The sequence below is a fragment of the Coregonus lavaretus genome, assembly GCF_964263955.1.
Source record: "Coregonus lavaretus genome assembly, contig: HAP1_SCAFFOLD_3253, whole genome shotgun sequence".
NCBI lineage: Eukaryota > Metazoa > Chordata > Actinopteri > Salmoniformes > Salmonidae > Coregonus > Coregonus lavaretus.
The window spans coordinates 1-65,966 of NW_028164420.1; the positions used below are offsets into that span (position 1 = coordinate 1).

The 65,966-nt window shown below is 46.3% G+C and overlaps 3 protein-coding genes across 8 annotated transcripts; 1 reads left to right on the forward strand and 2 right to left on the reverse strand.

The window, feature by feature from the left end:
- Positions 1-1,947: 1,947 nt before the first annotated feature.
- Positions 1,948-11,746, forward strand: LOC311117041 (uncharacterized protein; the record flags this gene model as incomplete). Its single annotated transcript, XM_084192040.1, has 10 exons — positions 1,948-2,029; positions 5,725-5,858; positions 6,098-6,221; positions 7,378-7,553; positions 7,691-7,823; positions 7,941-7,970; positions 8,053-8,144; positions 8,279-8,425; positions 10,065-10,169; positions 10,277-11,746. Coding segments are annotated over 10 exons (2,493 nt in total), but the record flags the coding sequence as incomplete, so codon positions are not given.
- Positions 11,747-12,475: 729 nt separating this feature from the next.
- Positions 12,476-19,239, reverse strand: LOC311117042 (WD repeat, SAM and U-box domain-containing protein 1-like). The gene is made up of 13 exons (XM_084192041.1): positions 19,178-19,239; positions 17,418-17,837; positions 17,063-17,250; positions 16,765-16,851; positions 16,524-16,617; positions 16,360-16,393; positions 16,195-16,235; positions 15,987-16,093; positions 15,598-15,615; positions 14,939-14,965; positions 14,652-14,831; positions 13,606-13,740; positions 12,476-13,455 (listed from the first exon to the last, which is right to left on the reverse strand). Exons 2-13 carry the CDS (start codon positions 17,813-17,815, stop codon positions 13,304-13,306), a joined length of 1,461 nt encoding a protein of 486 aa, XP_084048167.1. The 5' UTR covers positions 17,816-17,837; positions 19,178-19,239; the 3' UTR covers positions 12,476-13,303.
- A 2,592-nt stretch (positions 19,240-21,831) lies between these two features.
- Positions 21,832-50,861, reverse strand: LOC311117040 (bromodomain adjacent to zinc finger domain protein 2B-like; the record flags this gene model as incomplete). 6 transcript variants are annotated; one of them, XM_084192034.1, is made up of 34 exons in its annotated part: positions 21,832-23,321; positions 23,512-23,655; positions 23,839-24,179; positions 24,420-24,566; positions 24,771-24,906; positions 25,517-25,845; positions 26,047-26,207; positions 26,880-27,035; positions 27,313-27,592; positions 27,793-28,767; positions 28,867-29,161; positions 29,243-29,317; positions 30,510-30,733; positions 31,058-31,312; positions 31,874-32,014; positions 32,602-32,667; positions 34,138-34,170; positions 34,484-34,528; positions 34,888-34,953; positions 35,622-35,687; positions 35,812-35,873; positions 37,602-37,694; positions 37,798-38,026; positions 38,536-38,637; positions 39,003-39,111; positions 39,217-39,277; positions 40,412-40,702; positions 40,863-41,616; positions 42,759-43,340; positions 43,445-43,672; positions 44,245-44,450; positions 45,397-45,561; positions 45,785-45,994; positions 50,687-50,861. In XM_084192034.1, the coding sequence occupies 34 exons, from the start codon at positions 50,859-50,861 to the stop codon at positions 23,165-23,167; spliced, it is 7,359 nt and encodes a 2,452-aa protein (XP_084048160.1). In that variant the 3' UTR covers positions 21,832-23,164. The 6 variants fall into 6 exon arrangements, with proteins under 6 accessions (XP_084048160.1, XP_084048164.1, XP_084048162.1 ...); XM_084192038.1 differs by lacking the exon at positions 38,536-38,637 and having other exon boundaries at positions 25,625-25,845; positions 34,144-34,170; XM_084192036.1 differs by lacking the exon at positions 38,536-38,637 and having other exon boundaries at positions 34,144-34,170.
- Between the last annotated feature and the right edge of the window lie 15,105 nt (positions 50,862-65,966).

Genomic DNA, 65,966 nt, shown 5'->3' on the forward strand with positions numbered 1-65,966 from the left:
GACCCTAGTCCACTTCAATGCCCGGAGGGTCGGAAGTACGTTCCGCTCGAGGTTCGGGATCGATTGATCTATTGGGCTCACACGTCACCCTCCTCTGGACACCCTGGTATCGGCCGGACAGTGCACTGTCTTAGTACCAAGTACTGGTGGCCCACGTTGGCGAGGGATGTGAGGGTTTATGTTTCCTCCTGCTCGGTGTGCGCCCAGTGTAAGGCGCCTAGACATCTGCCTAGGGGTAAGTTACTACCCCTGCCCGTTCCACAACGACCATGGTCTCACCTCTCGGTGGATTTCCTCACTGACCTTCCTCCTTCACAGGGGAATACCACTATACTGGTCGTTGTGGACCGGTTTTCTAAGGTCTGTCGTTTGCTCCCTATGCCGGGCCTTCCTACTGCCCTGCAAACCGCCGAAGCACTATTCACCCATGTGTTCCGGCACTACGGGGTACCCGAGGATATTGTGTCTGATCGAGGTCCCCAATTTACCTCCAGAGTCTGGAGAGCTTTTATGGAGCGGTTGGGGGTCTCGGTGAGCCTCACCTCGGGTTACCACCCGGAGAGTAATGGGCAGGTGGAACGCGTGAACCAGGATGTGGGTAGGTTTCTTAGAACTTACTGCCAGGACCGGCCGGAGGAGTGGGCAAGGTACGTTCCCTGGGCCGAGATGGCCCAGAATTCCCTACGCCATTCCTCCACTAACCTAACCCCTTTCCAATGTGTGTTAGGTTACCAGCCGGTTCTGGCACCTTGGCAGCAGAGCCAGATCGAGGCTCCTGCGGTGGATGAGTGGGCGCGGCGCTCGGAGGAGACATGGAACGCTGCACACGTCCACCTGCAGCGGGCCCTCCGACGTCATAAGGCGAGCGCCGATCTCCACCGCAGTGAGGGGCCGGTGTACGCACCTGGTGATCGAGTCTGGCTCTCTACCAGAAACCTGCCCCTCCGCCTGCCCTGTCGGAAACTGGGTCGGCGGTTTGTAGGGCCATTTAAAGTCCTGAGAAGGTTGAACGAGGTGTGTTACAAATTACAACTACCTGTTGAGTATAAGAGTATTAACCCCTCGTTCCATGTGTCTCTTCTCAGGCCGGTGGCAGCTGGCCCACTCCAAGAAAGTGAAATCAGGGAGACTCCTCCGCCCCCATTGGACATCGAGGGGGCACCGGCGTACTCCGTGCGGTCCATCTTGGATTCGAGACGTCGGATGGGGGGTCTCCAATATCTAGTGGAGTGGGAGGGGTACGGCCCGGAGGAACGGTGCTGGGTGCCGAGGAGAGACATTTTGGACCCGTCTCTCCTGACGGAATTCCATCGTGGGCACCCGACGCACCCTGCTCCGCGTCCTCCTGGTCGTCCCCGAGGCCGGAGTCGGCGCACGTCTGGAGCCGCGCGTCAAGGAGGGGGTACTGTCACGGTTTCGGCCGAGGCTGCCTCTCTTCCTTGCTCGGGCAGGCTTCGGCGTTCGTCGTCTCCGGAATACTAGCTGCCACCGTTGCATGTTTCTATGTTCGTTTGCTTTTGTCTGATTGTTGTTACACCTGTTATCGTTTAGTGTAATTAGTGTCCTATAAGTTCTCGTTGTGTTTGTCTAGTGTTGTGTGTGATTGTTTTTCACTGTCGTGCGTTAGCTATTGTAATTACTATTTGCTCGGTTGAGCTGCTCTCCATTTCTGTGTATTGGAGTATTTTGTCGCGCGTATTTTGTGCGCCCGCTTTATTTCGCCTGCGTGCGGAGTTTCTCGCCTCAGGGCATTTGTTTTCGTGCTGTGTTTTGTTTGCAAACAACTAAAGTCTTTTGGACTTACTTTGTGCGTCCTGCGCCTGATTCCACCACCACACCCACCTACAGCTACACTGACATGTACGCTCTCTTCAGATTCAACCTTTGTGGATTGCTTATAATAGTTAGCGTGTATAATTATTGTGCATAATATTGTCTCATTGTCAGGTTGTGAAGAGCTTACTGGAGCTGAAAGATGAAGATTTGGCTGTGCAGATAGATGCTCCCGACACTCTCTGGGGAGAGACTGGTACAGTGCACTTTACCTTTGTCTATATAATAATGTTTATATTATTTCCTCATACTCTTTTTAATCTAGCTTGTTTTCGCTGCCTCTCCAAAGGTGGTGGTTAGCGTTTGTTTTACCAGCAGAGATCATTTGTTGTTATTCACTTCCTAGTGAGCTTCTCAGGTCTCCACTTGCCCACTGTACATTTACTGTTTACTGTAGCATAGGATGCAAGCGAAGTGATATTGAGCCCAGGTGCTTGTTCTGGACTCATAGATGTAGGTGAGCTCACTGGGGAAGAGAGGCTTGAAGAGTGTACAGTACTTGAGCTACTTTTAACCAATACTTAAGATGGCAGGTTACACTGACTGACTCTGCTGAAGATTTAAGCGGCGGTGGTGTTAACAGTTTGAGCAAGGCACCTAACCTTAATTACTCCTGTAAGTCGCTCTGGATAAGAGCGTCTGTGAAATGACTAAAATATAAAAGAAAAGTCTGGTGTTATTAGATGATGAAACTCTTACAAAGAAGCTGGTGTAGATATCAGAAGGTATTACCTCCATCTCCTAAAAGGATGTTCAACCTGGCTTGATTCTTATATCCATTATACTCTAATACAATCATTGGTGTTTCTGTGGCTCTCAGTAAATACATAGGCTGGGGGATAGACAGCACTCAACCACTGCCAATTGGAAGCATACATACAATTGCTGGCTACTGGTACCAACATTTGGAAGTCAATCCTGAATGAAAATAACCTGGCAAATGCAAGTATAGAATACTAAATAAGCTATTTAGAGGTAAATTGAAGGAAATCATGTATTTAGGTTGATTACAGAGACCTGACTAGGTGATAAAATAAACAATAGTGAAATGTCAATGGCCTTTGTTTGTTTTATTGTTTGGGTTTACCATTCAGTCTAGGATTTGTTTCATTTTGTAAATATTTATTTCACATCGACAAATCCTTCCATGGTAGAGAATCTTGATAATCTACTGTATGCTGAATGATTTTCACTTCCAATCTATTCGGTGAAAGAAATCCTTGAGTACTTCTGCCTGTGAAATTGTCCTCTCTCTATGCAAATGTGTTCCCGTGCCTGGTGGCTTCTCATTAGTGGAGAAGAATTAAGTTATTCTCCCTGGAGGGCAGGCTGCTACTGTCTGTCTGTCTGTCTGTCTGTGTCTACCTCCTCTGTGGGTGAGACACCAAAGGTTTACTGTACGTGAATTAAATAACATGGAGCAGATAAATTATCGTATCTGTAGCTGCTGTGTGTCTGTCATCAAGGTCAATGACATACGTGAGAGTTGTCAGAAGTAGTATTTATAACTGTAGGGAAGTACTTGATAGAACTGGATAGCATCAATGGATCATGTTTTTAATCTTGTTGGTGAACTAGCTGTAGGAGCCATTCAACTCATTGGCCCCATTCAACCCATTCAACTCATTGGCCCCATTCAACCCATTCAACTCATTGGCCCCATTCAACCCATTCAACTCATTGGTCTTTATTCAAAAAGTATATTTTCAATATGAATACCTCCCTTTTGGATCAAAACATTTGATTCCACAATCAAGGCCCCAGCGAGAATTGAACTCGCGACCCCTGGTTTACAAGACCAGTGCTCTAACCACTGAGCTATGGAGCCTTACCTATTCACACCTTACGGCAACAGGATATTTACATATCACACCCAGCTTACTCAAAAACAGACAGAAGACCACACCCAGAGACATATTTCTAAATATATGGCTCTGGCCACACCTAATGTGACATCACTGACTCTACCACACAGCTGTTGGTTGGGGCGGTCTGGCAAACCAGCTGAACAGTGCTGTTGGCATGAGTCCTCTCATGTCAGGGATTTAACCCCAAAGCCACAGACTCCTTGTCTGGTTAAAGCAACTGACTCTGACTGACAGCTCTCCTCTCACTGTGCATGTAGTCTGCATGTCAGCCAGGTTAACAGACTCACATTTCTCTAAACTCTCGTCAGATATTTGACATTGACAACAGAAGCACAGCTGTTCAGGCATGAATCCGCAATTGTGTATTGATTCATGAGTCAGTGATGCACGTCTGCCTTATCTCAGATTGAGAAGTGTGGAGTCACAAGACAGTCTTCCAAAATGTAATATCATAGCCACAATATTTTTTTAATTATGAAAGTATTTCGTTATCTCAACTTTTTTGCTCTGGTGTGAAGGGAAATTAGATAAGGGAAATGAAATGAGTGAGGTGATTTGTAATTGCGTATGTGCTCATGTGGAACCATCGGTGGGACAGATGGGGAGGGCGTACCCTACACTGCTCCCACAGATGTCAGTCATGTCATCATTCCCTCTCCACTGGCTTCCAGAACCAGATGGGTGATGTCACCTCTCCTGTGAGTATTTCATCATCCTAGCCAAGGTGAAGCAGGAGGCTGCGTCAAATAAAATAAAATACAATTTCATTGGTCGCTTACACATATTTAACACATATTGAACACACAGTGAAATGCTTGTGTTTCTAGCTCCAACAGTGCAGTAATACCTAACAATACAAAACAATATACACAAATCCAACAAATACAAATAAAGGAATTAAGAAATAACAGGACGAGCAATGTCAGTCCAGATTATAAATATATATGTCTATGATGGTGTGAATAGACGTTATGGACAGTATATGAATAGAAAAGGTGTGTACAGCAGTAGTTATACAGAATGAGCCATGACTAGAATACAGTATATACATATAAAGTTTGTAAAACTGTATTTAAACATTATTAAAGTGACCAGTGTTCAATGACAATGTACATAGGGCAGCAGGCTCTAAGGTTCAGGGTAGAGTACTGGGTGGCATCCGGCTAGTAACAGTCACTAAGGTTCAGGGCAGGGTACTGGGCGGAGGCTGGCTAGTGGTGACTGTTTAACAGTCTGATGGCCTGGAGATTGAAGCTGTTTGTCAGTCTCTCGGTCCCAGCTTTGATGGACCTGTACCTTCTCTGCCTTCTAGATGGTAGCGGGGTGAACAGGCCTTGGCTCAGGTGGCTGAGGTCCTTGATGATTTTCTTGGCCTTCCTGGGACCGCATTAGTACCTGTCTGATCTCAGCTTCCCTGGTCTGCACTGTCTGGGTGTGTCCCAAATGGCACCCTATTCCCTATATAGTGCACTACTTTTGACAAGAACACTATGGGCTTTGGTCAAAAGTAGTGCACTAATTAGGGAATAGGGTGCCTTTTGGGAGGTAAATACTGTCTGGATGGATGCTCCATACCCAGGACTAGATGGCTGGTTGGGCCAGCTGTTGCCAATACCCATCAAATCTGTCTCTCTCTCTGCCAGGCCAGCTGTAAGACTTTTGACAGCCTCAGCTAAGACCCTGCTTCTCTAGAGAGTATAGGGAGATATGGGCCCACTGAAGTCTGGCCAGTCTAAAAATAGTATTTGAAAGTCATACTCAGGGGTGTGACGTTTTCTGTTCACAGTGTACTGCAGCTCACATTGCATGTGTTGTCAATATTATACTCTCGTTCAGTTCTTACTCTCTCTAATCTTGCTGTGTGTCCTTTAATTGTTCAACAGTAGTGCTAAACTACTAGAGTGAAGTACATTAGAACTGTCTCCAAACAATCAATAACACAAAAACAAAGATTACTTTAATTCAGAGCACAGTGGTAAAGTAGGTAGTTGACCACTGTTCTGGGTCTCTCTCTCTCTCTCAGCTCTGAGTGCGGCTGCGGGCCGGGGCAGGACAGAGACATGTGTTTACCTGCTGGAGAGGGGTGCAGGGGCGGAGCAGCCCAACCGTAGGGGGGTGGTCCCACTCTTCAGCTGCATCAGGCATGGACACCCCCAGGTGAGAATCATTCTGATGAGTCTTTCTGTTAGACTTCTAATTTGCCACCACTGATGGCCTCTCTCTCTCTCTCTCTCTCTCTCTCTCTCTCTCTCTCTCTCTCTCTCTCTCTCTCTCTCTCTCTCTCTCTCTCTCTCTCTCTCTCTCTCTCTCTCTCTCTCTCTCTCTCTCTCTCTCTCTCTCTCTCTCTCTCTCTCTCTCTCTCTCTCTCTCTCTCTCTCTCTCTCTCTCTCTCTCAGGTAGCAGAGCTGTTGCTGCAGCGCGGTGTGGACATTAACACCATCGATAAGCAGGGCCGCAGTCTGCTGATGGTGGCAGCCAGCGAGGGCCACCTCAGCACTGCTGACTTCCTGCTGACAAAGGGTGAGAGGTCAAGTCAGGGTTACATCATGGTACATGGTAATTCTCACTGCACTAAGGGGGAAAGAGTGTCATTTAAGATATTTTTTTGTATTTTGGAGATATACAGTATACACTTAGTGGCCAGTTTATTAGGTACACCACCCCGTTCACGAAAATGGTTCGCTCCTACAGACAGTGAGTCACGTGGCCGTGGCTTGCTATATAGACAGGCATCGAGGCATTCAGTTACGGTTCGATTGAACGTTAGAATGGGCAAAACTAGTGACCTAAGTGACTTTGAGCATAGTATGATCGACGTTGCCAGGCGCACCGGTTCCAGTATCTCAGAAACGGCGGGCCTCTTGGGATTTTCACGCACGACAGTGTCTAGGGTTTACCGAGAATGGTGCGACAAACAAAAAACATCCAGTCAGCGGCAGTCCTGTGGGCAAAAACAGCTCGTCGATGAGAGGTCGAACGAGAATGACAAGAATCGTGCAAGCTAACAGGCGGGCCACAAACAGGCAAATAGTGGCGCAGTACAACAGTGGTGTGCAGAACGACATCTTGGAAGGCACAACTCGTCAGTCCTTGTCACGGATAGGCTATTGCAGCATATGACCAAACCGGGTTCCACTCCTATCTGCTAAAAACAAGAAGAAGCGGCTGGACAATTGAGGAGTGGAACAACATTGCCTGGTCCGACAAATCCCGGTTTCCGGTGCGTCATGCTGATGGCAGAGTCAGGATTTGCCGTAAGCAGCATGAGTCCATGACCCCATCCTGCCTGGTGTCAACAGTACAGGCTGGTGGCGGTGGTGTAATGGTGTGGTGAATGTTTTCCTGGTACACGTTAGGTCCCTTGATACTAATTGAGCAGCGTTTCCATGCCCTGAAGAATTCAGACTGTTCTGGAGGCAAAGGGGGGTCGGCCCCAGTACGTGGTCCTCTGTAGCTCAGCTGGTAGAGCACGGTGCTTGTAACGCCAAGGTAGTGGGTTCGATCCCCGGGACCACCCATGCACGCATGACTGTAAGTCGCTTTGGATAAAAGCGTCTGCTAAATGGCATATTATTATTTAATATTATTAGATGGGTGTACCTAATAAATTGGCCACTGAGTGTATGTCAGACTCAGTTGCAGTGGAGCGAGCATGTTATTTTTGATCTGGTTCCAGGCGCCTCTTTAGCCTCTGTGGATAAGGAGGGCCAGACAGCTCTGAGCTGGGCGTGTCTGAAGGGTCAGAAGGCCATGGTGCAGCTCCTGGTGGAGAGGGGGGCAGAGATAGACCACCCTGACAGGAACGGACGTACCCCTCTCGACCTGGCAGCATTCAACGGTGACGCAGAGACGGTGCGGTTCTTTCTAATACTGCAAACTGGAGAAAAAAATGATACACAGACATCATTCTGATTTTGCTGCCACTGTCCTAGATTGTCTAAAACTGGCCTAGATTGTAGATTGTTTTGTCGTGTTCTCTACAACCACAGGTTCAGTACCTGGTGGAGAAGGGTGCAGTTGTGGAACATGTGGACCACAGTGGGGTGAAGCCTCTGGAGAGGGCTGTGGGCTGTCGGAACACTGCTGTAGTAGTGACCTTACTGAAGAAAGGGGCCAAGATGGGTGAGTTGAGTTGACCTGATCTGTCAGTGTTAAACCTCTGCAGGGTCTTGAGGAAGTTGCTATCAAAATAATGTATTTCACCCCTCTTTCTCTTCACTGCTTTCTACCTGCTAAAAGGCTACAGAACATCCCCTTATGATCGATCAGGTACTTTCTTTAGATACCTTTTACAGCGTTGTGTGTGTGTGAGTGAGCGTGTTTAACCTGTGTTCTCTTACCTCTTGATCAGGTCATGCTACGTGGGCGATGGCCACATCCAAACCAGACGTCCTCCTCATCCTCCTACAGAAAGTCATGGAGGAGGGCAACCTGCTGTATAAGGTAAGTGTATGTGTATGCATGTCACTGTCTGTCATGAAAGTGTGTCCAGTTAGAGAATCTGCTATCTCCAAATCAATGTCTGTATTCTCTCTCCATCTCTCCCTCCCCCTCCATCCCCCTCTCTCTCTCTCCAGAAGGGGAGGATGAAGGAGGCAGCCCAGAGATATCAGTCCGCCCTGAGGAAGTTCCCCCGAGACGGCTTCGGAGACGACCTGAAGGGCCTGAAAGAGCTCCGTGTCTCCTTGTACCTCAACCTGTCACGCTGCCGCAGGAAAACCAATGTGAGACGCACACGCACACACATTACTCGATCAGTTAATAGAATTGCAGGTATTATTGATAGAATTGCAGGTATTATTAATAGAATTGCAGGTATTACGTCGCCTGATAAAGCTACACACTACTCGTTTAGCTATTTTATAGAATTTAACATTGAATGAAATCTAGAATAGTATAGCAGTAGGTATAATGGATAGATCTTAATCTCAGTAGCCTGGAGGAAGTGATCTAACACACCCTTGTTTTACCAGACAATATAATAACATTTTATACTAGAGTGGTGGTGGTCAAATGGCATCCTCAGGCAAATGAGTAATGGAAGAATGCTATGATGTGATACGGTCATCCTCTCCCATATACTGGAGTAATCACTCACTCACACACACACGGAAAGAAGGGATCCTCCCTCTGTTGTTGCTGGTGGGTATTGGGTCAGGGGGAAGAGAGAGAGCTGGCTAGGCACACATATCATCCATATTTCATCATGCTGCAGGTGAATAGAACAGGAGGGGAGTGGGACTACAGAGGCCGTAAATACTGTCATTAAACATTGAACAGTTATTCAGAGCTGTTAATTTCAAGGCTGTAGTGTAATGCCGACCGCCATCTCAAGAACGGAATCACACTGTGGTTTGCTTGATTAAATATTCACCTGAGAGGAATGAGGGAAGCAGGGAAACTCATTTAAAAACAAGCCAACTGCATACTCTCTAGGCATACCAGAGATGGATGGATACACTGTGCACGCAGGCATGCACACACACACACACATTGTACACACACAGACATATTGTACACGCACGCACACACACAGACATATTGTACACGCACGCACACACACACACACACACACACGAGGGCCACTAGAGGTGTTTATGAAATCACCATTAAAGGCCCAGCTCAGTCAAAAACATGATTTCCCTGTGTTTTATATATATTTCCACACTATGAGGTTGGAATAATACTGTGAAATTATAATGCACTTTTATTGTAAGAGCTGTTTGATGGTAGATTAGTTAATAGACCAATAAGAGAGTTCCAAAGCGCTCTGTCAATAACAGCTATTTTTCAGTTTTCCCCTCTACACTCAGACCACTCCTAGACAGTCCTAGCAAAATGATTGCTTGAGAAATTGCTCTTTGCTAAGAAGCCATTTTAGTTTCTCATTTAAAAAATGTTTATGAAAACAATGACAGGAAGGTACTTAATTGTTACCCAGAAATGATTTTATATTGAGCATTGTACCTGTAAGAGTCAATAGTTATAATTTCCGACAACTAATTGAAGGAGTTATTTTTTTTTTACGGGTTGGAGAGAAGCTATGAGCACCCGTCTGGAGAATCCATTAAGACACTGGGAGAGAAAGCTGCTCTGCTTTGAGCTGCACACAGATTAATAATTATCCAGTTAAACAACGCTGAATTCCTCATTCCAGTCACTTACAGTAATTGCAAAGTGTGGCGCTGTATAGACTACCCGCTGGATTCACACTGCACTCATTAACACTCACAAACACATTACCCTGGCTAATGACCTTAAGACATTGGTTTTGGGTTCTCCGTGAGAAATTCAGAGTGGACAGAATTTAACAGTAAACATTCATAATTCACAGTTGGGTTTCTGTCCTCTTTTTCTCAACAGGACTTTGGAATAGCGGAGGAGTTTGCCACCAAAGCCCTGGAACTGAAACCCAAGTCTTATGAGGCGTTCTACACCAGAGCACGAGCCAAGAGGAGCAGCAGGTTAGTACAGACCACTTCTCAGTTAATACTGATATAAAGAGAGGGACTACAATGTACGGGAACAGTTTTGTCACCTCACACTATGTTCACCTCATGTGTCCATCCAGGCAGTATGCGGCGGCGATAGCCGACCTCCACGAGGCGTCTCGGCTCTGCCCCACCAACCGTGAGATCCGCCGTCTGCTGACGCGTGTGGAGGACGAGTGTCAACAACAGCAGCAGTCCCCCAACACACCACAGGGCACCCAAGCAGCACACAGTCAGACTCCCGACGACCTCACAGAGAGGAGCCAGGACACAGAGAGGAGTTCTGATACACAGAGCCAGGATGAACTAGATGATGATTATGAAGAGATAGGGGGAAAGGAAGAGCCCTCACAGGACCCCTATGAGCCCAACAGGCCCAGGAACCCCTATGGGCCCAACAGGGCTCTCCCACCAGTACCAGGCGCGGTGGGCTTAGCGCCCCAGGACCCCAGGCCTGGTTCCCCCCCGGACGGGTCCACACAGGCCCACCTGTCTCTGGACAAGCAGGGCCCTGTCCTACAGGATCCTAGACAGAACCAAAGCATCAAGACCAAGCAGCAGCAGCACTGTAACTCCCTGCAGGTAGGGGGCAGACCAGGGGGCAGGCCTATGTCTCTGTGTGGCCCCTCCAGCCCCCTGCCAGGCAGACACATCTCCACCTCCCTGAGACCCAGCCCTGGCCTGGGCATCGACATCAGCCCTCTGCCCTCCTCTTCCACAGACCACCACCTGGGGCTCACCCCTGCCAACCACCACCACTCCTCCTCCTCCTCCTCATCTGTCCAGCCCTTCCAGGGCCACTCCTCCAGCCTGGCTAGGGGAACAGACAGGCTCTCAGCCCACCCCGGCACCACGCTGGACGGCCAGGCTGGGTCCCTCACCCCTGGGGTTGGTAAGGAGGTAAGGAGGGAGGGTGCTGGGGGGTGGGCTGGCCCCGGTCTGCGTTCTGGTGGTCAGACGGGCAGTATGAGGGCCTCCAGCTCTAGCAGTAGCCTAGCCTCCAGCGGGACCCTGTCAGACAGCGGCAGGACCCAGGTGCCTCAGGGGTCCGACGTGCCTCGCCCCAAACCGGCTAAACCAGAGCTCAAGCCTCGGCCCTTCATGGGGGTGAAGGACAAGGCAGTGCGTGTCCAGGGGCAGCCCCCACCTGGACTGGGCTGGCAAGGTCAGCCTCACTCCCAGCCACTCTCCCCTGGAGGTCTAGAGAACCAGCGACACAGCATGGCCCCTATGGACAACATCCAGGGATTGAATAATGAGTTCAAGCAGAGGTCATCTTACGCTGAGCCACTGCAGAGCCAGGCTCCCCTCCAGGTGCTCAACGGGGCCCAGGCTCAGGCCCAACACCTGGCCCAACAGGCTCAGGCCAAGGCCCTGGCCAGGGAGTTTGGAGACAGGTTCTACCACAGGGAGCCAAGACCAGGTCCAGCTGCAGGCCTACAGCACTCCTCCCAGTTCCCAGACGGGAACCACCGGCAGGCAGGGCTCACCAGAGATAACCCAGCCATCCTACCCATCAAACCTAAACGCTCCTTTATAGAATCCAACGTCTGAACTGACCGTACATTCATTCAAGCACAAACGCAGGTGCAGACACCATAACAACTTACTGGACAATGGACCATATGTATTCCAGAGAAACGGTGGCAAGGGAACGGTTTAAAAGTGCATTTCTTAATCTGACACAGTGTATGTGATGCACTGCATTTAGACTTAAGCAGAATTTGAGGCTTTTGTGCTTTTGCGTAAGCATGCCTAGAGCAACTCCAATAAGCCAACAATACAGTGCACATAATCAACCCTCGGAACCCCCCTATAGTACCAGCCCAATAGCCAAACAGTAGCACAGCATCCTACTATGGGCCATTATAACAATGTAACTATGATGTAGTTTGTAAACACTAAAGGGTTTCGATACTGATGGACGAGAAGCCATTTGATTAAACGATTGGCTAATGATCGGCACGCATATTGAATAGGGATGTTTATACATTAGATTTGTATGTGTTATATTTATAGATTATATAAGTGGTGACAGCCTTTGTCAGTAAAACGAAGCCCTCAATGCAAAGTGGTTCACAATGCATGGAGGGTTCTATACCTTTGTACATTTTATAAATAATCATATTTAATTAAGTGTACATATAATCCTACGGACATTGTTGTAACTGCTTGTTGTTGCGGTCTATGTTCACTTATCTACTGTGCCGATGGCTTGGTCAGTTGTAAGAGCAATATATTTTATATAGTTATTTTTGCACAGCTAGAGAAACATTTGAAAAGTTGATGGATGTATTTAGTTTATGTGCGCACAACATTAACAGTTTACAGTAAGGTACAGAAGAGCTTGTAACAGTTTACAGTAAGGTACAGAAGAGCTTGTAACAGTTTACAGTAAGGTACAGAAGAGCTTGTAACAGTTTACAGTAAGGTACAGAAGAGCTTGTAAGGGTATTATTGGTGAGATGATATTGATATTGTACATTGTTGCCATCTTTGATTTGTGAGCTATGCTACACATTATACCGACTGTGCTCAAGCACTACTACCATAATCATCATGGGGAAATAAAATAAAACCTCTTTGGAAAACCAAAATGACATCAGTCTTCCCTTTCATAATGTCATCTCCCTTCCACTCATTTCAAACACCCATGTGTACAATTGTGTGTGTACCGGCATCTGTTGTAGCGATCTCGGTTATATAACTTTAGCCATAGATAGAACACTTCTGTTGTTAACACCAGTATCCCATCAAAATGCCTACATTGCATCATCATCCATGAAATGGTTTTGGAGCTAAAGCAGTAGAGTAAATAGCAGAGTTAAACATGGTCTACATGCAGGAGTTTGAGAATATATATATATATATATATATATATATTAGAATATCTCATCAGCTATAAATATTTACATTCTAAAGTAGTTTCATCCCAAGAGAGAAAGTGCAGACCCAGTGAGGGGTTGAATAGAAGCTCAGTATGGTCTACCTGAAAACATCATCATATATAGCTTCATGTCCTATCAGCCTACTTTTGGTCAGAAGTTAACTGAGGGATAGACAGTCTTTGGATTGAAAGGGATGTAGAAGACGCCCCTGGACCCCTCTTTCTCACTGGCTGGTCCTCCAGCGTCCAATAGCCATCTTCAGGGTTCGGTTTGGGGTCAGAAGTGTTGTCTGTAAGGGCAGGTTGGTCATGGGGCTGGAACGATTCTTGGTTGCGATCCAGCTCTCAATCGCTTCCCTCTCATAGGAGTACCCATCTGTTCAGAAGAAAAGACAGACAAGATTGGTAGTGTTTTTTTGCATCCTTTCAAAGCATGCCACTGTATTGCAAAAAAATATTGTAGCACTGATAGAATCTTGATAGCTAAAGGCACAACCAGACAGGTTGCCATGGGGGCATGTCCCACCTGCAGCGATAACAGGGTCCTTCATCAGCTCTCTGGTGATTGGACAGAGGAACTCATCAGGAACACCGGTACACACACACCCCGCCTTCAGCTCCTCCACCTTCCTCAGGACCTTACTGCGCAGCCCCACCGACTCTACAGTACACCAACAGGAAACAACCAGGCAGAGATATGAGGAAATTGTATATTGGCCAATGGGGCTTGCATCATTTGTGGACGTGATATCCTGGCTTGAGCACACTGCCTACATGACCCAGTTCCTGGTCACCATGGAGACTACAGTAAAGTGAGGTCAGTCCGTGTGTGTGTTAGACACAAAAAAAAAAAGAAAAGAGCCCTCCCTCCCTGAGAGGAAAAAAAAAAGAGTCTCTCCATCAGGAAGATAACAACCTGGCATGGCGCCATCCCTCACTCTCAGAGAGAAGAGAGGAGAGATGCACCCATGTTTACTAAGAGATTAATCTCTTTTAGAGAACAGGGCTGTTTGGTTACCATGGTTGCCATTGGCATGAGAGACCATCAACAGACCCACACCTACCACCTCACAGAGAAAAAGTTGGAAAAACTAACTTTCCTCATTATGGTGAATGATCTTTATTTAAAAGAGAAGATATACGGATCAACCAAAATCTGTAAATCACATTTTCAGATGGATTTTGAAATTGTTTCAGACAGAAATGGTATTAGCTGTAAACCATTTTCTATGTTACAGGATATGTATTTTGGGATGAGTGATTGTGTTATGTAATGGAGCAGAAATCTTAAAGCAGATTACACATGGCCTAATCTAATGCTGTACAGTTAAAGCGTATGTAATCCTGAGAAAATCTCATTAACATTCATTCCTCAATGTTTACCTTGTTTTTCATTTGCCCCTCCCCCTACTTAAAAAATATTATGTGATGACGCGCTGTTTCCAGCTACTGTACACATTACAAGTGGGTAATGTGTATAACATGATAATGTACCATTGGTATATTAGCTGTATGATAATGCATGTTATTATGATAATGTGTATAGTCTATGGTGTGATGTTCCATCCCCACCTATGTTGAGTTCTGAGGCCAGTGTCTCCTTGGTCAGACTGATTAGCTCAGCTCCATCTATGTTGTTTGCCTTGAAGGTTTCCACCAGCGCCTCCAGCCCCTCGTCGCACAGCCACGCCCCCACATCCTCTTCTGACCAATCACTGACCAGAAGCCTGGAGTGACCCGGCAACTTTCTGCCTGATAGGTGACCTCACGTTAGTATCTCTCAATGACATGCTGTTACTATAGGTATTAACGTGTAATCAATCAAACGTTTCTATAGTGCTTTTTAGTCACTTTCCCACCTTCGGATGAGAATCTTGCAGTTTCAACTGGAAAACAAGATGTGAAAAATGTTATACAGCACAGTAAGACTCCACATAAACAACAACAAAACGATGAACATTAACGTATTTAAAATTACAGTAATTGAATTTCAAGCCTTTTATTGACAAGCCTCTCTTAGAAAGAGCTGTGTACGGGTTCTTAGAACGCTATCAGGTGAGAGAAGGGGAGGAGGAGAGGAAGAAAGCATTGTGAGCCTATATAACGCTGAGTGCACAAAACATTATGAACACCTGATCTTTCCATAACATAGACTGATGAATCCCTGACGAATTGAGGCTGTTCTAAGGGCAAAGGGGTGCAATCAATATTAGGAAGGTGTTCTTAATGTTTTGTACACTCTGTATACTAATACAGTGAATCCACATTAAAAGTGAAAAGCAATTCGGTTCTCAGCAGGCAGTGCTTCAAGGTAAAAGTCACCTGGAAACACAACAGGCTATGAAAGACTTAGCAGAAGGCATTATCACCGGGATAGAACTATTACTCTCGATAAAGCCCTCTTTGATAGCAGTGGGACTCCTAGGTTTCACATAGAGACCCTCCATCCCGCACTGCTTTCAATGAGCATATGGGACGTGAGTGGTGCAGATAAGGAAGAAAATTTTAAAAAACTCACCAGGTAAAGATTTGCATTCTTTTTGTCCATTAACCATGCAGAGAGAGGGGTGGTGATTGACAGAATAAAAAACATAATCAAGCCATAATCAATAAAGAAGAGCTTATGCAAATACAGCACATAAATCATAAATACAGCACATAAAAAAATAGATCACCAGGCAGGCTGTCATCACCATTAAGTCAACAAGCTGTCATCACCATTAAGTCAACAGGATCTTTGTTCACATGGGAAAATAGTGAGTCATTATCTAGGAACCCCACACCGTGACTCAGAATGCTAATGCCATTCTTAATGCCAATAACACTGGCAGCTTGTCAATTCACGTACTTCCACCTCATCTCTTAGACTTCTGTCCATCTTTGTGTGTGTGTGTCTGTGTTACCCACCATGGCCACTGCGTCCGTCCTCTACACTCCATATATTGACAGTCTTGTCCATAGAACCCGTGGCGATCAGAGGTTTGCTGGGAGAGAAGGCACACGCCGTCACGTACCTACAGCAAAGGATCATGGGAGGGGAGGACGGAAAGATACATTTTAAAAGTAGGCTATTGAGATGTGACTCTTATGTCCCAAGGGTAAGAAGGAAGATTACCTCTCATGTTGGTTCAATGTGTAGAGCAAAGCCCCCTGGCTCTGAAAAAAACAACAACATTCAAGTTGAGAGGGGAGGTGTTCATGGATTTCTTTGAGGAACATTAACATGGGGAGTTAAACTGAAATGACATCTACGGTAATGAAAAGAGCTTGAGTGACTTACAGCATCATACACTGTGACTGTTTTGTCCACTGAGCTGCAACAGAAAAAGTAATGGTGAAAAGCAACACACTTCTCCCCCTTGTGGCCAGTTGGAGTAAATGTATAACATTATCTTGACTATCTGTAAGAGTGCTTTACTATAGATCACCTATGGGCTGACTTACCCAGACACGAGCAGCTGTCCGTCTGCAGAGAAAGCACAGGAGAGCACTGGGGCAGACTGGCCGGTCAGGGTGTGCAGCAGCTGCATCTTACAACCTACAGGCCAGAGGGGACGAATGGACCACACCTTCAGATCATTCATTGTGAACACACATCCTCCACATCATCTGATTATCAACAAATACACACTGAGTTCAACGCTAAACACCACATTTGCATCACCATAGCATGTGGTCAACATACTGCCTGTGTTGGACCTGGAGACGATCCATATCTTCAGTGTGCTGTCTTGTCCACAGGAGGCCAGGCGGAACTGTACCACACCACTACCTGAGAGAGACGGGAGCAAATGAATCAAACAACACCTGTCTCAACAAATTCCCAAATATGGAGACTCCAAGATAGCCTGGTCCCAGATAAAAATGTTGTGCTGTAAAGCCAACTCCTATGATCGTTGTCATGTTTGTACAAACAGATCTGGAAACAGGCCAACTCAAAGATTGAAGGAGGAGGGAAATATCATCATCATCATCATCATCACCACTGAGGATCTTGGGGCCGAAGCAGCAGCAGGTGACCCCCAAGTCGTGAGTGTTCTTCTCCGCATGGAGCTGGTTCATGTCCAGGTCCCACAGCCTGAGGTCCCCATACGTAGATCCAGTGACAAACATCTGGCCACAGGGGGTGAAGGAGCAGGCCACCATAGTGGTGTCATTCACTGCCCCCATCCTGTTGACAAATAATCAGTTAAGAACACTCTGCAAGAGACAACACATAATATCAGTCTGAAGAGGCCAGCAAAGCCTCACTTGATATAGGCAACACATGCAGGCCTACTGTAGGCCTATTTATGATAGATAACATGGAGATAAATGATGTCAATCAATCAAGTTTACCTGTGCAGTGTTTTCGTAGGGAAATCCCAAAGACCTAAGGTACCATCAGACGCCCCCGAAACCAGGTGTGAAGAGTCGGGCGAGAAGGCGCAGACCCTGACGGGGCTCCTACCCGGATGCTCCAGCACTGCCTCTATCTCACCTGTGTCCGTTGACCACACAACTGTTGAACCATCAGTTGAACACGAGGCTAAATACTGACCACAGGCGCTGAAGCAACAACAGTGGACGCCATAGCCGTGGCCAGAGAGCGGGGAGTATGAGACTTCAGAAAAGTCTTGGGTGTTGTAAACTCGTAACGTTTTGTCAGCTGAACAGGTCGCCAGCAGTGTCGCGGAGAACGCGCACCAGTTGACATCGTCGCGATGGTCTTGCAAGGTGCAGATCAGGGACACCATTTGAGTTGGTCTTGATGAATCCCTTTCACAATAGAATACAACTATTAACTACGTGACATTACAGTTTTTACAAGATAGCTAGCTAGACTCGTTATCCAAACCATTTGAAGTTGCCAGAGCAGAGAGGTTGCAATCACATGCATTTTAGCAAATAGGCTACTTACTAGCCACTGGGCAAAAACTGGTTGAATCAACATTGTTTCCACGTCGTTTCATGCCAAAAAAACAATGTGATGAAGTTGAATCAACGTGGAAAACTAATTGGATTTGCAAAAAGTCATCAACGCTTTTTGAATTTTTTTCACCCAACTTTTAACCTAAATCCAATGACGAAATGAACCATCAATGGTGAAATGTTTTGTTGATTTCATGTTGAATTGACGTTAGTTGACAACTCAACCAAATGTAAATCAAAACTAGATGTTGAACTGAAGGGATGAGAAATGCTTTGAGAACTTCGAATCAATTGTCCCATAATCCCAACTGTTACACCGACCAGATTGAACAACTGCTAGTTTTCCAGAAAATTGCCCTTTTTGTCGTCATGCTAAATAGCAGTTGCCACATCAGCCATTTTGAAATGGCAGTGTCAGACAAATCAGCTAATTTGCTGTTCAGCGGGATATGCCATTCCATAATGGATGCTGTGGCTACTGCTAGTTAACATGTAGCCAATAAAACTAAACTCCACGATTTACGATGGAGTTGCGCAGTGCCTAGTGAAAGTAGTTTCAGCTCCCAAAGACAAGCCCGCAATTACACAGGACATTGTTCTGTGTAATTGCGGGCTATTCTTTGGGGGATGAAATTAGACGTCGGTGCTCCAGCCCGCCCACTCTAGTCGCCACTCAACTCCATCGTAAATCGTTGAGTTTAGTTGGCTAGTTAACGTTAGGACAAAATGGGCAGTTTTCGGAAAAACTAGCAGTCTTTGAATCTTCTCTGTGTATCATTTATGGAGTATTCGAGGTAAAACGCATTTCTCATCCCTGGATTGAGGTGCGTTTTCCAAGCTGTGTCTTAATTTAAAGCTGCAATATGTAAGAGCGTCTGCTAAATGACTAAAATGTAAATGTAACTTTTTGGGCGACCCCACCAATTTCACATGTGCGTTATAAATATGTCATTCTCATTGAAAGCAAGCGTAAAAAGCAGTAGAGCTGTTCTATGTGCACTATTTCTATGCTTTCCAATCTTTAAATTTCGTTTTTGCATCTTTTACTTTCAGTATTGTACACCAGCTTTAAACAGCTGAAAATACAATATTTTTGGTTATGTAAAATATATTTCAAGCGGTTTAGATGGTACAATGATTATTTTATATTCTAACTATAGTGGGATTTGTGTTGTTTATTTCCTTACCTCTTTGCGTGCCTATGTTCGATGTTTACTTCTTGGTTACGCGCACGCTGTCATATGATCAGCTGACACCGTGATGACACTCCCAGAAATATGCAAGTATGGGTAGCTGCAGTGACCGTGTATTGCCGCGTTCCAAACAACTGGGAGCGCTGAACTCTGAACTCGGAAATCTCCGACTTCCGACTTCAGTGCGTTCAAGACAACTGGGAACTCGGAAAAAAACGAGCTCCGAAAGAGAAAATTCGTTTTGAACGGTCATCCAACTCGGAATTCAAAGTCGAGAACTCGGGCCTCTTTCTAGAGCTCCAAGTTTCCGACCTTAAGATCACTGACGTCATGATTTGACCTAGTTTTTTCAGAGTCCTCAGTTGTCTTGAACGCACCATATGGCGGGTGGGTATATGGACAGCGAATCAGCTAACAGGGCAGATTTGCTACCACTCAAGAAACGGAAGAAAAAAAACAGCTCAATCAAAAGCAGAGGGCTTTCGAAACTCCAACTCCTTTCCACAAGACCAGTACTTTCCTTTCGACACACCTACCCGCTCATTCTGCGGTCGCCGTATTGGGATGCAGCTACGTCCCCTTCTCGAAATGTGAGCCATGGAGCTTGCTGTCTTAAAAAGCGGAAATGAGTTAGGCTAACTCTGGTTCGTTCAGCCATTCCAATGGGGAAAATTCATAGAGAAATTATAGGGTTTTGGGATAAACACCGAAAATAAGGTCTGAGGTTACACACAGGCTTAGATCTTATACATTTTGTTCTATGATATAATATCAGTCAGTTAACATGAACTTTATGAATTATGAAGCATTTCATGTGTGCGTTTTTTGATGACATAAATGCATAAAAAAATCACAAAAAGGGATGTTAGCTGATGAAGATTATCTCATAGAACGAAACATATAAGATCGTTTATCCCAAAAAAACGACAAAACCTACATTCATTTTCTCATTGGCTTTGTCCAACGAACCATGGTGGAGTTAGTGCCTACAAAAATACGCCATTACTATTGCTCTCTATTGACGGTGTCAGAGGAAGGCCCTAAAAATTGTCAAAGACCCCAGTTACCCAAGTAATATGCCACATTCACGTGCTAGTCGGAACTCTGAAATTTCCGACTTGCTAACTGTGCTTGAGGTGTCACTACAGACCTGGGTTCGATCCGGCAGTGACCGGAAGTCCCATAGGGCGGCGCACTATTGGCCTAGCGTCGTCCGGGTTAGGGGAGGTTTTGGCCGGGGGCTTTACTTGGCTCTAGCGACACCATGTGGCGGGCTGGGCGCCTGCAGGCTTACTTTGCTCAGTGTTTCCTCAGACACATTGGTGCAGCTGGCTTCCAGGTTAAGCGGGCAGGTGTTAAGGGTCATGTTTCGGAGGACGCATGACTCGACCTTCGCCTCTCCCGAGCCCGTTGGGGAGTTGCAGCGATGAGACAAGATCGTAATTGAAATTGTATTCAATTTGTCATTTTTGTTAGGGTCCACCCTGAGATTGGAAGGTTGGGGGTTCGATCCCTGGTCAAGTCCAAACAAAGACTCTAAAAATGGGACCTGACATCTCTCTACTTGGCACTCTACTTGGCATTAAGGAGATGGATTGGGGGTCAGGCCCTGCAACAGACTAGCATCCTGTCCTCATGCAAAGGCTTACTTGTCCAAGGTTTACTTACTTAAAGGAGTAGTTCATGATTTTTCAACTTGATGTTACATGGTTCCTCACCCTGTAAGTAGTCTATGGGCCAGGATAAATTGTAATCCATGGTTTGGTTTTCTTTAAACAGCCACTACAAATTTAGCTAACTTTAGCCATCACTAGCTAAAAATCAATGGAAGGGATAGGGGAATGTGATCCCTGTGACCAAAATAACCTTAAATCAACTGAAATCAACTCCATATTTGGTTTGATGTTACTTAAAGGTGATTTGGCCATTTGTCCCTATCACTACCATTGATTGGTTAATAAACATTTTTGTTTTCTTTTTTACTATTTTCATGGAAAGTTATTACAGTAAAGTACTTAATTGCTCCCCAGAAATGATTTGATATTGAGCTAAAAACGACTGCATTGGGCCTTTAAAATGCAGGAAATGCGTTCTCAATAATCATTTTTACTAAATCTGGGGGAGGACCAGACTACGCCTCTGGTAAAGAATCGTGTCCAAACACCATTAGGCTACACAGTAATGTTTGAAGGTTGTTATTAAACCCATTCAAGATGACTGCAAAGAACTACAACAAAGAGAACAAACTGCAGTGGACCCGGGTGACAGGCTACATCTCCCACTTCCTCTGGCAACCTCTGTAGCTCTTCTCAAGTTCTTCTTGTAGGCTACCCTTTCCGTATTTGACAGATCTAAAATCTCCAAAGTCTAGATTCTAATCTAAACCCTATTGGTCATTATCATATATTCATAGGCTTGATGTATCAAATTACTTTATATTTGTGTGAACAAAAGGGCTAGTAGAAGTAGGTGATTATAGGGGCCAAAATAGGCCCTAAATTGAATGGGTACTACATTAATGTACTACCCAAAAGCATTGCAAAACTAAAAAGGTATTCTCCTCCCCACTCACATCATCCAAATTAAAATGTCATGACTCATGACACAGGGTAGGTAAAAGAGGGAAAATAACACACCCAGAGTGAAACTAGGTTGAAAAACATCCTTTAATAGGTCCGTGCCACACACTAGTGAAAAATAAAGCTCCTACAAAAAGAATGATACATTTTTCCACAATATCTTAAATAAAGTAACTTCAAGTACTCCGACTTGGGTACAAAAAACTCTAGCTGCCTCCATTAGGCCACAACACACAGCAAGATTCAAACACAGTGGTTACCAATGGCCTTATGTCCTCTGCACTGTGGCAAGGCAGATGTGGGGAAATGTTTCATGGGGAAAAGACTTAAACGTTGTTTGTTTGTTTTTCTCTTTCTTTATGGAGTGGAATGATTACTGTGTCAGACTTTGGAGGCCATGTTGGATTGAAATTATATTTAAAATAATGTCATCATAAAAATGAAAAAAAAAAAACGAAAAAATGATATCCCCTACGCCCCTGTTGGAAGGGTAGGCACTACCAAGATTAAGGATACCACAGTGTTTGCAGAGGATATGTATATATTGTACAAACAATATTTATAATAATGTTTTTTTATCACTTTCACTAAAATAGAATAGAATGCTACAATCATTCTAAGGCATAAACAATATCTGATATCTTAAACAATTCGTTCCAAACAAGACTTGAATATTGACATTAATAAACAGTATATACACATGTATCACCATTGTCTGACTGTTTTTCTGCAATTTTTGTAATTAAATGCAGTTGTACAGTTTTAACATAATGATTACAGTCCTCTGATGCCCAAAAGCATAGAACAGTGTAAACAGTTAGTTTTTTTCTTGGCTTTGTTTCATATTTGGGAAAAAAATTAAATAAAAAGTAAAACACAAAGACAGACATTCCTTTCGATTCAAAGCAGTTGAGCTGATTCTTCCTTTTCATAGAAAATGATGTGGACCTTTTTTTTATTTTATTTATTGATTAATAAATAATTATTAAAAAATTAAATACATTCACTATAATACGATTAAATAAAAAAAAACGTCTATTTACAAGTAGTGGAAAGTATTCTACCGCAGATGCATCTTGGGTGGTTGAGGGGTATGAGGATTCAGTGCAATGATCTTGAACAGGAAATGGTATTGCACTAAGACACCCGGTTGACATTGTGTGGGACTCTTTGGGTGTTTTGATCCCTGTTGTACTGTAGCAACACCAGCGTTATAAGTCTGTCTGTTGACATTTCACTTTAACCTCCCTGGGTTCGTCCCAAAGGAACAGACGGACTAGTGTCATCATCTTGTCAATCCCAAAACGTGGTGCCTCCGCTATGAAATGTCAAATATAATTTTACTGGAGGTCTGGTTTGAGACAGTGATGATGATTGGTCAAACAACACCCAAACTGATGTATTAGTTTATTTGCTTCAGAAGCTCTGTCCATCTCTTATCAAAGAACTTCCTCATGTTGTGTCCCGCTCGCCCGATGTCTGAATTGTCTTCATTAAACTTTTCACAGTTATCAAAAACCAGGTTGACGTCAATAATGAAAGTCTCCAGATTCTGATACCTGAAACGAGAGGAACAGATCATTTTAAGTAAATTGGTAAAATGCTTTATTGTTATGTTATGTTATCTTAAGGGCCAGGATCTTTTCCTGGCTACGTGACCTGATCAGAACATCTCTGGGTTAGTTATAGTTGTTATGTATGACTACTAGACAGTGGATAGTAATAGTGTAATATTAATAGTGAACTCACTGGCTGCTGACGAGCTTCTCTCTGATGGTGGAGAAGTCCATGGGCTTCTTGATGACCTTCCTGTAGCCAGGGATCCCCTTGGTGTTGACGGGGTTTAGGAAGGGCCAGGCATCCTGGTGGCGCTCCAACTCAGCCAGGAGCACCCTGCAGAGAACACGCACACGTCACAAAGGGAATATGATCAAGTGTTTACAGTACATTGTACCTTCAACAATTATTTAAAGAGGCTGAACGCCCCAGACAAATACATTTACAACCGCATGTACATTCCTATCAGCAGATACTTGTGCTTAGAAAATGACAAAGGCTTATGGTGTAGTACAGTACCTGCACAAGCCCAGGTCTCTGTTGTTGTCTTTGGCCGTCTTGGCTCTCTTCACATACACAGGGCTCTCCTGACTGGGTGACTGGGGTGTGGGCGGGGCCTGGGATGGGGCGGGGCTCTCCTCTCCTTTCCTCTTCCTGCTGGGGGGCTCTTTCGCTCCTCCTCCTTTCTTCGGGGTGCTGCTGGCGCTCGCCGAGTCGTCCTCTGACACCTCCACGTTACCGTTACTGTTGCCGGCCTGCTTCCCGTTCCGCTTGGCCTCAGCGGCGGTTGGTTTCTTCCCGCTTCCACCTGCCACCGGTTTGCTCGGCGGCTTCTTGTTCTTGGGAGATGGGCCGCTCGCCTGAGGGGGGAGGGACAAAGATTCATGCAGATGTACTTACATAGCAATGGCACTTATCATATTGTGTACACAGTGCTGTTAAATTATCTACTTTGAAATAATATATAATATGAAAATGACAGGTACATGATGTACTTTGAAATAATGTAAAGCTACATGACTAATACGCCTGGCTGACATACTTCAACAGTAAGGTAGGATATGTAAATGTTGAACAGTGTCCAGGACAGTTTGGGTCACCTTGGATATGCAGGCGGGGCAGTACCAGTCTCCCTCTGGGATGTTGGTGATCTTGGGTTTGTGACAGTACGTGTGGCAGCCTTTGTCACAGCCGTCACACAGCAGGAGCAGGTCCTCGTTGTCACCCTTCCTGCAGATCTGACAGTACTGAAAGCAGACAACACAGTGTCACCTCAAACCCAAGGGATGGATTTCAAACCAACATTTAACAAGATTTACATTGGAATCCACTCCCTAAGGGACTTCAAATGGTTTTGGGATTCAAATGCTCTTCAATGACATACAGTATTCACTTCCCTAGCATATTGAAACTCTGTGCCAGCCAGCTACAGCTGTTGAGGTTTCACTCACCACTTTCATGATAGACCTCTCCCAGGCGATGGACTTCTGGAGCTGCTGGAGACACATGGCCAGCTGGGCGGCACTGCGGACGTCGCTCAGGGCCTTCCTCCACACCTTCATCCCATGGGCCACCTCCTCCTCGCCCCTGTGGAAGGTTAATGGAGATGTTAGAGGGATGGACGCATACAAACAGGTATAAAACGGAAAGTCGGACACGGACGCATGCACGCAGGTACGCGCACACACTCAATTATTCGCTTTCAAACACAAACACTTGCACATACACAGACACACACCCACTGTCACCACAACTAGCTGCAGCTGTGCAGACAGACAGAAGTGAGTGAGTGAGTGAGTGAGTGAGTGAGTGAGTGAGGGAGACAGGCAGGCAGGCAGGCAGCATGGATATATGAGTACAGGTACACACACTGGCATGGAGGAGTGATGCCCATGCAGATGCCAGGAGAGCAGGAACAGTAATGGTAGGGGGGACGAGGTGGAGGCCATTACTGATGCATAACACCATGCAGACGACCAGAAAAACTCAACGGGAAAAAAGACCAACAGGGAAAAAACAAAAAACATAAACAACATTCACCACACTGTGAGTCAACCCCAAACCAGAAGACAACCATAAAATGCACAATAAAAGAAGCAAAAAAAACAAAAACGACAGCATAGGTTGATTTCTTTTTGAAAAACCAAACAAAAAAGCACACAGGAGTGTTTGGTTGAATGCTGAGTGGATGACCTACCCTTCCCTGTCAGCAGTATTGGAGGGAGCAGGGACAGTGACCGTACCGATAGCCCCCACATTATCCAGCCTGATCTGAATGGTGGTACCTAAGGGGCTCCTCAGGTACCTTCTCTCAATGTTCCTCTCCAGGTCCGCCAGCCGCATCACCGCTATGTCCAGAGGGTTGTCCGCGTGACGCACCACGCCGCCCGCCTTGTGGTCCGCCTTGTCCTCCGGTTGGTCTTTGTCGCCAGCGCCGCCCGCCGCTGGTTGGTGTTTGAGGAGGGGCTTGTGCTCGTGGTAGACCAGGTCCTCCCTCTCTGATTGGGGCTCGGGGTACATCCAGCCCTGCGCAGGGAATGGTGGGTAATGTCTTAAATAACAACCTATTGTCACTAGATCTCGGCTAACATTTAGACTTGAAAAGGTTAGTGAGTGGCCACTGCTACAATTCATTACTTTCGAAAAGAGGCCTATATTTTCTCCAATGGATAGATATGAGAGCTATAATAAAAGGAATTTGTTGTTGTTGTTGTTGTTGTTTTTTACCTTGATCTGCAGGCTGGCGGTGGTGACCTTTCTCTCCAGCTCCTCCACCTGCTGCAGCACAGCGATGTCCATCTCCATGGCCTGCTCCTCCACACACCAGCCCCGCACTGACTCCACACTCACCTGGCTCTCCTCCAGCTCACACAGCTCTATCATGGCCGCTGCACATCGGGGAGACAGGACAGCATTAGAGACCGGTCATCCGCTCCATAGACGTGTGTGTGTAAGTACACCAACATGCATATTATCCGCACATCAGACCAACACCCACAACCTTTGTCACTCACTACTCCCTCCCCAACACAACAACAAAACCACACACACTCTTACCACTCCCCGTTCCCACACACACACAGACAAACACAGATGAAGTATCCAGACACAAAGAGCTGTTCAATCAGAAACCATACGAACGTCAACAAATCTGGCTTTGATGTCAGACTCATATCGAGCAGGCAGTCATGCGTCATGTACCAACTGTCGATTCATTGTGAAGCGCTGGTGCTTGGACTGTGCTCAGTAGGGGTATGACTACTCAGGGCTCTCATAACACAGTGCTCAATCAGACTCCAACGCGTAAGTCTTTCTGAAAGTCTGGGCCTGCCAGTCGGAGCGCTGCTCAGTTTCACCTGACACAAAATCAAAGCTCCTTTATTCATTTATATCCATTGGGATCTGTTGGCTAAATTTACTCTGCAAAGGCTATGCAGGTTGCTAAAGATTGGGTGAGTGAGTGACCTACCAGCCAACCAACTGACTGAGTGACCTATTGACTGACTGACAGACCTACAGACTGACTGAGTGCCTGTGTTTGTGTCTGAATTAGTACTCACCGTCTCTGTGCTTGGTGCAGACCTGTGGGATGAGCTCCATGTATTTGTGCATCTGTCGGTGCAGGACCTTCTCTCTGATTCCCCGGCTGTGGAGGGACTTCACCAGGGAGCGCAGCTCCTCAATGTCTGACACCCGCCACCAGCCTGACAGCATCTCTACACACACACACACACACACACACACACACAAATAAACATAGGGAAATGTTTCCGAAAAATAACTTAAGACAACATAATGCCCCCTTGAAATAGATCTACAGTATTCTGATACAGAACGCACTCCAGTGCTCTCTCTCCTCAAGAGATTCATTTTTTCCACCCAGTGGAACAAAACAAATGATTTATTCTCATGACTCAGTGAATTAATAAAGGTTAACTCGAATAAATAGATAACTCATCCCACACGCACATACACACACACACACACGCTCACCTTCGGGGATGGGCCGTGGTGTGGGGTGGTCCGAGTGCTTAGGCACCTCCATCATGGTGGGAGAGGGCACCATGGACGAGAGCTTCTCGCCAGGAGGAACGGGCGACTCGCTCTTGCTGGAGACACTGGGCGGTGGGTTGGCACTGCCTTCCAGGGAGCTGAGGACTGAGTGGCCTTGCAGGGGGCTGTTGCAGAAGGGCAGCTGGCTGGGGCTCATCATTCCACTGGGCCAGCCACCGCAGAACGCTGAGAGACCCAGCAATGACCCGCCAGCCTTACCCTAGAGGGGGGAGATACATACACACACACTTCAATATCATGATTAGAAAAACAAATGCGTATCACTACACTTAGGCCTTTAGCTTCAAGCAGAACCTCAATTCTTATGATGTTACATTTATTCATACGATGTTCCATTAAAAGCTTCTACTACCAGTATAAATCATTAGGACCAGGGGTCTGTCCTGGCAGGGTACTGACCTGCAGGGCTGACAGAGGATAGTTGATGAAGCCAGCTGGGTGGTGGGGGCTGGCTGAGGCCGACGCTGCCGAGGGGGTGAGAGGCAGGGCGGGGGAGGCCGGGGGAGACCTGGGCCGGGTGAGGCTGGAGGAGGGCAGGGGGGAGAACTGGAGAGGGCCGGGCCCAGGGGAGGGAGAGGTGGTGAGGGAGGTGTCGTCACAGGGGGAGCGGGGGAGCAAGCTGAACCAGTGACCACTCCTCTCTGTCAGGACCCTGAGGAGCTGGTCGCTTGGGAGGTACTGGAGCTGTGGAGGGGTGGAGGTCTTCATAGGGCTGAAAAGCTGGGGTGGGGGGCTCAGGAGGGAGGAGAATGAGGTGGGGGACGGGGTGGAGGTGGGGGGGCCGGGTTTGGCCTCCTCACATGGGAGGTTGGGTGCCGTCAACGCACAGGTCCTTGTAGGTAAGGCGGGCAGAGAGGCGTTGTGGGCGGGATAGGATGGCGTTGTTGTTTTTGTTGTCGTGGTGACGGAGGGCGGCGTGGGGCTGCCGTTGTATTTGGGGTGGGGGTCTGCCTCGGCTTCGCAGGTTTCCTTGGCAACGTCCTTAGCGACATGGAGGAGCGTGGTCAGTTTGGAGAGAGAGGCTGGCTGCTGGAGGAAAAGATTGGGAAACCCTTTCTTCTCCGCCGTCCCTTCCTCTGACCCCACGGGGGTGTAGACGCCCCTCTCCTCCTGGCCGACACCCCCAGGCTTCTTCTTCTGCACCTCCTCCTCCTGCGGCTCCTCCTTGATGTGCACCTCCCCTGCTGCCCTCCTCCTCCTCTCCCTCTCTTTCTCCAGTTCCCCCGCAGCTTCTCCGCTCTCCATGGCCTCGATGAAGACCCCTCCACAGTGGGGCAGAACCCAGTAGCGCCGGCGGTAGCGGTCCTGGCCGTACATCATGGAGCGCAGGGAGTGGGACGCCTCAAACAGCTTCCTCCTCACCTGGTGCTGTTGCTGGGAAACGAAGCAAGACCATCATGAGTGAGTTACAACTAAATCAATGAATCAGTAATATCGAACTATTTAGCATTGATCGTCCATAGAAGGACTTACCTTAGCTAGCTTCTCTATCTGTTTCTCCAGCTCCTCCACACTAGTTGATTGGTCCCCATCATCCTCGTCACACGTCTCCACTTTCTTCCCCTTCTTCATCTCCTCCTCCTCTTCCTCGTCATCTTCATCGGCCAGGTCGTCGCTGTCTTCATCTTCATCCTCGTCATCGTCGCTTTCTGCTCCGGCCTTCCTCTTGCGTTTGAGGCAAGAGGAGGGCGTACCCAGGGGCTGGGTCTCCTCCCCCCCCATGCTGGCATCTCTCTTCCCTGTCCGCTTGGCATGGATGGTCCTCAACCTGGAGACAGAGAAACACACAGGTGAGCATTCAGCTGCACACACACACACACACGCACGCGTCGACACACACAACACTTACTTTTTGAGTTTGCCCTCGATCAGCCACTTGTCCTTCCTCATGTTGGTCATGTGATCAAGGTTCTTGTCGATCTCGCTGTAGAAACAGAGTAAGATACAGTATCTGTCAGTTCACACGTAACTAGCAAAATAATGGAAACGCGTGAGTAAATGAGGAATACTGAGTATATTGAAAGCAGGTGCTTCCTCACAGGTATTGTTCCTGAGTTAATTAAGCAAGTAACGTCCCATCATGTTTAGGATTATGTATAAAAATGCTGGGCAGGCCATTATTTTGGCTACCATGGCTATGCCCCCATCCACAGGGCACAAGTGGTCACTGAATGGTATGATGAGCATGAAAACGATGTAAACCATATACCATGGCCGTCTCAGTCACCAGATCTCAACCCAATTGAACACTTATGGGTGATTCTGGAGCGGCGCCTTCCACCATCAACAAAACACCAAATGATGGAATTTCTTGTGGAAGAATGGTGTCGCATCCCTCCAATAGAGTTCCAGACACTTGTAGAATATATCCCAAGGTGCATTGAAATGGTTCTGGCTCGTGGTGGCCCAACGCCCTATTGAGACGCTTTATGTTGGTGTGTCCTGTATTTTGGCAGTTACCTCAATTCTCTCTCTCTCTCTCTCTCTCGCTCTCTCTCTCTCGCTCTCTCTCTCGGTAGAGTGAATAGCCTGCAGCACTAGTATCCCTCCGTTCTAGTGAATAATTGATGTATTGGCTTCTCTCTCTATCAAAATTGAATCCCAGACCAGATTATCAGCTCTATCCAGAGTCTTACACAGCATTAATAAAACACGACAGCATTAGCAGCTGAGTGAAGTCAACTAAACTTCCTTATTTGTAAGGAGCTAAAAGGCAGTAGGCTCACAAAAAGCTCACAACAGTATAGAAGCCTGCTGTACACTAAACCTTTCACACTGGCTCCACCTAATAAGAGAGGAAGGGACGACAATGCTTGTGAAATGTTGTCTGCATATCCTATCAGTAAAAACATGGAATCCTTATCCTTTCCATGTTTGATCTCCTTACATATTGCACAATAAGCTATTCCCTTGTAGCTCCACTGGTATAAGGCCTGTGTGATGTACAGCACTGGCAGGTCAGCATCTCTCCTCCTACCTGTCGACACTCTTGCTGCAGATAGAACCTGAGCTTTAATTGTTTCGCTTCAATTGTTCTTTCTTCTATCCTTGTGACGGCGCTCTTGCTGTAGCATGATCTATTTTCATGTTTGGTATCTCTTGTTCTTTTCTCCTACCTGACGACACTCTTGCTGCAGGCCAGCTCATTGGCCAGGAAGCCTAGTATGGAGGCCTTCTGGGCGGGGGTGTGGGCCTGGAAGGCCTTGGTCTTCAGGCTGAGGGCCAGCTCGGCCAGGTCAGTCTGCCCGCAATGGGCCCCCATGTACATCTGCAGCACCTCCGACACATTGTCCCGGTTGATGCCCACGTTGGTCAGATGGTCCCCCAGCATGGTCTTGGTCTGGGGGGAGAGGAGAGAGACAGGAGGGGTGAGTCATGGAAGATGGAGAGGAAGACAGCATGGTCTTGGTCTGGAAGAGGGGGTCAGGAGGGTTGGGTCGTGATAGAGTGGTTCCAGGTACACTTCCCAGGGGAGTGTTGACTCATAGACAATGGGCTGGTTTCCCAGACACAGATTAAGTCCTAGACTAGAAAGTGCTTCTTAGTTCTTAGTCTAAGACTAAGCTTAACCTGTGTCTGGGAAACCAGACCAACGTGAGTAGGTTTTTATTCTACCTATGTGAGAACATGCTTGGTATGTTCCTGTACATGTACAGTCTCTCACCTTGTGTCCAGGAGGCAGCCCGGGGTCACACACGGCCAGGGAGAGCAGTCTGACCAGCAGGTCCTGGACGTGTCCCATGCTGTCTCCCACGTTGAGCAGGCCCTCCTGCAGCATGCCCAGGGTGGGTACATCCACCCCTACATCGAAGCCCAGCACCTTCCCAAAGCCACGCAGGAACTGCATCAGCATCAGGCAGTCAGACACCGCACCCCCCGGCAAGATCAGGCCAGGGATTCTGGAAAACTCTGGAAGAGGCTGGAATGAAAGGAGAGAGGGATGGATATTTAGGATACATCTCAAATTACACCCTGTGACTCCTATAGTGCCCTATGTAGACTGCGCTATATGTGGAGTAGTGTGACTAACATTTTGCAATGAGACCTTTTCTATGCCAATGACTGAATCACATGGCTCTGAATGGTAGCTTTTTTTAGGTCGTCATTAGTAAACGTGTGGGGGATTATTATCTCATTCCTCCCTGTGCATTACCCTCTTTAGCCACTTGATGGCAGTGTACAGCACAAACAGTGTCCAGTACTCAGGTTTCACATATGATCCATAACAGATATGCATACCATTGTGATGATACAATGCACTTTACCACCCATAACCCAGACAATATTAATTTGTCAGTTCAAATATATATATTTTTTAAATATATATATTTTTTCCATAGTTGCTAATGTTTTGTCTTCACATATTGCAATAATGCAAAAGAGATGTAACCAAGTTCAACGGCCACCTACAACTTGGAAAGCTAAGTCCCTTTAATGATCACGTAGGACTGAATCATGGGCAAGATGGGTAATTTATTACCTCATGATCGGCCAGACACATGTCTTCATTTGGCTTCTTCAGCTCCCTGGCAATCTCCAGTTCCAGCCTCCTCAGCTCCAATTTCCGCTCCTTGTTCAGGCGTTTCTCATCCCTCTTTTCCTGCCGCAAGCGCTCGCGCTCCTGAGGGCCCAGAGAAGGAGGGAGGAGGGGAGAGTTAATGGGCTCACGCCAGTGGCGGTAAAACAGACAAGAATGTCAAGCCGAGTCTGCTGAGTAGTTTTAGAATTCAGCCCGGCGCCCCTGCCTGCGCTCTCAAAGAAAAAGCGCTCGAGGGTCATTCTCTTGACTCAGTTAGTATATTGAAGACATGAAAAGGAGAGGGAGGAGAGAGGGATGGGTTCAGGAGGAGTGGGACCTTCTGGCGCGTGTGTGGTGTGTGTTTTGTGTGTGTGGTGTGTGGTGTGTGTTGTGTGTGTGTGTGTTGTGTGTGTATGTTGTGTGTGTGTGTGTGTGTGTTGTGTGTGTGTGTGTTGTATTGTGTGTGTGTTGTGTGTGTGTGTGTGTTGTGTGTGTCTGTTTTGTGTGTGTTGTGTGTGTGTGTGTGTGTGTTGTGTGTGTGTGTTGTGTGTGTCTGTTGTGTGTGTCTGTTGTGTGTGTGTGTGTGTTGTGTGTGTGTTGTGTGTGTCTGTTGTGTGTCTGTTGTGTGTGTGTTGTGTGTGTGTTTTGTGTGTGTGTTGTGTGTGTGTGTGTGTGTGTGTGTGACCTACCTCAGCTTTTTTGCGAGCCTCCACCGCCTTCATGAGCATCCCATGTTGCCGTCTCCTCTCCCTCTCCTAGCAGAGCAGAAAAACACACACACACGTTACACACCGGAGAAGGTGTAACCTCCTCAACCTCCACAGGTTAAGTCAGAGAGAAGGAAAACCTCCATTCACCTCCATCATGGTGAGGTTTTCACATACAGCAACACGTACAGTTGAAGCTGAGGTTAAGAATACACCGGTACGAATGACAACAACCAAAAAGCATCAAAGGGAAAATGCAGTAGATGGTGATGACGGGGTCAAAAAGAGAAGTTAGGGTCAGCTATGATGCCTCTAGGTAAAAAGCTGACGGAACAAAAGCAAAATGACTGAGTCATCATAGCCACAAGCCAGTCGGATGAAAACAAACATTACTGTGTATTATCCATCTGTTTAGCTGATAGCCGTTCCAGATCGAAAATAGCCTAAACCTATGGGGGATATTGAGTGAAGGTCTTACAAGGAAACTTCCCTGGTTGAGGATAGATTGGCTCGAAATGTTCTATTGTTAACAAATAGGATTTGATCAAGACAAAGTGAAGACTGTCTGTCTGAAAGGGATGGGGAACTCAGTGATGTGATAAACAGATAGAAGTCAATGAAACAGATCCTCCGGAGTCAGCTGCATACATACAGTATGTAGGGCCAGGAGTTTCTCCTGCTCAGGTTTATATTGTTAGGAAAAACTCCTGGCTCTAATCATGTGCAGCAGACGGGCTCAACAAGCAATAGACAGCCAGTCAGTCAGCCAGTCAGCCAGTCAGCCAGCCAGCCAGCCAGCCAGTCAGCCAGCCAGCCAGCCAGTCAGTCAGTCAGTCAGTCAGTCAGCCAGTCAGCCAGTCAGCCAGTCAGCCAGTCAGCCAGTCAGTCAGCCAGTCAAGCTGGAGAAGACAGGCAGGTACAGATACAGAACAGAGCAGCAAAACGACTCAGGCTGCGTCCCAAATGGCACCCTCTTCCCTGTATAGTGCACAACTTTTGACCAAAGTAGTGCACTATGAGGTAGTGCACTATGCCATTTCAGATGCAGCCTCAGAGACTCAATGGGACGTAACAGGTTAAAAGTGCAGCTCTTTTGTGGACAGAGACAGACACAAGCTCAATGTCTGGAACTGGAAAACTCAAGCACTCACAGCCACTCAAAAACAACAGTTAGACAATGTATGTGATGGATGACTCATCGAGAGGAGTGTACTTTCAGACAGTGAGAGTGAGCATGGCAGGGCATGGCCGCCTCTTGCAATGCATTCTGGGGAGTGGGGGGGGAGCTACCGAACCACCGCAGGCGGAGCGAGGTCAGGTGTCTCAGAGCAGATGGAGGCGACAGACTGTTGTTGTTTTTGTTTGTTTGTTTGTTTGTGTGTTTGTTTGTTTTGCTGAAAAGCCATGCAGAAGAATGTAGTATGACTGCAGCCAGTGCTACACTTAATGCATTGCTATGACAACCATATCACAACCAGGAAACACGATGCGGTGTTAGATGTACAAAAATAAACATACCCATACCATATCTAGTCTATGCCTCTCCAACTCCTGGCAGAGAGAGTTGGCAAAGTATTATGGAACAGAAATGACAGCAAAAAAACAGATTGTTCAGCAGAAAAATACCCAAAGATCAGAAATAACCCAATAGAAAGGAAATGGACCAAATAGAAACAGTAAAGGGTTTAATAAAATATCTAGTTACACACAACCCTGAAACACACACGCACACACACACACACACACACACACACACACACACACACACCCCGTAAACACTGATCTAGCTGAAGTGTATATGGTTTTTAGTATAATTAAATCATGTCAGAAGAGAAAAGGTGTGTTGCTAAGAAGCGCTGCGTACCTGGTGCTTTAAAATGACTGCATGCTGTCTTCTCATTTCTTTCTCCTTCAGGGGAAGACAGAAAAGATGAGGGGAGAAAATCAATACACTTTCATACAGCCACCATCATGAAAATCACTAGGGCTGATGGGATTTCAGACCATTTTACAGAGGAGCTACAGCTCATACCTAATCTCATTGTCAGACACAACTCATCTGGAAAAAGCTTTGACATTTTGGTTTATTTTGAGATATATATATATTTTGTCATTTCGCAGACACTCTTATCCAGAGCGACTTACAGTTAGTGAGTGCATACATTTTCATACTGGCCCCCCGTGGGAAACGAACCCACAACCCTGGTGTTGCAAGCGCCATGCTCTACCAACTGAGCTACAGGGGTTCTGTGTGTAACACAAACTCACCTTTATTCGTTTCTCTGCCTCCATAATTTTGGCATTCGCAACCTCTTCTTTCTTTCTCCGTTTAGCCTGCGAATGCAAATCAGGTCAAACGTCATTTCACTGCCAGACATCTAGACAGACAGACTGACGGACACATGCCACTCCGCAGTTTCGCACCGCAGCACTCAAAATATTCTATTTTCCCTGTAACAGAAAATGAAATGTATGCCTCACATGCCAGTCAAATGTGTAGAACACAGAGAGTGAATAATGTATCTTTTAAATATGTAATTGCAAACAGCAAAAAAATCCTGTTAAGAGTGGCTTGCCAACCGTGTCAACTCAAATTTGATTTAGTCCTGCTAAAATACTTTGGAGCTCCTACAGTGTAATTGTGTGTGCAAGGGAAATATTTTTTTTTCTCCTACCCACTTATGCTAAACTGTTGCTGTTGTCTGATAAAATTGAAAAAAATAATTTCTGTCTAATTTAAATATGGTCTGACTGAGACAGCTAGCGGAGACAGCGATTTTAATATTCAACAGCCGTCAAGCAAGACCAATTTAGCATTAGTTCCATGTGGAATTATGCCTGAGACGTTACTCCTTCCAACACTGTGGTCTTATTCAGTAATGGGCTTGGGTAAGATTCAAATACTATTGACAGAGTAGACTGAGGCTCTGGGATGCATTTGAGGAATAACGTTGTGCTAATTCAGAGGACATGTTTGGTATTGGGTCAGTTGACTGTAGTACCTCCAGGATCTGCTGGGCCCTCATCTCCTTCTCCAACCTGATCTGCTGAATACGCTTCATCTTCTCCTGGAGAAACACAGAGGGAGGTTGATCAATACACTACGCGGTGGTGCAGTGGTAGAACACGGATACCGCCATAGACAGACGGGACGGTTTGACAGGAAGTGATGCCACATAAAGAATGCCCTACCTGCTGCTTGATGATCTTCATTTGCTCCTTCTGCTTCCTCCGTTCCTCGGCTGCCATGATGGCTGAAAGAGAGACTTTAAGTGCTTAGGTGTTAAGAAATGATTTGCAGTGCTACTGTACATACAGTTGAAGTCGGAAGTGTACATACACTTAGGTTGGAGTAATTAAAACTTGTTTTTCAACCACTCCACACATTTCTTGTTAACAAACTATAGTTTTGGCAAGTCGGCCATCTACTTTGTGCATGACACAAGTAATTTTTCCAACAATTGTTTACAGACAGATTATTTCACTTATAATTCACTGTATCACAATTCCAGTGGGTCAGAAGTTTACATACACTAAGTTGACTGTGCCTTTAAACAGCTTGGAAAATTCCAGAAAATGATGTCATGGCTTTAGAAGCTTCTGATAGGCTAATTGACATCATTTGAGTCATTTGGAGGTGTACCTGTGGATGTATTTCAAGGCCTACCTACAAACTCAGTGCCTCTTTGCTTGACATCATGGGAAAATCAAAAGAAATCAGCCAAGACCTCAGAAAAGAAATTGTAGACCTCCACAAGTCTGGTTCATCATTGGGAGCAATTACCAAACACCTGAAGGTACCACGTTCATCAGTACAAACAATAGTACGCAAGTATAAACACCATGGGACCACGCAGCCGTCATACCACTCAGGAAGGAGACGTGTTCTGTCTCCTAGAGATGAACGTACTTTGGTGCGAAAAGTGCAAATCAATCCCAGAACAATAGCAAACGACCTTGTGAAGATGCTGGAGGAAACCGGTACAAAAGTATCTATATCCACAGTAAAACGAGTCCTATATCGACATAACCTGAAAGGCCGCTCAGCAAGGAAGAAGCCACTGCTCCAAAACCGCCATAAAAAAGCCAGACTAAGGTTTGCAACTGCACATGGGGACAAAGATTGTACTTTTTGGAGAAATGGTCTGATGAAACAAAAATAGAACTGTTTGGCCATAATGACCATCGTTATATTTGGAGGAAAAAGGGGGAGCTTGCAAGCCAAAGAACACCATCCCAACCGTGAAGGACGGAGGTGGCAGCATCATGCTGTGGGGGTGCTTTGCTCCAGGAGGGACTGGTGCACTTTACAACATAGATGGCATCATAAGGAAGGAAAATTATGTGGATATATTGAAGCAACATCTCAAGACATCAGTCAGGAAGTTCAAGCTTGGTCGCAAATGGGTCTTCCAAATGGACAATGACCCCAATCATACTTCCAAAGTTGTGGCAAAATGGCTTAAGGACAACAAAGTCAAGGTATTGGAGTGGCCATCACAAAGCCCTGACCTCAATCCTATAGAAAATGTGTGGGCAGAACTGATAAAGCGTGTGCGAGCAAGGAGGCCTACAAACCAGCTCTGTCAGGAAGAATGGGCCAAAATTCACCCAACTTATTGTGGAAAGATTGTGGAAGGCTACCCGAAACGTTTGATCCAAGTTAAACAATTTAAAGGCAATGCTACCAAATACTAATTGAGTGTATGAAAACTTCTGACCCACTAAGAATTTGATGAAAGAAATAAAAGCTGAAATAAATCACTCTCTCTACTATTATTCTGACATTTCACATTCTTAAAATAAAGTGGTGATCCTAACTGACCTAAGACAGGGAATTTTTACTAGGATTAAATGTCAGGAATTGTGAAAAACTGAGTTTAAATGTATTTGGCTGAGGTGTATGTAAACTTCCGACTTCAACTGTATATACAAGAGGACAGTGGGGAATGGTGGATGCACTCAGATGTTATGTAGTGTACCTTGTTGCTTCCTGGCCTCTTTCGCTGCCCTGGCCATGGCCTGCTTCTCCAGCTTCCTCATCATCTTCATCTGGGCCGCCTGCCTGGCTATCTCTGCAGAGAGAGGTGATGGAATGTTACTGTGTGACCAAACATGTTTGGTAGGTTGCATTCATAGACTTCAAATGGAGATCTGGTTGGGGTTTTTCCTCCTCACCTTGGGCCTCCAGTTTGCGTAAGAGTTTGGCCTCACTGGGGCTAGGCACCTCTGCCCCCAACCCCAGACCCTCTCCCACGTTGGGCGGCCGGCCCTTCCTCCTCCGGGAGCCCTTGCCCTCCTCGCCCCCCCGCTGGCGCTCTAAGTTGGGGGGCCGTCCCCGCCGGCCCTCCATGGCCAGGATATGAGGGATGACATCCTCGTCCTTCAGCAGGCTCCACTGCAGACCCTGAGGGTAGGACGGGCGAAACAACAGAGTAGAGGGGGTGTTAGTCTAGTGTGGGTAATAAACGGCTTCAAAATACTTTAGTTGTTTTTATTACTCTACTGTTACTCTAGGTTTTACTCTTTATATAGATCACTCATGAGAGAAAAGAGGGCAGATCAAAGATCCAAATATGCAATGTATGGTGGTATTACTGGACTACAAAGCTAAGAACCGGATAATTGTCCAATTTCTACCTGTGATATGAACACCACTACAACACATTCCATTCACCATTCAGCTAGTTAAACTATCCTACTGTACAGTATATGACTGGTCACCTGTGGAAGTAATGTCAACTGATTATTACATTACTCCCTATACAAAGGGGGCTAGGGAGTAGGACTACTGGAGTCTATAGCTGATGTATATCTATGTCCCTGAACTGCTGAATTCACTTCTACTGTTCCTACTGTACATGAAAAGAGGAAATCAAAAAATAAAACGGGCAATAGATAGATGAAAGACGTCACCTGGGGTCCTTCTCTGGCTTCATAGAAGTCACCAACCATTATCTTTGCACTGAAGCTAAAATTATCGCGTGTGATGCCACTTATTCCATTTCTGGATAGATACTACAGAAGAGAAAATAATGATGTTTGGTGAGACAGGGATATCCAATGTGAAAGTATGTAAAAGTGTGACATTGAAAGCGATCTAGCTACAGTGGCGGAAGCTTAAAACTAAAGTGACGATTCTACTACTAAGCATCAAAAGCATTAGGGGGAAATTGAGCAAAAGCACAGTGAGAATCAGAATGCTCTAACAACTGGTCAGCTTTTAGTAGGCAGAGGAAGGGATTGGGGAAATGAACTAAAAGGATTCCAGCTCTTCTTATGTTAAGGTCACAGGGGTTAGCGTTGATGCTAAGTGAGCACTAGCGTGAGGGTGAGGCTAGTTGCTAGCGTAAGGCTAGTCTAACGGGAAGTGTTACTGTTACCTTCACCACATCTGGGTACTGCCTCAGCTTCTTCCCGCATGGCGCGTAGTACGCCACGTCACCTTGTATCTTCCCAGACACGTTCTTGATCCGAGTTTCTCTCTGCCAACTGTTAAACACATGGGAGGAAGGAAACTGTGAGTGAGTGACCGAATGCCAGAGACTTTGCCATTGCTAAAGAGAGCCTATTAATTCAAGTCTCCACTCTACCTACCCCAACTCCAGAGGTATTCTCAACTCCTGCTCATCCATCACCCTCTTTCTTTTCCCTGCGCCTGGAGAGAGAGCGAGCGAGAGAACGAGAGAGAGAGAGAGAGAGAGAGCCCGTTAGTCAAACTGAACAATACACAGTCACAGCCTCTCTCCATAGCCCTAAACACCCAGCTACAGCCCCACGCAGAGCTACTGCCCAAAACACCCACCCATAGCCACAGCATCTCAGTACTGAATCTGAGCAGTGTTTCATTGTGTGAGACAATTGGGGCTGCTGGGGCACACTCCACTATGCAGGCCTGGCTGGTTACAATCAATCCACAGGCAGATCAAAGGTGTGCCTTCTCCTATTGACTGGAGCGCTGCCTCAAGCGTGTCCACTGTGTATCAAACCCCACCAGATGTGGCCATGAGAGTGCCTTGTTGTTTATGAATTACCTTTATTTAACCAGGTAGAGTATTGAGAAACCCCATGCCCTGAAGGCAACTTAAGGAAATTACTCAAATATGCCCTGAAAAATCACTGACATTCTTATGTGAATTTGATGGACAATAAAGCATTTTGAATTTAAACGTGCTTAGGAAGATTGGAATCTCTGTTGGAAAATTCCGGTCTTCCTTGTTGTGTCTGTGTGTGTGTTCTTTCCTTTCCTAAGCTGTGTAATCTCCCAGTGCTGAGAGAGAGAGGGAGGAGAGGAGAGGGGAATGAAAGAAAGAAACCTCGGCACGGCAGAAGTGCCAAACAAGTTGTCAGGCCTGTTAAGCCCAAGGACATGCACCTACAGGAACCCAGGGCCGCTTAAGCCAGCCAACCGCTCGGCTAACTAAAAATAGACCCCCCTTTTCCTCTCCCTGTTCTCTTCCCACAGCCATCTGAAGATGACAGCATATAATGCCATGTGTGAGCTTAGCTATTCCAGTGTGGTTACGTGTCCTCAACAGTTAAAGGTACAGCTAGGTGTTTTTGCAGACTGGTTTTGTGCTTGTGCTGTATGAGTAGCTTTGGCAGAGTAGGTAAAGAAGTTGGCCATAACAACTGATACTAGGTCAGATATTTTGTCATCCACCTAATGTTTAAGGTTGGGATAGGGGTTAGTTAGGGTAATCTGATGCTAGATTTGCGGTTACAGGGCGATTTAAAACTTGAGCGGCTTTGACAATGTACCGGGCGTTTAAGGTGTGTTGCCTGCGGTTACCTGGGGGCATGGCCAGGGAGTAGGAGGAGGAAGGAGAGCTGTGATAGGCCAAGGCACTGGAGCTGGAGCTGGTGACGATGTTGGGCATCTTGATGACCTGCAGGTTGAGCGGGGAGCAGCTTGTGGCCGTGTGATTGGTTGAGTTGCTCAGTAAGGAGGCGTGGCCTTTGGTTAGCTTGAGTGGGGTCTTCTCCCTCTTGGAGGCGGAGCTTGATGATGGCAACTTCAGCTTCAGGTCCTTCAGTTTGCCACCGGAGACGTCCGCGTCGCTGTCCGAGTTACTGTCAGAATCTGAGAGGAGGGTACCAGAAAGAGAGAGCGTATCAATGGGAGACTCAGCAATGGTTGAATGGTGTTCACTATTGTACATCACCATAACCCCCCAAAAAACTGTACACTACAAAGATTGCATGTGCATTCCATTAGGATGGTCAGACAGTAGGTATCTAACCTGACAAGCTGTCATCCGAGTCCTCCTCATCATCCTCCAAATCATCCAGATCATCATCATCATCATCGTCGTCGTCATCCTCAACAGAGTCATCCGAGTCCTTGCTGCTAGGGAGACCAGGGAGACCTGGAAGACCGGCCTCGGCCCCTCTGAACAGGTCCACCAGAGACTGCACCAGGTGGCGCTGAGAGAGGCCCTTCCAGGCTGCCATGGGGGCCAGAGCCTGGGCCTGAACCTGGAGGTTAGGGGCCTGGATCTTAGGGGCCTTGGGGGCCTTGATCTTCCTGGGTCCCCGGGCCGTGGCCGGTGAGGGTGAGGTAGCGGGCCGTGCCGGGGGGCCCTGAGAGGAGGCCGAGTGGGCCCTTCCACTGATGCTGAGGTTGACGGGCAGCGAGAGGGACGCCCCTGCCCCAGAGAGGTCCTTGTTGGGGTCCTTGCGGGGCTTGGTGATAAGGGACAGCGGCGCGTCCTGAGCGGTGGTGCTTTGGATGACTCCGTTGGGGTGGGCAGCCAGGCCCAGGAGAGCGCTGGACAGGAAGAGGTTGGAGTGGTTGTTCTGGGGGGGAGGGGGGAGGGGAGCAGGGGGCAGCTTGGTGCTTCTACCACCGCCATCGCCACCCGGACTCTCCGAGGAGGAGAGCTTGGGGGGCGGCAAGGAGGATGACGTCACCCCAGCAGCCTTCCTAGAGGTTTTGTGACCCTGCTGCTTCTTGGGCTGTGCCGCCGGGAACGTCTGGCCTTGTGAGAGTAAAGACTGGAACGGAGGGAGGGAGGGAGGGAGGGAGGGAGGGAGGGGAATAAAAGAAGGGAAAACAGCATAATTGTGCCAGCTGTCAATTTGCATCTACGTCGATTATTCAAGCTGGTGATGAAGCACAATGCCTGGCTCACTCTGTCTCACTGTGCCTAGGACAGAAGGCCTGGAGACAACGGCATATAACATGGCAATAACCACAGGCATTGTACTAAGTAAAGAGTAAAGCCGCTGATACAGTTCCTGTATCTCACTTAAATTACTACAGTTATGAGTCTGTGAAAAGTGTTAGCGTCATGCATCTGTGTTTTACTTTAAACAGCACAACGGCAGATTTGATATAACGACAGTCACGTTTGGCGTTGCACCGTGTTTCAGCAAACACAGGTAAGGGCTTCGACATGTACATTCAACTAGATGTGATATGAAGTGAAACAAATCAATTTCACAGACCATGTAATACAGTAACAGTTACTGAACCACTGGGGGAATGCAGAGGCCTTTGGTTCCACAATAACCTCTCCACTGGTAAAATAGAACAAGGGAAAAGGCTACATTTTCCACTTCTAGAAGGCTGGAGCCATAGGAATTAGCCTCATCAATTAACTACTATTTCAATTATCATTTCGACTATATCCGAGAGGTCCACAATCCACTGTAAAAGGTGATAACTATGTATATTTTCTATTGAGTTGTGACTGTATTAAATGGAGAGTAAAACAGTAATATATACATGTACATACAGTAGCTATACGTGCCGTCTGCTTTGCTGAGGTAATGAGGCCAAAAGCATTGACCTTTTGGTTTACAGGCTGAGCAACACAGCAGGACACCCAATCAAATGACTCAGACAGGACTGACACTTCCCTCTCTGACTCCCTCTGGCTGGAAGCAGCCCTCGTACTGTAGCTCATCTACAGTATGTTACCATGAATACGAACAACCTTCGAACTGTGAAAGGAGAAACCGTTTCATGTTTGACCGCTTTTAGATTATCAAAATTAGGTGAAAAGCTTATACTAGCCAGTAACCAGTCTGTGGTATTATTTGACCACGGGAAAAATAGCTACTGTGTGAATACTGGGATACTCTTAGCGCCATATTCCTTGCTAGTGGCTGTGCAGAGAGAACAGTGGACCAACCTGTTTGAGCCTGAATTCGTTGATCTGAGAGAGTGATTCCTCCAGCAGCTTCCTCTTACTGGCCTTCCCACTGCCAGGTGTCTTCAGAGGCTTGGGCTGCTGGGAGTTGGCCATGGGTGACGTGAGGAGAGGGAAGGATTGAGGCGAGGAGGACAGGGGTACGGAGCGGGACAGGGAGGGCACCGACAGGGGCTTGGGGGAGGAGCAGAGGGACAGGGGCAGGTGCTGTGGCGAGGAGGGCAGGAGCTTGGGCGGCTTAGGGGAAGCTGTGGTACGTCCTTTGGGGGAGGTGATGAGGGGGATTGGAGAGGCAGAGAGGGGTGATGGGGAGGTTTCCCTGCAGGGGTGGGTGAGGAAGGCTAGGGGCTTGGAGCTGGCTGCTAGGCCCGTGGACTGGATGACACTGAGGTGCTGCTGGAGACCCTCCTTCCTGGGCCGGGAGGTCTGGAGAGACAGGGGGGAGCTCTGGGACAAGGTAGGAGGAGAGGGGGAGTGCTGTGAGGGGACCAGGGTGTGGGGGTCAGAGGGCACGCTGTTCCTCTTGTCTTGGGCCTCCTTCATGCCCGAGCTTAGTGTCCCGATCTGGGGAGGGAGGAGAGGAGAGGAAGCCTGCTGTTAGCTCACCCCGGAGCACATCACAGACATAAGTAGCTATACACTACCAGTACTATTCACTATCACTCTACCTTCATTTTTTTCTTCGCCCGCCTCGTCTTCTCCTTCTCCGAGTTCCACGCCTCACTCTTTCCATCCTCTTCCTCATCCTCATCGTCGTCATCATCATCGTCGTCCTCCTCTTCCCCTCCGAGGTCCTCCAGGTCGCTGCTGATGGCTCCGTCGCTGGAGCTGTCCGAGGATGAGCCTGATTCGCTGTCACTGACCCCAGCGACCTCTGCTGGCTTCTTACCGGGCTTCTGCATTAGGGCAGAGAGCTGCCAATCAATAAAGCACCCAGTGTACTTTTTGACCATTTGATTTTTGTTTCTAAACCGGAAATGGAAAACTAAAAAACGTCCAAAATAGACCCCAAGTCAAATACTTCAGGCTTTACTATAGCTATAGACAAGTTGGTTTTTAGCAACAAAACCGACGCGTGCACAACTATGGTGCAAAACAGACAGAGTTGGCTTAGACTGTTGACAACATGTAATCTATATTTAATCTCCAAATATTTATTGAAAACATAAATACAATTGTATAATGAGCACTAGCAAATGTTTAGCCATATTAGCATTGACATGAAATCCGTCAAAACACCTCAAAACAAGACATGGTATCAATAACATAATACAACGAGCTGGAACGAGCCTCCTACGATTCCCCACATGGCAGACTTCTTGTCATTGTTGCTAGCTATCTGAGCATTCAGAATCATAACAACGTGGCTTCCGGCCACATCGATGTGCGCGCATCATTTTCGTGACGTTGTCAGCCAACACGGTCTACATTCATCAGTAATCTAGCGCCACTAAATCATTGAGCTGACCTTGTCTTTAGGTTTGTGGGGCGCTTTCTCCAGCTGTAGCTCTGCTGTGTGGCTCTGGCTGTGAGGGCTGCTCCTGGGGCCCCTGGCCTTGGGGTTGGGGCCCTTAACAGCCTGGGAGGCACCCAGGGATGGGGACGCGCTCATGGAGTATGACCCCTGCATGGTTGGGGAGGAGAGCCCGCTTCCGTTCACTGCCCCGTTCACCCCTGAAATCGCATGGAAAGAGGCACGGCACACTGTTACATATCATCTCAATCTCATTTGAGACATTGCGAGTAAAAACGCCTATGAAACATCTGGGGTTCTTCTGAATGCGGAATAGAATAAAAACCCTTAAGAAAATATGTATTTATGTGTATCTCATTTAGGCATGCTGAACATGGTGTGAGCACAACATGAGTGGTTTACATAATAAAAGATAAATTAAAAGATAGCATCAAATGAAAAAATTTGATTGAGAGAGAAAGGGTGCAGAGAGAGAGAGAGAGAGCGAGAGAGAGAGAGAGAAAGAGAGAGAGACAGAGACAGAGACAGAGACAGAGAGAGAGAGAGAGAGAGAGAGAGAGATAGCGTCAAATGAAAACATTTGATTGAGAGAGAAAAGGTACAGAGAGAGAGAGAGAGAGACAGAGACAGAGAGACAGAGAGCGAGAGAGATAGTGTGTGAGAGAGAAAGAGCGAGATAGAGATAGAGAGAAAAAGATGGAGAGAAAATGAAAAAAATCCAGCATATACGCCATTTACTGAGACTGGAAGTCATTATAAGGTTCTCTATGGGAGAAATCTCATCAAGGAGCCGGAGACTGCAAAGACTAGGGAGCCTCTCACTTAATCCCTGTGAACAGTTTCCACCACCTGCTTACAGGAATGATTAATTCATTCACATCTCTTGCAATTGCCAGAGGGGTAAAAAACGTTGCGCTTTAAATACCTCACCCTCTTAAGGGTACCTTTTATTTCCTGGCGGTAAAATTATTTGCCGCTTTTGAACAGGTGTGAGAAGCTCTTTCACACTCTGTGCCCATATACAGGTACAATACAATACATTTTCCCCTGATGAGCACAGAAAGTGTCGCAATTATCACCTTTGTTCTCAGTTCAAAATGAAGCATTTGTAAAGGTTCAATGTAAGAAGGCTGGGTGTTGCTGTACCTTTGGGGGTCTGTCCGTTTTTGCTGGGGGTCCTGGAGGGGGGATGCAGGGGGCTGGGGCTGTGGTTCTGCTGGATATGGGGGGTGAACATTGTGGAGAGGCCCAGGAACGGGGGGAGGAAGGCTGCTGCACCTCTACTGTGGGCCTCTGCTGCTCGCCACCATTCTGATGAAGAGAGAGGACAGCGACATGTCAGTGCCACTCTGTCACATCCACTAACTTCAGTACTGTATATCAATTACAATTGCCTAAAGAGTATTAGAAGTTAGCACACACTTAAATACTGATTAGTCATCCTGTTTCATTAATCTGCTGTTCAGGTCAAGTAAATCTCCTGGACCCAGTCATGTTACATCTGTCCAAGCTCCACACCCGGCCCTCCTCTTACCTGTCAGAGCTCCCAGCTGGGGATGTGCGGCCAGGGCCGCAGACATCCCCAAGGACCCCAGAGAACCCAGGGACCCCAACGACCCCAGGCCTCCGAACTCTGGGCGTCCTGAGCTGGTGGTGTACAGGCCGAAGGCTGGGTGGCTGACCAGGGGGAAGGCACTTGACAAGGTGTAGGGCTGCTGGTCGCTCATCGCCCCATACAAAAGACCTGCGGATGGTCAAATAGCACAAAAAAACTATAAATCAATCAAATGTATTTACTAAGTCCTTTTTACTTCAGCAGTCACATCAGCAGTTGTCACATTACTCATTGTGTATTTATTATTACGTGTTTTACTTTTCTATTATTTCTCTATTTTCTTTCTCTCTGCATTGTTGGGAAGGGTCCGGAAGAAAGCATATCACTGTTAGTCCACACCTGTTGTTTACGAACCATGTGACAAGTAACATTTGATTTGATCAGCAGTGTGCTTCTGTTTGGGGTATAAATTAAGTTTTTCTTGAACTTAATTGAATTCAGAGATGACTCGAGGGTTCGTCGTGCCCTCAGAATACCCTGACTCGCTGGCTTCTTAGGTATACATCCCTTCTGTGTGTTAAAGTTTAATGACGTTTTCTCCTCTCTCCCTCCAGGTTTTCTGCTGGGTAAGATGATGTTTTATGTATATTCAACAAGACATTAGGCAGCGTAAAGGACAAAGATGGCCCTGGATTGGAGCTTGACAGGATTACACATGCTTGTGCAAATCCAGAACAGAGCAGCTCAGATGAGAGTGACTGAGACAGAGACACTACTCCGAGGGGAGATGCGCATCATGCATGTTCTAGATAGACGGAGCTCTAGGCTGTACTTCAGCAGGGGAGAGAGAGAGAAGAACACAAAAAGAGCAATCACAGTCGACAATTCATATGATATTTTCTGACGAGGAACTGATTTGTTTAATTAGACTACAAAGAGAATGTTCTTAGGGGCAAAGTCAAAAACTAAACGGCAAGACATTTGCATAAGTATTCCATTTTGTATTTACCAAGAAACTTGAAACTGATGCGGGCTGAGCAGCGGGACATTTAGACAGCTGGGAGTGTAATTGAAGTGTTTCTGCAGGTACTGTATAGGACAGATCCCTCCTCCATTGTGTCTATCACCATGCAAATGAAACAAGCTCAAATAGGCTAAATCAGTGGTAGCCCGAATAACAAGCAAGTCACAGTTCTTTAATACACCAGCTGTGTGTGGTGTTTGAGAGGCATACCTGTGATATAGCCTCTTCCTAATTCTTTCCTCCAAACCTTTTTTGAATTAAATTTCAGCAGCACACTGCCCAAAAAAAGATTAATACTTCAACACGATCATCATCAAGCTTTCACCTAAACCTGAGTATAATCATTTCTGGCAGGGAAACCAGAGCGCATTGTCTCCTCGTACAGTCAGATGCAATTTGGTCTGAGCATATTTCATGCAAATTCAATTTCCATTACAGAGGGGTGAGAGAAAGAGAGAGAGAGAGAAGAGAGAGAGAGAGAGAGAGAGAGAGAGAGAGAGAGAGAGAGAGAGAGAGAGAGAGGCTGGTAGAGGGAGGGAGGCTGGGGCGTAATACATATGCATAAAAAGTGATGACAGGAGAAGTAAAGTGTTATTCACTGAGCTTGTGAAACTGTCAACCTACAACACACCCAGTGAGTGCTGTGTGAGTGTGATGCCCCCAAGTTCTACAGAATCAGATGATGGAGTTGAGACGCACAGAAAAGAACCAGAACCTTTGTGCCCGCTTGACTGGCTGTCATAACTGAGGAAAAACTCAACGTAATTAGGCCTAAGCTAAAGTACTTTCATTTTGCCCTAAGACAGCCACATATAATCAACAATATAATTATGGGAGCATGAAGTAACAATACAACGTTGAGGCTAAATTGCTGAGATGATCAAGGGAATAAATCAAAAAAAGTCCATAACATCCCATTACATAACATAACTGTCTGGTTGGTTAAGCCTGAGTTATAATTACATTCTCTCACTTACAGAAGAGAGGAACGTGTTCATGTTCCAACTCCTCGACATTAGGTCGGACTGTGTACCTACAATATCATAAAAAGTGCACAAAACGCACTTTAGGCCTAACGCTGGGAGCATCTTTTCCACAGCAATTCAAGACTAATGAAATGTAAACGTGTGATTTCCCTAGAGGCAGATTCCTAAAATGGCCTAAATGCTATCTCCATATTGTAAACCAGTAATATGGAAGTTTAAGGAGATTGAGGAAGATATCTTCAAAATCCTAATAGGCTAATAAAAAGGTGTATTTGCATGTGGCAAGCGGAGTTTAAATGCTTAGTGGGAGGTGGGGTGGGAAACAAAGCGTGCCAGCCAGAGGCAGAGTGGGCTTCAAGGCCCTCGTCTTTGCAGTCTGCTGCACCACGGCAGAGAAGAGAAACACCTTGTGTACCTAATTAGAATATGCTGAATATGGAGTGCCTTGCCTTGCCAAAGTCAGCTAGCGGATACGGAAACAAATGACTGAAAATACAAAACACGACCCTGAAAGGCCAGCAGCAAGCAGCCACTTCCGTCGCAACTCCCTCCCGCCAACCCGCCCGTCAATCTTGCCTCGACCGACCTTCCCCGAGCAACAGAGTGACATCTGCAAATGCCTTTTCAATATTAATGCGCTTCCAGCTGGAGAATAATTAAATCAGAAATTTGGAGAGAAGAGAGCAGCAGAGCAGAAATACAGGATTACCTGATATCCTCTCTCTCACTCTCCTCCACCCTCCTCCACTCTCTCTGACAAACTCACTGCGTTCTAAAAAAGCACTGGGCCTTTTTTTTTCCATGTTCGGAGGATGCTAGCCGAAGGGGGATTAATTTGTTGTTTGTTGCAGTCAATCAAATTTCCATGGACAGATTTAAAGTTAATTGCATCCGTGAGCCGATCCCAGTAGGAAAGAGTGCTACATGCGCCCGGGCTTTTTCAAAGTGATATCCTCATCAATGACACACTGCATGCCCCCCTCTACCCCCCCACTCCTCCCCCCATCTCCTTCCACCACTGTTCTTGCTCATCTGAGATTTCTTCAAAGTTTTTCTCAAGTGGTATTGGCAGGTTGGCAAAAGACCTTGAATTAATTCCTCTCTCTTGCTGTGCTGATACCTCTGTGGCAAGAATCCGCCACAACAACAAATAGTTCCAATGGCTTTCATATGATAATAGAGGTGTGTTATTACTGTTAAAATGGCTTCTAGTTACTGAATCGGATGTCACAACCTCATGTTCCATTAGCACAGAGTGGCTATTCCTTTAATTGTGACTAGTGTAGGTGGCAGGAAGATGAATCTACCTTCTCCATCACGTTCCAATAGCTTTAAAAGCGTATTGAAAGAGTACTGTATGAGAAATGAAAAACTACAGCAATGCATCTCAATATGAAACCAAAACATAACTGTGGAACGAACTATATGTAAAAGCAATTCAACCAGTAGGTCTAAAACAATGTAATTGCAATGTAGACTAACAATTAGGGATTTGCTGGTGGTGGGGGGCTCTGTACTCAATTTAGGCATTTCAACATCAGTGGGTATATAATATGTACAGTACATATCATTCATCATTCATATAAATCATCATTGTTAGATTCCGCTCCACATGGGAACAAGACGTCTCATATGAAATAACTCTTGCTTGGCTTGATCAAGCTTAGCACAACTTCAGAGCTAGAAGCCTGCCTCTCAGCATTTCATTCGACGCTCAGCCCAAAATCACTTATCTAGACAATCTGAGAACAGGTTATGGCGCAGAGGGATATGGGGAATGTATAATGCATGAGAAGACGGCCTAATGGCTGCTTCATTGGAGCAACACGGGGGAGAGAAGAGAGAGAGAGAGAGAGAAACTGTGGGCTTTATTTTTTTCGCTTTTCTTATCATGAAAGAGAAAGACAACACAACGACTGCAGTGTGAAATTTGCATGCTATTTGCTGGTCAGTGTGATCTGTTGACTCCTGTGTGTGTGTGTGTGTGTGTGTGTGTGTGTGTGTATGTGTGTGTGTGTGTGTGTGTGTGTGTGTGTGTGTGTGTGTGTGTGTGTGTGTGTGTGTGTGTGTGTGTTCCTCATGCTCTCTAATGGCTCCGAGACCACAATTAGAATGCAGAGAAAGGGTCTGGGTGTTTGGAGCTGGCACGAAGACACTGAGCGGCTGACAGACATGTTAAATCACGCAGGCACGGCCTGAGACACACACACACACACACACACACACACACACACACAAATCAGTGACGCAGCCACATAGCAAGAGTTTGTCAGGAGACATGGGCGAGCATGTGTGTGTGTGTGTGTGTGTGTGTTCCGTATTACACAAAAGAGGCTTTCTAATTGTTTGGGCTTCATTAATGCAGCAGCTTTTCAGCAGCAACCCAAGCTGTCAGAGGAAGGCAGAGTCTGCGAGAAAAGGTGTTTTCACAGACCTAACAATAACTACATAATTAATACTGGGGGGAAGTCAGCAACGCATTAAACTCATCCTTCCTCATGCTGAAAAAAGGATAACTTTGAGTTAAAGGTGAATCATGAGGGTTTTTAGTTTCTACGCCACTCATTACACAGTGCACAGCTAATATGCTTGACAATATTCATTGAGGCGTTATGCAGACCGTGGTTATAAATGGGAAATAAAAATCTAACAAATATGTAAACCAGTCTCTCTGTAAACCAGTCTCTCTGTAAAACAGTCTCTCTGTAAAACAGTATCTATGTAAACCAGTCTCTGTGTGCATTTTTAGGAAGTGTATAGTATATTTTGTGTATTTAGAAATGTGCGGCTTAACAGAGTGCTGACAGTGTATGTGTGTGTGTGTATGTGTGTGTGTGTGATGCATGGCGCGGAGTGATGAAGCAGTCTTACCAGAGGTGCTGAGGGTGGATCCCAGTGAGGCTGCAGGGCTGGGGGCCAGACTGCTCTTGGAGTGGGGAGCCGGGGAGGACGAGGAGGAGGAGGAAGAGGAGGCAGCAGGGGAGGAGGTGCGAGCGGTGGGCAGGGTGGGGGGCGCGGGGGAGGCCAGCCGCTCTCCAGACTCCATATCTGTCAAACACAATCCAATCAGCACCGTTACAAAAGCAGATGAGAGAGGAAAGAAAGAGCGAAACACACACAGACCCCGCCGCCCCACCACACACACCCCGCCGCCCCACCACACACACCCCGCCACCCCACCACACACACCCCGCCGCCCCACCACACACACCCAGCCGCCCCACCACACACACCCCGCCGCCCCACCACACACACCCCGCCGCCCGCCACTCTCCCTTTCACATCTCACTTCCCCAGAACAATATTTCTATTTAGCCCTGGTCACTAACCCCCTCACACACAACCCACCTCCCATTCAGAGCTCATGGGCCGGGAGGATGGCATCTTTGGGGTGGGGGGCAGGCCGGTGGTGGAAATGTCACTAGTTCTTAAGGAGGGGGGTTGGTGTGGAATTAGTGACCATTATCACTTTAACAGGCATGATTGTAAATGACAAGTGTTCAGCTGAGACAGGAAAGAAGAAGCTGTCTGACATTTTGGACGGACAAAACACGCAGACACTTCCTCTCTCAAACACACACGCAAACGCACTTTCTCTCTTTCTTACACACACATAAAAACCTCACGCGCGAACAGTTCACACGTGCGTGCACACATAGCGTGAAGCTCTCTTTGATTTACAAGAGTGTTCACAGCTCTTTTTACACACAGTGTTAAACAGTCCTCCCTCTCACAGTGGATGTAGTTAACAGGCAAACTAAAGCCTTCAAATGGGAGTTTGCACAGTTCCACTTCCTTTCAGCATTGTGCAAAATATATAGAGGGCTTTCAAAGACTCCTCTAAGACCCAATGGGCTTCTCTTCTCTGTGGAACTATTGTGTTCTCATCCATTAACAGCTTCATAGAGAGCTAGCATAACTGACAACACTGACTCAAATAAACCTCGGGAGGCAACGGCAAGGTTAGATGATTCCACTGTCGTTTATTTTTATTTCATTATTTCATCCTACCCACCTTCTCTTACACAAACATTCAGGCAGGCAGAACACACACACACACACTCTCTCTCACATACACACGCGTACACACACACTCTCTCTCACATACACACGCGTACCCACACACACACTCTCTCTCTCACACACACACGCACGCGCACACACACACACAAAATCTCTCCCATATCACACGGCCCCTGACTCTCTCCTCTCTCCTTCCCTTTTCATCCCGTTGCCTGACACTAATCCAGGTATGAAAATCCCCTTGAAAAGCGCAGTTTGCAGATTGTGTTTTACAGGCTGGCTTTCATATTGTGTCATTACACATAAACAGTCTCCCTTAGTCCCCCTCCCCTTCTCTCTCCTCTGCAGCAGGAGCAGGGACACTGATTAGATCTCAGAGACAAAAGCTGCTATCCTCTGAATATCAAGTGTCAGCCAGGAGCTACACTGACGAGGGGGGAGAAGGGACGCAAAATGACAAGAAAACCTGCTGCAATCCTCGGGGATCTGGCTGCTGCCTGGCTACTGCGCGTGGTGTTGGAGGAGGACTGTTGCAGGGCGGCCATTGCGGTTCAGTTGCTGCTGTGACAAATATGGTCGTGTGTGTGTGTCCCCAATGGCACCCTATTCCCTATGTAGTGCACTACTTTTGACCAGCACGCTAAAGGTAGTGGACTATGTAGGGAATGGGGTGCCATTTGAGACACATCCATTGTCATGTGTATTTACCAGTGAGGTCAAGGGTCAGAGGGAGAGACCCGTCTCCCATGCACGGACATGACAGATCCAATTATCAACATCATAAGGCCTATTGTGGCTTCTTTTTTAAATGCATGTTTTAGCAATAAACCTCCATTTTTAATGACCGTGGTTTGCGAAAAGCTGTATCAATATTTCTCGAATAATTCTGTATAAAACACATTTTGCTCTCTGCTCAAATGTAATACTAGGTTCACCATTGCGATGCTATCACCATTGTCTCAGATAAACAGGTGACAATCAATAGTGGCTGGATGGAGATCAGGTTTTACAACGCAGATAAAAAGGGCAAAAACAACGGCTCGTCTCTCAGCCGAAATGAGACTGGGGCTTATTTCGTGTCAGGTAGTCAATGGAGCGGATCATTCGGTGTGATTTCAAATGGCAATTCCGAGACGAGAGAGAGAGAGAGAGAGAGAGAGAGAGAGAGAGAGAGAGAGAGAGAGAGAGAGAGAGAGATAAAGAGAGAGAGAGAGAGAGAGAGAGAGAGAGAGAGAGAGATAAAGAGAGAGAGAGAGAGAGAGAGAGAGAGAGAGAGAGAGAGATAAAGAGAGAGAGAGAGAGAGAGAGAGAGAGAGAGAGAGAGAGAGAGAGAGAGAAGGCATTGTGTCTGAAGGAAACGCAGAAACAAACACCAACTGGGATGAACGACGGCGTGTAAACCATTCCTGTCATTTCTCAATATCTGCACTTATGCCTCGGCCTGTCAAAACCCCAAGACGTGAAGAGAATTGATTTCCTATAAAAAAGCGATTCCTTTTGGGGTAAAAAATAAAAGCAACCCTCCCCCTCATCTCATCTTACACAGTATCTCTCACAAGGGATTCTTCTTCTCCCCCACGAGAGAAAACGACCAAAAAAGACAAGAGCTCCCTCTTCTTCCTATCCCGACGTCCACAACAACAAACTGATCACTTAGTAGGATTCAATCTAATAAGAATTATAAGATTGGAGCGGGGAAAGAATACCACCCGACGCAGCAAACAATGACTGCAACAATAATGGACCGCAGAGGTATTTAAGGATCCAATCCTGACTTAATTATGATAAATTAAAATGGATTTAGCATCAGAATTAGCTTGATTTTATAGGTAATTAACTGAACGGCACAGTGGCGGTATAAGGCGGGCGGTATAATCTCCGTGAACGGCTAAATTAATTTGACTTGGGTAACGTTGAGCCAATCAGTGAGCTGCATTGCAACCAAACAGCAGGCCACGGATGCTGCGAGAGGAGAGATTTATGCTAATAGCCTCAAATGATTTATAAAGCGTGTTACCCCGGCAGAATCACAGTCACGTCCACATATACAACACACCATTCAGCTGCCAAAACAAGCTGGAAATGGTGGTAGGAATGGCCCTTCAGGATATCTGCTGGGACTATAAACAGCTCGCTAGCTGGGTTGTTATGAGTGCATGTGGCCTCGATAGCAGCCTTCATATGTCCCCGCTATCTAACATGAGCGGTGTCACTATAGGGCAGGTTATTGTCGAAGAAGACCCTCCTCCTCTTCTCTGCTGTGTGTGTGTGAGAGAGGGGAGGCCTGTGTGTGTGTGTGTGTGTGTGTGTGAGGGGGAGGCCTGTATGTGTGTTTCCATGTGCCACAAATACTCTACCTGCTTAAGTATGCACTAGCTAGCTGCTTTAGTTACCATAATGGGTGCACATGTGTGTGTATATGTAAGCTAACACTAGGCCTTCTCTCTGTTTGTGTGTGTGTGTGCTTACACTGTGTGTGTATGTGTGTGTGTGTGTCAAATGGCTGCATGTTCCGAGGAGGACTGAGCTGGGCCCTTGCTGGTAGCGTGCATCTCTCTCCCCGACCCCTTTCTTATCCCCCACAGTAACAGATGGCCGATGCTAACAGAGATAATCCGGCAACAGAGTCATCAGCATGGATCAGCGGTAATCAGAGTGCGGACACAATGTCTCCTCTCGCCCTAATGGAGGGAGCGAGAGAGGGGAAACGCATTTTCCCCCACGTCTTAACCCTATTCAAAGTCACACACTGTCTGCCTGCCTCTCAGCCTGAAACCTCGCTCTCTTTCCATCCTCTGTTTCTCTCCCCCTACAGCCCCTCAGTGTTGTGTCTATCGTTGCCTCTTCAGCTTAGATCTCTGCGTTGAACAAATACCTTTATTCTTAGCTCTGTCATTTCCCCATCACACCAGAGAGAACATCTCAAACATAAAGGGCATAAAACCCACTTGTAAATCCATACAGTGAATGACGTGAAAATTAGCCACGATTTGAATGCTACTGTAGTTGCATCTTCCTTTCTCGAACACACTGGTTAAACTGATTGGCTGGATGTGTGTGATGTGAAACTGGAGGCGGCCTCCTGAAGCGTGGAGCCGGTCCTGGGCTCCATTGGGGCTCTGCTGTGCGGCGGTTGCCTGGTGATACTGGCAGCTCCTGTGTTGTCTCCGGCACTCGTCATGGCCAGTGTCCCGCGGCCTCGTTCAACACAATTAGAGTCCAACCTGCAGCAGGCAGCACTCTGTGCCTATTCCCTATTTAGTGGGGCTCTGGTCAAAAGTAGTGCACTGTATAGGGAACAGGGTGCCATTTGGGACGTTTAGCCTCACTGCTTCACTACACTATGTAGGCAGCAGAAATAGGAGAGTAGAGTTTGAGAGATTGGGGACAGAGCATGTTTACTCAATACTGTTTACCAGACGCTCCTATTATGTCGTTCTTTCAGCTTCTTTATTTATTGTTGATCTATAAGTAATGTCATTGTAAATTGGCTAAAACTCCATCTAGACGTTTTCTTGCTGTCATTTTATACTTTCCATTGACTAAATATCTCAATACAGAGAGAGAGAGAGAGAGAGAGAGAGAGAGGTCATGGACCCAGACTGAGAAATTACCAGTATATCCCTCACTACACCCGACCTTGCACATTTCAGTCCCCACTGTTTACCTTTTCACAGTGTGTGTGCGTGTGACGTGTGTGTGCGTGTGTTTACTCATGGCTGTTTTGTTTGCACTAAACACTAAGTGACACAGATGAATCCAGATCATCCTACTCAGATCCCCTCCCTACCCCACCTACACACACATGCAAACATACACACACACTCCCACTAGGCAGGAAGTGACATAATGCCAACAGGAAGCCATGGCGTTTGTCCCGGGTTAAACCTCAGACTATTACCAGACTACTGAGTCACAGCACTGACAGCCTCAGACAGACATGTTGATGATGGGTAACAACAGTGACATAGCCTAGCACAGTTGGGCCATTGGGCACACCGCACAATGCCTCTGTGTGTGTTGACTGTTAAGTGGCCACAGTCTGCTCTTTAAACCCCGCCCCTTTTCTGCATGCCCACCCAGTGACAGATGGCAGAGCAGGGCATGTTGGGAAGGGCAACATCTCTCACCCCATTACACCGCCTTGGCAGAGGTATCCTCCCCGTATTGTGTTGCAGCCAATCCACAGACTGCTTCTAAATCACCAGCATAGAGCCCAACCCCACTGCAAGACTGCTAGTGGTGACTGTCAGGGCAATAACACACCAACGGGGAAAACCGCTCAGTCCTCCTGTACTGAAAGACTTGATTCACAGTCATAAACACAAGCCTGATTCACAGTCATAAACACAAGCTTGATTCTACACTCACACTGAAATCTATCGGTGTCGTGGTTTTCAGCTACAATAATGTGACTTTGGGATGCTTGGGATGGAAACCACTGAAGAGAGGGGTAGCTGAGCTTGTCACTTGTGTTAGATGTCAAACGTCTGTCTGTGACAGAACTGTCACAGCTGGAACTTACTCTGCTCGCCTACAACTAAACTCAACTCAGTATAACGTACACTGACTGGAGAGAATATAACAGAGGCCTACATTTTGTACCAGTCTATTCCTTTAAACAAGTTTCTTAAATAATCCCACAGCACCACCCCCCAAAATGCATACAATAAAAAAAAAATGCCTTTCGTGAACTAACACAACTTACTAGCTCTGACCTTGCCGATAGCTACTTTATTGGGGAAAAATGTACTTACTATGACTGTGATATGTGGGTGTCCCACCTAGCTATCTTAAGATGAATGCACTCACTGTAAATCGCTCTGGATAAAAGTGTCTGCTAAATGACTCAAATGTAAATGTGAAATGGCAACATATCTCAAGTGAGGAGAAACAGGCCCTTTAGGTCACTAGGTCAGACTGAGTCCCTCCTGGAATGCAGCAGTCTGCAGGGAGGAACGTTACATTCTATACTCCACACAGATAGACTGACATTTCTCAGACACACCTTCTAAAGTGGAAGCTAACCTACAGTAGGCCTATATCTCCCGACACGTCAACAACGCCAGGAATAAGATGGGCAATGTGTTTCATCTGTCGTTTTGGGAAGCAGAAATTATTTTTCACTTAGCTTCTTGCTTTTTGAAAGAGAAAGGATGTGTAGGTAGGTGCAGACAGGTAGGCCTATGTAGCAAACATCTCTACCCACCTAAGCAATAGTAGGCAAAATGCTGCTCAATTTGCATATAGAGCCATCATCAAATATGTCCCCATGGAAACCTTGTGGGGTCTTAAGATCATTAGCCACACCAAAGCCAAATGCAGGCAGACAGGCAGTTCTCTCAGTGAGTGATTCAGTCCTGATGAATCTGCTATTCTTCCACACTCTACTCTTTCTCTCCCTCATTACCGCCCGTCGCAGCACATTCAGATCTGCCCCAAACCGGATATATTTAGAGGACTCCATTACGCAGAGAGAGAAGAGCAATGTGTGTGTGTGTGTGTGTGCTCGACAACGAACAAACACCATAGAGACACGGACACAAAGAGAGGCAAGCCAGCGCTTGTTAGGGATAATAACACTTGGCTATTACTATACATGACATATATTCTTCCTGTTTCCTACCCTTGTTCAGTTTTAAATCATCTACTCTGCTCTGCATGACTTCTTTCTCCAGGTTACAGCAACTGTGATGATCTATTGCTGATGATTATTAACAGAAATAAAACTGGTGTGAAAAGGACAGTAAATGAGACACATCTGATACATTCAGGTAGACAAGAAGACAATGAAAATGTCATAGTACAATAGATATCAAGCCACATGGCTGGGCTGTAAAAGGCTGTAATACTTGATACCTGACATTTATAACATGTCACTTTGATCCGTGGAGAATTACACACTTCAGCAAATTCTACTTTAACAGACACACATACATTCATTGTAAGCATCATTGTAATGTTCATTTAAAGTGTCAATTGATCCCCTAAGAGACGGTTCACCAAAAAGCCGATTTAACACGAAAATAAAATATTCATTTATACACGATTAGATTGACACAGTTCACACAGAGGTGGATAAGTTCACTAAAAGGCCACAGCTTTTGCTTCTAGGTCCAGTCCAATATTAGAACAATCGTAACATTTTCCATCAGTGTACAATAAACAGTCTAGTGCAGTCTGTATCTGCCACAACAACCATGTGTGTGGGCATAAGGGAGAAAGGGAAATGGAGGAGGCTAAGCAACACCGGGAAGAGAGAGAGAGAGTGAAGGACACAGGGAGAGAAAGAGGGAGACGGAAGAGCGGGAGGGAGAGATCGACTGCTACACTCAAGATATGCATAATGCAGATGACATGCATGTCAAACGCAAGACAAAGCGAACGTGTCAGAACCATGGAGTATCCTGCGAGCATCAGCACTGGCCAGTTTAGCCAGCAACGAAGCTAGCTGTTATAAATACACACTGCAATGACAGAAGCAACAATCTCTCCCATCAAGTCTGACTCTGCCTGTTTTCATGGAATTAAATAGGCCTACTTTTAGGCAATTCAAATAGGCCAACTTCAGTGCAATTCAATACATTTTACATATCTCATGCTTAGAGATTTAAAAGACAAAATGTATCAATGATATGTACATTTATACACTATTACAGGATTATAATGAGATGTTTTTAATGAATGTCTAGCCACATAGAAGCCGAGGGGGAAATACCGGTGACTCAGAAGAGATGGCGAATGCCTCACTCCTGATCAAGCATTCCTTAGTGCAGACTGAAATGTGTGGTCAAAGCTCATTCTATATGAATCCACTTTGACTGTATCAACTGACAGCGGAGAGATATGCTCATAGAATTGGCATTTATAAAACCCATCACATTCAAATGAATGTTGAGGTTTTAGGCTGGGTTTCTGTATAAGCACTTTGTGACATCTGCTGATGTAAAAATAGCTTTAGAAATACATTTGACTGAATGTTCCCTTGGTGGGTGTACCGGCGGCCATATTTGATATTCAGTGGCTGTAGGCCTTACCAGGTGTCCTGGTTTCCTAAAAACCCTCAGCCAAGTTGCAAACCCCTTAACTCCTGCCCTTGGTGGCTCAGCCTAATGTTCCTTTCGCACAGGAAGGAGAGGGTTAGGAGAATAGAGATATCCCATTAAATGTTGATGTTTCCTGCTGCTGTCTGTGCGCGTGTGTGTAACTGTGTGTGTGTTGCAGTGTGTTGGGCTGGGCCTGAGAGCTCTCTGTGTGTGTAACTGTGTGTGTGTTGCAGTGTGTTGGGCTGGGCCTGAGAGCTCTCTGTGTGTGTAACTGTGTGTGTGTTGCAGTGTGTTGGGCTGGGCCTGAGAGCTCTCTGTGTGTGTAACTGTGTGTGTGTTGCCGTGTGTTGGGCTGGGCCTGAGAGCTCTCTGTGTGTGTAACTGTGTGTGTGTTGCCGTGTGTTGGGCTGGGCCTGAGAGCTCTCTGTGTGTGTAACTGTGTGTGTGTTGCCGTGTGTTGGGCTGGGCCTGAGAGCTCTCTGTGTGTGTAATGAGCTCATGTACTGTTGTCGTGGTTAAATGAAGCCTCCAGGCTCCCTCTCAAAGCCTGTTTCCTATATCCTACCACCATCCCCCCTACACTCCCCAGCTCCCCCCTGCTCACTGCTGCTGGAGCTTGGTTGGTTTTAACAGCGCCCGGACGCATTCTTGAGTTAGCATAATTGTGTAATTATGATTTCAGTTAAAGAGATAGCCTCCGTTTGATTTCCTATGACTGAGCGGTGCAAATAGGGAACACAGCATTGGTAAAGCAGATACCTACACTTCTACATGTGTAGAGGACTAACGGAGGTCGCAGAGGGTGTGCTCCAGCATCTGTCCGTATCATTGGGCAGATGTTAGTGTACACGTGTGTTGTTTCACGACCAGGCCCGTTCAGAACACCTTTCACTAATACAACTGCCGGAAGACAGAGGAGGCTAGCTAGTCCTTGAAATCACAGCAAAAACGACAACAATCCTGGACAACTACAGCAGCTTTGTTGTCAGAGATGCTACTAAACAATATGCTTTTTGTGACATTTAGATTATTAGTGTTCGAAGGGAATTGACGCTCTACTGCCTGTTCAACATGTGGAAAAGATGGCTGGAAAAGAGTCTGTGGTCCTTTATTGACAGAGCGGGAGAGAAAGCAGCAGCCAGAAGGCCACTCCGTTCTGCTCCAACGCTACATGAGAGAGAGGCCAGTGCACACACAAGCACGCACACACACACACACACACACACACACACACACACACACACACACACACACACACACACACACACACACACACACACGCACGCGCATAGAGTGCAGCAGGTGAGCTAGCTGCCAGTGCATCACACGCAGCAATCTCTCAGCGTCTTGCTCGGGGAGAAGAGAGAGAAGCGCTCTGACATTTTATGAAGCACTCGGCAGAAAGAAAAGCAGCGAGCGGCCTGCCTGCATGTAATGGCGGCTGGACTGTCACTCTCTCCCACTCTCTCTCCCGTTCGCCTGATATCATCTTCCCTCATTAGCATAATCTAATCAATTTCAGAAAATTGCCTTTTAATTACCAAGAACACGCTCCTCTCACGCACACTCTTAGAAGAACCCACGTCTTAGAATATCTCTCTCTAAAAACCAAACTAGAGCTGTAAATGAAGTAGGGCTTAGACTTAGAAATAACTAGAGACATGCACATGATTTCAGCACCTTTCAGTAAACAACCTACAATTAAAGATGCCATAATTGTTGTGTCAATATGTCTTATTAATAGCATCATTAATGTCATACGTTATTGATTAACAGATAGTAGCCTTGTCTAGGCCTTCACCTTCAAGGGGAAATGAAAATATACTTTGAGGTGTAAAAATCCTTAACAGTATTTAGCTACAACTGACTATTTCCTCAGACCCAAGGTTGCTCCTATATGTAACAAGTAATTAAGCCTAATGATTAAAAACATTGTCATTAAAATGGTCCCTCTGTAAAATGGGGATCTATAGCAGTGATTAATCCTGTGCTATGTTGTTGTGGCCTGACAGCCTCTCTGTTGAACAATGATTAACAGTCAATGACTCCACTCACCCCAGCAACACTAACACACTGTTTACATTAGCTCAGCTCCCATAGAGGCCAATGCTACGGGTGCTATGCTAACAGCAACGGGCATCTAGCTTAGCTACACACATTACAGCCACAACAGGCCACTGTAAAAAGTACTGCCGGCGTGATAATATGATTCCACCATGTGTGGGAGGATATGGTGCGGCCCAATCCCTGTGTGTATCATCCATCCTACACCACAACCTTCAACTAAGCCCCTTTCATTAATGTGAGAAATTAGCATTTGTGATGAGGATGGGGGAGGGACCCGAGAGACATCTTTTAGATGAAAAAAAAAAAAAACAAGGAAATAGATTTGAACATCTAACACTCATTTACAATTATATTACATTACGAGTTTGAAAGCACAGCGGAGTCAAAAGATGTATTCTGTATTCACGGGGGGGGTGGGTTTAAAAAATAAAATAAAATAATAATAAAACACTGTGGGCAAACAAACTCTTGACATTCATTTCGCACAACCTTTAATGACAACCCAAGCAAGAAATGACAGACAGATATAGCTTCGCCTTCTCTCCCATGCTAACCAATTAGGCTGGAATTTCAAACAGAAAATAATCAGCTTCACTTTGGGCTCCATTGACTCATGCTAATTTGGATGAAATTGTGGTACCTTAAGAGCGCCGAAACGAAGCATCTCTTTTGTCCAAGTCACTGGTTTTCACTGTTAGCTGCACTAAATTGAACGTGTCTAGTTGCACATGTATTTTCTTCCATCATTGTCAGGAAATTTGATTTGTGCAGCAAATGGCGTTGAACATAATTTATCGTTGGGTACTTAACATGTCCGGCTAGCTGAGCCAACATAGTTATTTTTCTTCTGTTTCTTCAATTCACAAATGTACTCTATTTCCATAACACAGAACCTGTGGCCACATGTTATGCTGAAATGTAATGAGTAGGCACCCAGAGTTTTTCCCGGTCAAGTAACATGGCCAGGGAAAACTCATGGCTCTGGTGATGAGATGAAGATCCTTCTCACATATTTGGCTCAAATTCACTCAAGACGATTCTGTCCAGCACACTGGCTTTTCCCCCAAGCTAAATGTAAAACACCCTTTAAAACTCCTGAAAATGACTTTAAAACAGTCTGTCAAACCAGCAGAGGTTCTGAATGGATGGTGTAGTAGCCTAACTTTGCACATTTGCTCCCTCCGTGTATGATTTGAAATGATAAACCAGAACAGAAACCTCCACTTCCTGACAATGTTCAACTTTATACAGTTACAGTAAACCCAGACACAGCAGCAGTGACTCCAACAATAACGGAGTGGTTTCACAAATGCTTTCAACACAATGACTGTTTTTCTCTTTTATTACCCCACAGCAACAGGAGCTGTGCTACAGTGCTACGGTAGAGTTTGATGTGAAACTGTAACCCATCTGGCTCCTCCTCGGGAGCCCAGCACTTCCTCATAGAGAGGAGCCAATCACAGCGTTTCCTGCTGCCCCCTGTCACCGATATCTGAACTTTGGTAGGAGTAGCAGTGGACAGGGAGAGAGATAAATAGCCTGAAAACAGTTAAAGCTCTGTAGGCAATTTTCTTATATTTCTTCTGTTTCCAATGAGACACGATTCAACCAAGCAGGTGTAGCCTGGATATATGCCCCGTGCCCCTGGAGAAGACTCCTCATTTGGTGAGGCAGATACCGGAGCCGACCTCATCTGTTGATACCACTCACCCACAGGAAATCAGGCCATAGAGCGCTGGTGGAGGACCTGCCTGGTCACCCAGACAAAATACAGGTTTGGATTACAGAGCAGGGGGATTCATGTTTGATCCCTGAGGAGGAGAATATTCTCTCTGCTGCTCTGCTATACGTCTCACAAAGGCATGTACACACACACACACACACACTCCCGCCGCCCCTGTGTAATATCTATATCATGCGATCAGAGTGAAGAAGACCTCATGGTTCCACACACCTGCCAGAGACAGATGTTCAGAGTAAATCATATCAAACCTGTGAGTGAAGAACAGCTAGCGTTGCCGCTGTAGCTACACAGGCTGGCTGAAGTGCAAACACCTGCACCCGACAACAGCACTGCACACACTTATGCAAACACGCACGCACACGGAGACAAAAGGGAGATTCTCTCTTTCATTCACATTGACTCAACTTGTGTGTCTTTTCTTTATTCTCTTGGCATACAACCATCTTATTTTTCATGAGCTGAGAGTTATTTTTTCAATTGCACAATTGTTATGGGAGAACCAGACATCCCTTCAAAGATAAACAAGTCACAACAAAGGAAAGATCTGGGCAGGCAGGCAGGCATTTCAGTTGGAGACACAACATGTGAGATACTGTAGCCTAGTCTATTGTATCTGCGCTGTAAGCTACCCTACTTGGATTATTATGGCAGATTCTGATTTTCTATAACAACAAAGTCAATAGACTTGACTGCTATTTTAGGTGACAATGAACTCAGTGACACAGCAGAGAGTGGGATTTACACATCAAAATAAAAATGTTAAGATTTCCTGTCAACCAATACTGTGCACTTCCTGGTCTGTGAGTCGTAGGGAGGTGACGGGGGTGGTCTGGTGATAAACAGACACCCTTCACGCCTCGTGAACCAGAAACAGGAAGAGGCTGTGAGTGAAACAGCAGCGCGACATTATCTGAGCTCTCGCTCTGCTATCCTGAAATTCCATTCTCCTCCTGCGAACAACAGACGTCACACTGGGAGCGTCCATCTTGGGTCGCAAATGCGCCGCTGGCTGCCTAACAGACAATAACAGCAGGAGCCGTTGTGTCATATCTGCCTGCCAGAGGGTGTGTGTGTGTGTGTGTGTGTGTGTGTGTGTGTGTGTGTGTGTGTGTGTGTGTGTGTGTGTGTGTGTGTGTGTGTGTGTGTGTGTGTGTAATGGTTTTTCCCCTGTTCAGAACACAAGGGCTTCTTGAGCCACCAGGGCTGAACATTTTGACGGTTCTATTTTCCATTTGTCTTCATGAGTGGATACTATTGTTTACTCAGATCAGAGGGGGAGGAGAAAGAGAAAGAGAAAGAGAGAGAGAGAGAGAGAGAGAGAGAGAGAGAGAGAGAGAGAGAGAGAGAGAGAGAGAGAGAGAGAGAGAGAGAGAGAGAAGAGAGAGGGAGAGAGAGAGGGAGAGCGAGAGAACGAGAAGGGGGAGAGTGGGAATGAGAGAGGGAGATGGATCAGATGTCCTGAATATATTAAGGTTTTGGAGTGGATACACACTGAATATGCTCACAGTTTGTTTATATGTATGTGATAACATGGTACCATTTCCCCCCTGAAGCTATATTCAGATTTATTAGTAACACTTAGATGATTTTCATAAACAGAATGGCTTGACGATGCTAATATTATCCAGAACAAACACATGCATCCTACTGTTCTTATGCATATAATAACACACACACATTCACACACTATTAGGCACAGTGACTCAAACACACTGTACTGTACTTTAATAGCATCACATATTTGTGTGTGTGTTTATGTGTGTAGGCGGAGGGGATGTTTGCGTGTGTGTGTGTGTGTGTGTGTGTGTGTGTGTGTGTGTGTGTGTGTGTGTGTGTGTGTGTGTGTGTGTGTGTGTGTGTGTGTGTGCAGTAAGGTCTGAATGCACTAGTGTTTGAGGGCCATGTGTGATTGAAACAGAAGACAGCTGAGGTGACTGATTGTGAGACAGCCTCATTGTCACTTGTGACCACAGTAACCACCACGGTTTTGGTGCAGCCGTTTACATTACACACACTGCCTACTCACTTCCCCTCGCAGAACACACACACCTGCACAGGGGAATTTAGCTAAACAAGTCTGCTATATTCACATCAGTTTGCAACGTACCTCTTTTCGTGTGTTGCACTTGCATTCAGTAGTGTCTATGAATCGCATGATTATGAAGGCATACATGTATGAAAGGTGTATACTTATTTTACATTGGATGGAGTTCTGTCCTGGTGCTGTACTTGTCTATTCATGTTCTGTATTATGTCATGTTTTATGTTTTGTGTGGACCCCAGGAAGAGTAGCTGCTGCTTTAGCACTAGCTAATGGGGATCCTAATAAATATTAAATACACACACACACACACACGCACACACACACACACACACACACACACACACACACACACACAGACAGACCCACAGTCTGTAAATCTGCCTCGCACATCGGACATCTGCTACCACAGAACACCAGACACACAGTCACAGACAGACAATAGCTAACTACATCTAAAGAGCCGCTCTGTGGCTAGTTGAAATCTGCACTCTGATTTTCCAGTAAACAAGATGATTATATTAGTAAGAGACCTACCAAAAGAATCATGATTACCATCACTAAAATCAGCATAATATACCATCACTAAAATCCGCATAATATACCATCACTAAAATCGTCATAATCATCGTCACCGTCATGATAGTCATAATAAACGTAATCGTCATCACCGTCATAACTTCAAGATTATTTAGTTACACATTCCTTTCTTTAGGCTATCCTGTGGTTGAGAAGTGGGTCCAGTGTCTCTCAGGCAGTACAATAAAGGCCTTGTTAAGTGTCTGTCTCCTACTAACAGCAGCACCAGCAGCAGCAGCGGTGGTTACTGGCGACGCTGGTTGTTTAGTGGAGCTGGTGGTTAATGGTGACGGTGACGCTGGTTGTTTAGTGGAGGTGTGAAAGAAAGGCCAATCCACACAGGGATTGGGAGGGGCTCCACATCTGTCTCCCGCTGTCTCAGGCCCTGCTGCACACACACACACACACACACACACACACACACACACACCTCCTGTTACCTCTGCCACAGAAAGTCAGCCGAAATGTGTGTGTGTGTGTGTGTGTGTGTGTGTGTGTGTGTGTGTGTGTGTGTGTGTGTGTGTGTGTGTGTGTGTGTGTGTGTGTGTGTGTGTGTGTGTGTGTGTGTGCGTGCCTGTGTGTGCAGCAGGGCCTAAGACAGGGGGAGACAGATGTCAGCCATCACAGGGCAATCTCACCTCCAACACAGAG

What these genes read in the sequence shown, in the direction of transcription:
- LOC311117042 (XM_084192041.1), bottom strand. Translation starts at nt 17,815, where the DNA reads ATGGTGTCCCTGATCTGCACCTTGCAAGACCATCGCGACGATGTCAAC. An exon ending in CGGCCCCAAGATCCTCAGTG is followed by an intron (nt 16,852 to 17,062) that starts GTGATGATGATG and finishes CGTCTCTCTCAG; the next exon opens with GTAGTGGTGTGGTACAGTTC. An exon ending in GGACAGCTGCTCGTGTCTGG is followed by an intron (nt 16,394 to 16,523) that starts GTAAGTCAGCCC and finishes TTTCTGTTGCAG; the next exon opens with CTCAGTGGACAAAACAGTCA.